A 69,169-nucleotide genomic window follows, 5' to 3' on the forward strand; every position below is an offset into this window, starting at 1 on the left:
GTTCTAAGACTTGGACTTGGACCAAGAACCAAGGGAGCATGTAGAAGGAAACAGGGTGAAGAGTTCATCCTGAGGAAGACTACTAACTTCATCTTCAGGACCCTCGCCCACAATTCATCTGTGACGCTGTGCTTGCACTAACATATTTAAATGAACTTTGAACTCATTATAATACTAATCGGGGATAGGTAATGAATATGTATAGGGGCATTGTGTAACTTTCCGCATATGTAACCTGTAACCTAATATAAACCTAGTGAAGTGCTGCTGACGGGGTGCATGCCTTTGGAGGGGCTACCCCTCATGCACCCCAGCTGCAATAAACACATTCCTACCTCATAACTCTCTGAGTTGTGGAGTCAGTCTGCGCCACACCAGCACCTGGAGGGACCTCTAGCCCCAGGAACACGGAGCAAACTGAAACCACAACTCTGCAAATGCTGCATGTGCCCAAAGGAATTGCAAAGAAAGTTGGGGTGTGGAAAACAAATGACAATTTATTTACAGAAGAGCAGCAACAACAACAAGCTGCAGAACGTATTTACAATATAAGAATCTTTATAACAACAGCAATCTATAGAACGTATTTACAGTAAAACGTTTTATCTTAAAGGAGAAATCTAATCAACATATTTACAAAAGTTCATCACAAGAACAAACAGAACATATGGAAAGGATGGTGTGTCCATCATCTCCATCAGTCCTGTAAGAAAAGGAAGCAGCACGGTCACTCCAGCCCAGCCCTGAGGGCTGTTCCCTGTGCCCCCAGGCTGGCACACACTGGCACAGTGGCACTCTGCTGCCAGCACTGACCCTGGCTGGGGCTGGGAGACATGCCTCAGGCACCGGGATGGGCTGGTGTGGCCCAAAGCAAGCGCAGGGCAGGCTAGGGGGTGTGGTGCTTGTGCCACCAGAATCCAGGGTCTCCCCGGGCACTGTGTCCTGAGCAGGGCCACCCAGCCCAGCCCCAGCCTGGCGGCAGGGGACCCACTGTGCCTGTGGGCAGGGCATGGGGAGCACCTGCCTGTCCTGCTGCTGGGCCTTCATTCTCATCCAAGGACCATCGGCTCCTCCTCATCCTCCTCATCCACCTCCATGGCTTCATCTTCCTCCATCACGTCCACCTCCATCTCCTCCACATATTCTTCCATATCCACCTCCATCTCTTCTTCGATATCCTCCTCATCCACCTCCATCATGTCCTTAATATCCATTACCATGTCCACCTCCATGGCCTCCTCAGCATCTCTGGCAGGCCGCATCAGGTAGCTCAAGCTCACAGTGGGGTCCCTGTCCCACACCATCCCCACAGGGCCCCAGCCCACCCGGGCAGTCAGGGGTGCCCAGCTCCATGGAATGGCACTGTACCTCCACTGGGACAGGAGAGCACATCTTGCCGGGATTGGTGGTGATATCCAGGCAGCAGGATGAACTCAGGACTGATGGCAGTATTTGGGAGCAGCTGAATAGAGTGCAGGGTGGGCTCCTAGCTGGCTCCAGGGTCAGTGTTGTGCTCAACAGCAGGAGCTGGAGGCTGCACCTGCAACATGGGCTGTGACATCACAATTCTGGGAGCTGGGATGTCACAGGAGTTCCAGGGCGACTGCACTGGGGGCTCAAGATCGTAGAATGTCCAAATCCTCAAATGGTTTGGCTTTGACAGAACCCTTAAGATGATTTCACTCCAACCTGAGCGACCTCCCACCAGACTGGGATGCTCAGGACCACATCTAAGCTGGCCTTGGATGTTTCCAGGCCTGGGGCATCCACAGCTTCTCTGCCTGTACAGCCTGTGCCATTGCCCACTACACTCACAAGAAATAATATTTTCCTAACATCAAATCCATTCCTACTCTCAGTTTGAACCCATCCCCTTGTCCAGTCACTACAGCTCCCAACAAAGGGTTGTTCTCCTGCTTCCCTGTAGTCCCTTCACACACTGCAAAGGTGCTGGGAGGTCTCCACACAACCTTCTCAGGTGTCCAGGCTCAACAGCTCCAACTTTCTCAGCCTGTCTTCACATAGCAGGTGCTCCAGGCCCCTCAGCAATTTCGTGGGCTCCTCTGCACTTGCTCCATCAGTTCCCTGTCCTTCTCCTGTTGCGGACCCCAGAGCTGGAGGCAGCCCTGCAGCTGGGGTGTCCTGTGAGGGGAGAAGAGAGGCAGGACGTCCTCACTGCCCTGCTGCCCACGCTGTGGGATGAACCTGGCACGTGTGCAGAGGGTTCTGGGCTGCCACTGCCCAGGGTGGGCTCCTGTTGGGCTGCAGATGTGAGGCTGGTGTCCAGCTGTTGTTCTCTTGGCTGCACAGGAACATCACAGCCCTGTCTCGTCACCAGGCATCCATGGCTTCAAAAGTCCATAACACAGGTCACACACCAACTCCAGCCCCACTGCTTTTGCTGCAGCCTCACAGTTCAATCATCAATGTGCCGTGAAACTGCTCAGTGTCATTCTGTTACTCCAATGGATACACAAATGTTTGCCTTGTGATGACAACAAATCTTTTTTTCTAGTTATGCTCTCGTGTTGGTGGTAGTAACACAGAGTTATTTCAATTCATTACACTTGTTCAGAGAGCAGAGTGAGTTAGGACTTACTTTGTATGGAGACACAAGAAAGTAGCAATGATCTGGTGAGGTATGGATTTACTCACATCTAAATTTGCCTCTTCCTGATACAGAAATCAGCCACTCAATTACCCACACTCCCATTTCAAGCCCTTTTGCTGGCAAAAGTATTACCTGCAAATACACGGAAGTGTTCTGAAATCTATTCTCCAGGTGTCCCCAAGTGAGGAGGCCCAGCAGAGCCACAGCCTTGGCTCTATGTGAAACGAGGGCAGAGAGCAGCCGTGTCCCCTGAGCAACCGCGGCAAGGGGAGCACAAATCCACGGCAAGAGGGGGAAGAAAAATCTCCATTTGCACTGTAGCCCAGAGCACCCCAGACACTGCTGAGCACCTGGGAGCATCTCCCTGCCCTGGCACATAACCAGCGACCTCCCCTGGGGACATCTGTGTGTGGAAAATCACACTGCCAAAGGCCAGTGTCCACAAGGGAGCAAAAGGAGTCCTGCAAAAATCCACTTCATTTGTATAAAGGGAAAGAGCTCGCTCTGCCATTCCCCTGTGTGGGCTCTCTCGAGTTTCTGGAGGGTGCAGCCTCTTTTTAATCTGAAACTGCCGATCATGTGTTGCCCTCTGCCTTTCCCCATTGGCTGAGGCACTAGGAAGGGACACATTTCCCAACCCACCTACTACATATTCCCCCTTTGACGTGTATCCGCCACCCCGCATCATGCATTGTCTGATCACTAAAATTAGCTCTGACCCCACCCTGGGCCAAGAAATTAATCCTCATAAATCTTTCAATCCTACGCCTTTTTCCCTAAAGTTCACAAGGTCAGGCTGAGCTAGGTTCTGTAAACAAACCTGCACAGTTTGATGTTCCTACAGGCCCCTGTCATTTCTCTCCAGAACCTGACTGGTTCTTTCCGGTTCTCTCATCGTTTGTAAAGACATTCACCCCCTTTTCACCTCCCACCCAGGAGACTCAGCAGCTCTTGGGAAGAACAGGGCACATCAGGAATGGGTCTGCTCCACCGCCCAAGCAAGGCACTGGCCTTGGGAATTTCTAAAGCTTGGGAGCTCTACATTTCCTCACAGCTGGAGCAGCTCAGCTCCCAGAGCCTCCGGCGCCGGCTGAGCCCCCTTTGGCCCAAGGTGCTGCCGGCCCTGCTGCGGCTGCTTTGGGCAGGGGGTGTCCGGGGAGCTCCATGCCTGCCCCCGCCATGCTCGGGGAACGCCAGGCTTTGAGGGACAGCTGCCTGGGCAGGGGCTGAGCTCGGGCACCTGCTGGCCCACGGGCTCTTGTGGGAGCCCCAGCCCCGGCAGCCGCAGCCCCAGCATGCCACAGCCCTGCCGCTGCCAGCATCGCACCCCACCGGGACTCTGTGCCACCAGCCAACACCGACCATACAGCCACCTCCAGGCACCCATGGCACCTGTCCAGCACAGCCTGCACTGCCCCATCCAGGAGTCACCCGAGTCAGGGACAGGGTCCAGTGGCTGCTGTCAGCAGCAGGAAATCAGGCAGCGCCAGGATCACCTCCCTTGGCTTTAGTCTCTTGAACAATGGCACAGTGCAATGTAATGCGGGAGAGGAGCAAAGCCCAGAGCCGTTGGAGGCTCCAAGCCTTAAACATCAGCCCCTGCAGCTCCAACAGCTGCTCCCCACATCCTGGCTCCAGCAATTCCCAAGTGATTTAGGGCGGGCTAGAATTTACTAATATAGGGGAACTAGAAGCTGGATAATAATAATTATGTTTTTTAGCTGATTCAGAAGGCCAGAGATTGGATAATGATTACTAAGATTGGCTTGCTGAAGACAATGTATTATTCGCTTAATGATTTTGTGCCTACCTAGTATTGGGGAGGATATTGAGGAGAAAGCCAAATAATTGAGAAAAACTGCTGAGTGTGACCAAACATCCTGCTGTCAGGCCCCAGAACTGGTACAAGTTAGTACTAAGACCAAGAACCAAGGGAGCATGTGCAAGGGAACAGGGTGAAGAGTTCATCCTGACGAAGACTACTAACTTCATCTTCAGGACCCTCGCCCACAATTAATCTGTGACGCTGTGCTTGCGTGAACATATTTAAATGAACTTTGAACTCATTATAATACTAATCGGGGATAGGTAATGAATATGTATAGGGGCATTGTGCAACTTTCTGCATGTGTAACCTGTAACCTAATATAAACCTAGTGAAGTGCTGCTGACGGGGTGCATGCCTTTGGAGGGGCTACCCCCCATGCACCCCAGCTGGAATAAACACATACCTACTTCATAACTATTTGAGTTGTGGAGTCAATCCGCACCTCACAAGGCTGTCATGGAAACTTGAAGTGACTACAGCTTAATCCCACTGCGAGAAGGAAGAGAATCTTCTCAGTGAGATGCCATCCTGCCAGATTTAGAACTAGAACACTAATAAATAATTCAAACATATAATGGTAACAATAATAACAAGAAATTAATCCCCAAATCCCAACACACAGCACCACACCAAAAGGATGAACCTCCTTTTTCTTCATTGTCTCAAGGCTCATGAGAAATAATCCTTTTATATAATACCCAAAAACCCACTCAGGAACAAGTTCCCCCTCCCTTCATCACCCCCAACCTTTGACTGTCTCCTTCCAGACCCTGGCCAACACTCCCAATCCCCACCCAAACCCATCATACCCCTCCTGGACATCAAGACCCTCTTCCCAAGCCCTTTTCCACCATTCCACCCCTCCAATTCCCATCCCACCCATCCTGCCCCACCCAATGCCCATCTCACCTCTCTGGAACTGCATCCCACTTTGCCCAATCCCCTTCCAATGTCATCCCACCCTGAGGGGCTGCGGAATTGAGTCATTTTGGGCAGCGATTGACCCACTATGGGGTGAGATTGAGTACTTTTCAGTGGAATCGAGTGGTTTTGAGGTACTGCATGAACCCTCTTGGCTTTTCAAATACAAAATGGTGGAAGAAACTGTACCAAATACCCCTGAAGCACCAAATCATCCAGAATAGCTCCCAAACACAAAACACCCCTCCCAAATAGCAGTAAAACCATGAGGCTTTAGGTAATGAGGCTGGAGCAGAAGACAAAGCTCTTCCTGCAGTTGGGGCTTGTGTAGGGCTTCTCTTACTGGTGGCTCTGTTGGTGTTTGGTCAAGTGAGAGCTCTGGGTGAACCTCATCCCACACTCAGGACACTCATAGGGTCTCTCCCCGGTGTGGATGCGCCGGTGCCTGATGAGGTGGGAGTTTTGCTTGAAGCCCTTCCCGCAGTCGGGGCAGCGGAAAGGCCTCTCCTCTGTGTGAATGCGCCCATGGAGGAGGAGACTGGATGAGGTCTGAAACCTCTTCCCACATGTGGGACACTTGTAGGGCCTCTCCCCTGTGTGGATCCTCTGGTGGACGATCAGGGAAGAGCTGTTTCTGAAGCTCCTCCCACATTCCCCACACTCATAGGGTCTCTCCCCAGTGTGAATCATCTGGTGGCGGATCAGGTGAGAGCTTCTCCTGAAGCTCTTCCCACATTCCAAGCACTTGTAGGGCTTCTCCCTGGTGTGAAGCTGCTCATGGGCCACCTGCTCATAGCTCTGGCTCGATCGCTGGCCAATTTCCTGGCACCGGGTGGGTCTTTGCTCCTCATAGCACCCTGGGCTCGGTTTGGAGTCTCTCCTCGTGTGGGAGCTCCAGGGCTTTTCCTCCCCATTGGACTCCTGCACCATGGAGCCATTCAAATCGGCCTCTTCCATGAGGTCCTGCAGGGAGGATTTGTCCTCTATGGTGTCCATTCCCAGCTCATTGCCTGGAGGAGGAAACACAAGGAGAGGATTTAGGATTTTCCTCCACACCAGAGGGAAGAGGAAGGAGATTCCTCCCAATCCATTCCCGGCATGACGATGTCAGCAGCAGAGTTGACCAGCAGCCAGAGGTGATGCTGGGCTGGGAGATGGAGGAGAAGAGAGGGGGAAAAGTGGCAGTGACTTCCTTCTCACCTGCCTGGCTGTCCTGGGGCATCTTCCTCTTCCTTGCAGCCTCCTTCTCCATCCAGCCAAAGTTTGTGAGTGGGAAATCCTGGTTTGGAGGGAAAAGGCAATGTGTGAGCACGTTGAGTTTGAAGGTCCCCCTGCTCGAGTCCATTTCTAGAAGTCACCAGGCATCTGGTGTCCATAAAATCCTCCAAAAAAAAAAGATTTAAAAAAAAAACCCAAACCAAAAAACCCCCCAAAACAATCCCAGGAGTTCCCTTCTCTGGTCTCTCCACTTTGGAATTCTAGTGGTCCCTCCTGTCTTGGCTGCTGGGGGTTCTGCGTGTATTGGGTTTCCCACATCTAGATGGTTCCCACCCTCCCTGGGGTCTTCGGGGTCCTGGGAATCCCCAAATTCCTCCCTCTCCAGTCTCCCCACTTTGGGGTCATGCTGGTCCCTCTCCGCCAGGGTCCCCTCACTTAGGGATGCCAGGGCTTTTGGGGTTTCCATGGGTCGCTTCTCACCTAAGTGCTTCAGGGTGTGGGTGTCCAAGGAGTCACCTCTCTGCCCCACTCCAGGCTTTTGAATTTTCCAGAAGTCCTGGCATTACCCCCTTCTCTGGGTTCCCCACTTTGGGGTCCTTAGGGTCACAGGGTTCCCTCCCTCCAGTCTCCCCCTCCTCCAGACTGCCAGCAGTCTCCTGTTCCTGGTATTGTCCTCTCCACCCTCCCCAGTCAGGGCATCCTGAGGTTTCTCCCCTCTGGTTCTCCCAAGGGGTCCCACAGCCCCCTGGCTCCGGGCTGGAGGTGGCAGTGCCTGATTTGGGAAACCCAACCCTCACTGCAGGGGGGCTCCTTGCATCCCCTGCCCACTGCTGGGTCTGTGCCAGCAGCCACCACCAGGACACCCAGAAACACCTCCCAGGGACACCCCCAACATCCCCCAAGGGATGTTTGTTGTGCATCTTGGAAGTCCTTCATACTCCAAACAGCCCACCCAAAATCACTGTGCTCATTTAAAAGTAAACTGGCAGGAGAAATGAACCCCACTAAACTTCCCCCACAGACATTACAGGTCAGAGTTACAATTGCTTGAAGAGATTACAATAAATCAGGTACAGTGAAAACTGGTTTTAACCCACAAAGATTGAGTACAACCTGGCTCCCTGTTGGTCAGAGTGATGGTCGAAATCCTACCAAGTGGTGGTCACAGTGCTGTTGAGGTTGTAGTCCTGTAGAAATTCTACTCCTCCTCTGGTCCCGTTTAGTGGAAGTGGTGTCCCAAGGCCCCAGAGCCAGATTTTATATGCTCAGGTTCAGGTGGGAGTGCTCAGTACTTCCCCCTGGGCAGGGAGTTTCACAATGGAATGATGTCATCCTGTGAGTCATGGGATATTTGGGGAGTCCTTGATGGTCTCAGTCGTTGTTGCTGCCCATTGTTCTAGTGCCATTGAGTCCACGATGGCCCATTAGCAGAGATGACCCCTCAGGCTGGGTGGGACTATGCTGGTGCTTCCCTGGAGGGAGTTATCTCAGCTGAGTCGTTAGTGTGAAGAAAAGGAAACAATTTCCTGCCTCACAGGGTTTGCCCCTCCTTCCTTATCTCATTTACCACCCAGCTGGTAGCTTGATGGGTCAGGGTTGCACTGGGCAGCTCTTGCAAACGACCTATCATCAACAGCTCATCAGAAATGACCTAATGGGAGTAGAATGCCCAGTTTGGTTACACCCACAGAGTGCCAAACTGGCACCGTGCTCCTGTAACCGGGACAGGTTGGCAGTGAGATATTTGAAACAAACCTCAAAATCTTTTTTAAAAGGCTGCTGAGGTCAGTAAGATGGATCCATGCCACCAGCAAATTTAGAAAGTAAATACTGACATCTCTTTTTCAAAAAATCAGTTACCTCTTATCCAAAGTTACAGAAGAATTTTCACTACACACATAGGTTTTGTCTTTAACTTTCACATTTTATCTAGGTTTTTCCTTTTCTTTTTCCTTTTCTTTTTTTATGAGACAAAAATTAATGTTCATTTCTTCTGGTTCCCATGTGGAGCAGCTCCCTTCCCACTGGCTGAGCACAGACTGATGGAGCAGCACTGCTGAACATGGGGACACCCAGAGGGACCAGAAGAGCTGCCTTTGTCCACCTGCAGCTTCAAGGACCAAACTCTGAGCAGACATGGCTGGAAGAGACTGGCAGGCTCCCTGTTTGCTGTGCTGCCCCACTTGTGAGGGGCTCAGCTTTGCGTGAGGCACAGTGAGAACAAGGGGCAGCTCCCTCCCAGCCCTGCAGCCAAGGGACCCCTCTGGCCCCAGGGCTTGGGGCACTGTCAGCACCTGCTGCTTCAGCCACTGCTTCTGCTGGCATTGAGAGCAACAACCAGGTTGTAGCTGATCTCGAGGGAGCAGCAGCAGGGCCTGGAGCTGATCCCTGAGTCTGGGGCAGGGCTGGACAAATGACCCCACAGCAGGAGCAGCAGCAGCAGCAGCAGCAGCAGCAGGAAATGGAGGTGACTTTGAGCACAGCCCCTGCCACTCTTGCCTCCTGTTTGCAGTGGTGTCACAGCAGCCTGAGGCACCTGGGAGCCCTCAGTGCCAGCAGGGACTTGAGATGGCAGGCCCTGGGCTCCTGGAGGTTGTGCAAGGAACGGAGCTGGGGACTCCCTGTCCATATGGAGCTTGCAGATGGAAAAGGCTGCTGTGCCCAGGCAGCTCCAAGGGCAGAGAAATGAGGCTCTCGAGCACTTGATCTGGGCCAGTTCCACAGTCCTGGGCAGCAGCCAGCGAGCAGAGGAGGAACAGAGGGCACAGCAAGAGGGACAAAAGCAGTCAAGTGCAGAGACTGGAGAGAGCCACACCTGGCAGAAGGAACAGCTGCTTCCTTGCACTCTTGAAGAAAGCTATTGGCTCTTTCAGAGCACTGAAAGGCATGAAGGGCAGAGAGGAGGCAACACCAAACAATGCTCCTGTTTTCACACCCTCCCCTCTCAGTGTCCAGAAGGAATTGGATGAACTGTATTCTTCTCTCTGAGTCATCTCCTTCAGCATGAGCAGCTTAGCACCAGGAGCTAAAGGGCCTGAAGCCTTAGGCCTCAAGAGCTGACCAAGAGGGAACTTTCTGAGCAAATTAATGCTGCTAACATGGACCAGGCTGAATCCAGCAGATAAACTCCTGGAATGACAGAATTCTGTCTGTTGGAAGAGACCTCTGAGCTCATCAAGCCCAGCCGTTCACCCAGCACTGTCAGCCCAGCACTAAACCACATCCCTGAAGTGCCAAGGCCTGAACAAGAGGCCTGACTGAGGCCTGAACAACAGGCCCTGAGCCAAAGGTGACCTCTCCATCAACCTTCCAACCAAAGGTTATCTTTTATCCACTCATTAACAAAATATTAATGATCATTAGCACTGTGATAGATTTATCTGTCACCAAATCTGCGGGAAAAAATACAAAAACCCTCCAACCACATTTTAATGTTAGAGAGTCAAGGCATTGCTTATTATCTGGCCAAGATGTTGTTCTGGCCTGGATGTACCACAGAAATCATCTCATCCACACATAGCCCGGCTGTGCAGAGAGAATCATTCCAGGAAAAATGGCATTTACTCAATTTCTCAGATATTTTATACTGTAAAAATACATAGGAAAGCATTGGGTCAGTGTTCATTGGTCTAAAGTTGAGCAAACACCCAATATTCAGTCTCTCATTGAATCTGAATCTCTTCACCTCTGATGCTAATTAGATTCTTCATTCTTCAGTTTTTCTTATCAGTCCTTTTTCCGGGAAAGGATGTTTTTAGCTCTGCTGGAGGTGGCATCTGTGGTAGCTGTTTGTGATAGCCACCATGTTCTGCTGATAACCACAATGTCCTGGCAGATGTTCTGTTAATAGTCTTTATCTTTCTGGTATCTTCGGGGTCACTCCCAATCTGTTGATATGCTGAGTTCACCAGACCTCATCTGGTAGAACAATGCCCTGAAAGAAACCTAAAATTCCTCTTCCCAGGATAAAGACAAACAAAGCTTTTGACTAAAGTTATACAAAATTTTTAACCTGATATATTTTCCAACACAGGGACACTCAGGACAGTATTCCCTGTCCCCAGCTGTGCATGGCACCTCCCACACACCAACAGTGCCCTCCTGCCCACAGCATTGCTCTTGAAGCACGGAATTGACTCCACAACTCAAATAGTTATGAAGTAGGTATGTTTTTATTCCAGCTGGGGTGCATGGGGGGTAGCCCCTCCAAAGACATGCACACCCTCAGCAGCACTTCACTAAGTTTATATTAGGTTACAGATTACATATGCATAAAGTTAGACAAAGCCCCTATACATATTCATTACCTATCCCCTCTTCGTATTATAATGAGTTCAAAGTTCATTTAAATATGCTCGCGCAAGCGCAGTGTCTCAGATTAATTGTGGGGAAGGGTCCCGATGATTAATTATGACAGGTGCGCATGCTCCCTTGGTCCTTGGTCCTAGTCCAAGCCTGAGAACCAACTCGTACCGGTCCTGGGGTCCAAGGGTGGGATGCTCGGTTACACTTGGTGGTTTCTCTCAATTACTTGGCTCTCCTCTTTTATCCTCCCCGATACCAGGTAGGCACAAATTCACCAAGAAAATAATAAATGGATCGCAGCTGGCATATGTTAGTAAATCATTATCCAATCTCTGGCTCTCTAAATCAGTTTAAAAATATTATTATTACTATTATCCAGCCTCTAGCTCTTTTACATTAGTAATTTCTATTTTACCCTAAATCACACTTCTCAGCTCCCTCTCCTTCCCTGATCATCTCCCTGTGCTGCACATGTTCCTCCTGAGAGGAGCCTTGTCCCTGTCAGTGCTCACAGAGCCCATCCCACCCTCTGTGCACTCGCCCAGCCCTACAGAAACCTGCCTGTCTGCAGGGCCCTGCCTGGGGGAGGCTCTGTGTGCAGGTGGGCAAGGGCAGCTGGCAAGAGCCCTGCTGGGCCCTGCAAAGGTGCTGCTGCTGCTGTCCATGGGCTGAGCAGTGGCTGAAGGCCCTTGAGGAGGCTCCCAGCAGAGACACTGAGCACCCAAAGGTACAGAGCAGGAGTTGCAGTAAATGCTCAAACATTTCTCCTTTTCTACTTCTCTCATTCCGCAACCTACCCATCCTGCTCCAAGTAGGAAATTGAAGCAGTCTCAGGAAAGCTCCTTATCTTCACAGTAATCCCTGGCTCACCTTCTCTGGGAAGTGTCCTCCAGAGCTGTCCCCAGGCTGACCTGGAGCTGGCAGCAGCCCTGACCCACACAGCACCTCTCAGCAGCAGCACCTGCCCTGCTCAGGGTCACTCCTTCTCTCCACAGCTTCTGGAAGAACTTTCTCCAGCAGAAATTCTGGCCATAACGTCCTTAGGAGCTCAGGGTGTTTCTCCTGCAGCTCCTTGTAGCTTTCCTCTTCCTGTGCTGGGTCTCCTGCACCGCAGAATTCTGCCAGCTGCAGCTTTACAAACGTCAGCTCAAGGTCTGGATGTTCCTGAACAATTTGCTCGAGGTCCTTGGGGGCTGCATCCAATGCATTCTTCTTGTCTTCCCCGTTTGCATGGAGCCAGTGGATCTGCTGGCTCCTGGCCAGGGCCTGGCAGAGCAGGTGGAACCTGGGTCCTGCTGCAGGAGCTGGGGGAGCTCCAGGACTCGCTCTGGCCGCTGGGGCAGCCACAACACAAGCCGTTGCCAGCCAGGAGCCAAGGGCTCCGTGTGGCTCTGCAGGACCTTGTCCCTGGGGCTCGTCTGGATCAGCGTGGGCAGCTGGGCTGCACTTGGCTCCGTTTGTGTCCCTGCTTCCCCTGGGACAGCAGCTGCCCAGCGCCGAGGGGACAGCAATGGCACCGGGGCAGTTTGGGGTGAGGTTCAGTGTCTGTGCCTGGCATAAATCCCAAATCCTTCCCGAATGAGCAGAGAGTGCTGACAGAGCACAGGATGCTCTGCTGAGCACGGGATGGACCAAGGGTGATGTGAGACAAAGCCAAGAGGGGAGTCCCAAAGAACAGGAGGAAGAAGAGCAGGAGGATAAACCTGCAGGAGAGGAGGAGGAGGGATAGAGGAGGATGAAGAGCGGGTGGGGAGGAGGGGTGGAAGAGGGGAAATGGGAAGAAGAGGAGGGATAAAGGGAGAGGAGTGGGAGGAAAAGGAGGGATAGAAGAATGGAAAGTAAAGCATGAGAAGGAATCACCACGTGCGTCTGTTGTTCTCTGTGTCTGCAACCCTTGGCCCGGGAACATCACCCCCCCCCCGGGGCATCCCTCAGGTAAGCGGGCAGGGAGAGCTGAGCCAAATATCCTGGGCGGTGCCTGGGGTTCTTTCTGGGAGGTTGGGGGGATTTTTGGACCTTGTAGAACTCCAGTGCCGAGCCCCAAATATCTTTGGTTGATCCAGGGAGGGGTTTTTTGTTTTGGGTTGGTTTTTTTGGGTTTTTTTTTGCGGGGGAAGGGGAGGGGGCGGATGTTTGGATCTTGCAGGACTCCAAATGTGAGTCGCAAATACCCCTTGGGGGGACATTGGGGAGTTCCCGGCACGTGGGTTTTGGGGTGATCCCAGTGGCGGCTGCCAGGAGAAATGGGATGGAATGGGATGGGATGGGATGGGGCTTGCGGGGTATCCGGCAGCTGTGAGGGAGTTTTGGGGTACCCCTGATCCTTCAGGGGTGGCACTGGCAGCGGGGGGACACGTGGCTCCGGCACCTCTGGACCCCACCTGCGCCCCCCTCGCCCCCAGCGCCCCCGGGAGCGGAATTTGGGGAGGGGGGAGGTGGGGGGCCCCCAGGCCGGGCCCCCCTTGCTGTCCCGGCAACCGGGGGCCGAGTGCGGGGGGAGCCCCGCGGGCATTGCCCGGCCCTGCCCGGCACGGCTGATGCCGCCCGCCCGCGCTGCGCACTGCTCCGGACTGGTGCTGCCAGTGCCGCGCGGGGCGGGGCCGCTTTGGGGACCCCCCAGGGCAGAGCGCTTTGGGCTGCTTTGGGGCTCTGGGCACCTGCAAAACCGGCGCTGGGCACGGGAAGAGCGTGTGGGGGCAGCTGGGGCCCTACTGGTGGCACTGGTGGCGCTGGGAGTCCCCCCGGCCGCGGGTTGAGCGGGGGGCGCGGTGAGAAGGGGGGCGGGGGCTGGGAGCCCAAATGGAGCGAAATGGGGATTGGGGCCCTTCCCCCAGCACTCGATCCCTGGAGCAATTCCCTGGGCTCTGGCGGAGGTGGATCTGCACTGGGATTGTTCCCCAAGCCTCCTGTCCATCCCTGGGGCTGATTGGTGTGTTCCCCCCACCCAGCAGCTTGTGCTGCAGCAGCCATGGGGCAGAGGAGGGTGGGGAAGGGGGTTCTGGGGTGGGAGCAGAGGAGCAGCAGGAGGAAGAGAAGGGAGAGAAAAGGGGCAGGAAAAGAAGAAGCAGCAGAACCATGAGATTTCACCACCCACTGTGTCTGCAGCACCCCTGGCTCTGGGATCATTGTCCCCCTGCATTCCACAGGTGACCAGAGAGGAGGAGCTCACCCCAAATCTATCGGGGGGTCTCCGGGAAGGTTGGTTTGGTTTTTTTTCTTGAAAGGATATTTAGAACTCACAGATTCTAGAACTGAGCCCCAGATATCTTTGCATGTCCCTGGCAGGGATTTTTTGGACCAAAGGGGATGTTTGGATCTTGCAGGACTCCAAAGCTGAGCCACAAATGCACCTTGGGGGAATATTGGTGGAGTCCATATGGGAATTGCCTGGTATCAGCAGGACCGAAATCTCGGTCTGCTGCGCCATGGCAGACCTGCCGAGGGCTGTTTGCAAGGGCCTGCAGGGACAGCACCAGGGCCAGTGGCCTCCCACTGACACAGGGCGGGCTGAGGCCGCAGGTGTGGCACAAACTGTGGGCTCTGAGGCTGCTGAGGCCCTGGCCCACGCTGCCCACAGAAGCTGTGGCTACCCCTGGATCCCTGGCAGTGCTCCAGGCCAGGCTGCTTGGGCCTTGGAGCAACCTGGGAGAGTGGAAGGTGTCCCTGCCCATGGCAGCAGGCTTGGAACAAGGTGATTGTTAAGGACCCTTCCAAGCCAAGGCGTTCTGTGATTCTGTGATCCCAGGGGCAGCTGGGCTTAATTTGTGATTAGAAACAGCTCAGCACTGCAAGTTTGCTTGAGTTCAAGGAGAATGTTCGCCAGCCCAGATTCACAACTGGTGAGATTTACCAATACTAGAGGTCAGGCTGAGATCAATAAAATCTTACACAGTCCAGATTCTGCATGATTGTAGTTTATTGAAGAAAGAGCAAAACTGATTGAGGCTTGCCAGTCATAAATGCACTAACTATAGAGCATTACTATGTGTTTCAACAGATAGTGACAATCCATAAAGCTTTACTTCTAAAAAAAATAATAGTATATATTTAATATATTCTATAGCTGTCATCTATGGAATAAATATATCTATTTTATCAAGATCTTTCCAGACATAAATGCACTAAGAGATTTCTTAAGTCTCACAACAGATAGTGCCAACACTAAATATGTGCTATATTGTTATTGTTTAATCATAATTACATTGTCAAATATTTATAATTAATATTTATCATGATAGATTAAGTACCTATTTCTTACTTTTGATAATATACATTTTAGTATATGGTTTTCTTGGATTGAATTTTGGTATTATTTATGATACCTAATAAACTATTTAAAATAGTTTTATTAACTTTATCATGTAGTTATAATAGGTATACATTATATATCTTTATCCAGGAAATAATAAAATCTAGATACTTCTATATACGAGATTTCAAGGTCAGCTCCAACACAGTTGGTATAATGCTGACCTAAAGGTGTCCCTTGCGGGGACAAGGAGAGACACAGTCCATTGTCTAATCCTGGGCTAGCAGAGCTAGTTTGTCCTCTCAGTGTTTTTTCCCTGTTTGTTTGTCTTTTTCTGCCCCACATTCCCACTTCCTTCATACTGTCATTTTTGGCCTTTCCTAAAGGGCTGGAAGAACTGCATGTTACAGGTGGGGTTTGGTGACTTTGGCCATGCCTGTAAGGCATGTGCTCTCCTCATTTGCATTCTTAGGAGTGGGAAAGGCCGCATGCAAGTAGGTGTTCATGTGGATCTAGGTGACTGGTTTTGGAAATGGAATGATAGGAGGAGGTAGAAAAAACCCTCTGGTGGCCCTCCAGCTGCTGAGGCAGCAGGAGAGGCTGTGGGGCCTTTGCCAGAGTCTTTGCACATATCCTCTTCTCCTTTAAGTGTTCTTTCAATTGTAGCTGTAAAGGATTCTTGCACGAGCCTGTCGCAGATCCATGTAATTACTCTTTGCATAGGAGTGGGCAACTGGATCCATCACCAAATGATGGAAGAGATTGAGTGACTCAGCCATTTGCACATCCTGGGGCAAAGTGATCTCCTCAGGAAGCCTCCGGTTGCCCACAATGAAGTGGTTGAGGTGTCTCACTTCCACATATGAGTGCAGGGCCTCACTGATATCCAGAAGTCGTCTCACAAAATCTCTCCTACGCCACTGTGACACGGGTAAAATGTTCAGCATGTACATGACAATGGTCTTTGTGGTATAGGTGGAAAATCCGAAACCCAGCTGAAGACGGGTGAAGAACTGTAGGCACTTGAGGTGCAAGCTGTCAGGGGGAGCCTGCCTGGCGATGTGCCTGAAGAACTTGATCTCTGCCACGGCGTAGGTCTCAGGCCACCATGTGCTTGGGGTGAGGAGCTCTCTAGACTGGCTGCTAACAAAGATGTCTGAGTTGCCTCGCTGCACCCCAAACAGCATCTCAATTCGAAAGCTTTCTCTGCCATTGGTCACCTTGAATTGGCAGGAGCGTGGGTAGGGCAGCAGCACTAAATGCCAGTTGTGTGACTGAGGCAAAGCTGGCCAGATTGCTCTCAGCAGGACGTAGAACCAGCGGGCTGTTTTCTGCACATCGAGGTAGGAGCCGGTGCAGAGGGTGTGAAGGAGGCTGGGATCCTGATTCCTCCTCAGCTCCTCCTCGGGGTGGTGGAGGAAGCACCGCATGTTCTCAGCCTGCTGCTCCCTTGTGCAGGTGCACTCCAGCTCCACGCGGACACGGAAGATCCTCACGTGTCTCTGCCTTGCAGTGGACATCTCCAGGTGGAAGGAATGCCCTTGGGGAGGAGTCATGGGTACAAGAAAGCGATAAACAACATCCTCCTCACGGGGACTCCAACCCTCAAAGGCACTGCCAACTCCAATGGCTCGTTCCAGCATCGGGTGGAAAGTGTTAGATAAGACGCGTCCAGCATAATTTATGAAATCGTCCATCAGGTTAGTTGTCCACTGGCAGCCTGTCTCCAGGTCCTGTACAGGCCACTGTAGGTGCTCCATTAGAATCCTTCCAATATCATCAGATTCCTGGTCTTCGACTTCATTGGCGTCATTATTGTTCTGATCATTTGCAGCAATATTCATGACTTGATTTCCAGCATCGTCTTCTTCATTTGCTCCATTATTTTGTTCTTCGTTCTCCTCTCTCCTCAGGCTCCTTTTCCTCCAGATAAACCATACTGCCAAAAGAAGGACCAGGAGCCCAGCAAATGCCCAGAGCTGCCAGTGCTGCAAGTCAAACACCAGCAGGTCTCCCCAGGCTGAGCCGCTCTGCTTCAGTCTCAGCTGCTCCAACTCTTGCTCCAGCCGAATCTTCTCCTGTTCCAGGTACTTCACACGTGCCTGCATGCACAGGAGCTCCTCCTGATCCATGCCATCATCCACAGGCTAGAGGTACTGAGTGAGGGTTTTTAAGAGCCAGAAAAGGAAGCGCCAGGAAAACATGGTCTGCAGAAGGATAGAGAGAAGGCCTTGAGTAGGGCTGGGAGGGAGGCAGGTGGCAGTGGGGGCAGCAGGGGTAGGAATCACAGGGATGTGGGGGCAGGAAGGAAAGGGCCCTAGAGAGCTGGCAGGAAGCAAGGCCTGTCCTGCTGCACCAGGAGCAGCAGCAGCAGCAGCAGCAGCGTGCCCTGCCCAAGGCTCCCCTGTGAGGGGCTGTCCCTGCATGCACGGGGAGAACCCACCCCCGGGTGCAGCGTTTCTGCCCCAGCCCTTGTCCAGCCCAGCCTCCCTGCCACGTGTGCACTCACCGCTTGCCCGGGCTCTGCCGGGGCAGCGTTGCCTGCTGGGGCCTTTTATAGCTGCCCCCATTGTGACATGTCCCCCGTGATGTCACAGGTGCCACAGCGCATCACAGCCAGGCCAGCCCCACTCTTTGTCCCCAGCCCAGCTCAGCTGTTGGGGAAGATGAAATAGTAAGGCCCTACAGATATGATGACCTTGCAAAAGATGCTGAGAATATGGGAAATATGAGCGAGATTGAAATGAAAACAAGATTCGAGTTGTAGAGTAACTAAGAGAACAATGGTATGGCCAAGGCAGGTAATCCCCCCTCTTGATAGAACAATGCCCTCTGCCCAGGCAAGTCCAAGGGTCAGAGCAGACCCTACCTGCCTGGTAGAAATCCCAAAAAAGGCAGTTTTTTTAAGGTTTGAAACATGACCCTGTATGGTAATGTGATGATTCTTATAGGTTGTATGTAAATGCTGTAGGAGTTGTAGTTTGTCTTAGATTGGTTAAAGAAGAGTTGAATATTCAACAGAGAAGACAATTTATTGTATTGTAAACGGCAAATCGCTCTCTTTTTCTCTCTCTCTCTCTCCCTTTCTGCTGGCCTGTTTGGAGTCGCGCCTGGCGGCTCAACAGGCCTGTCACCCCCACTCTATTTCGCAATAAACCCTCACGTTCTAGAACTCATCTTTAGAGATCTCTTGTCCCTATTTTATCCCCATAACTAAACCCCACGGAGTCTATTCTTGCACTCAGCCAATCCGAGTGGCCCTGGTGTACATATAGATACGTATTATATAGATATTTTATTAGTTCCATTAATTTTATGAAAAGATTTAGCACATGTATAGTTTCACTACCTGTTGCGATTTCTGTGACACATATTAATGCTCTGTAGTTACTGCATTTATGACAGGCAAGATGTTTATTAAAAAGACATATTTGTAAAATAGATATTATACACATATTTTATTTAATCCAAAACAATAATACAATAAATAATATTGAAATACAAGAAAATATTATTTATATCTAAATATTACATCATTACCCAGAATCATATATTTTAAATTAAATATACAGCAAACATGTATAAATTTAAACACTGAAAATCATTATAATAAATAATATATTAAACCAATATAAATTTAGCATATATATCATGTCACTATATGTTATGACACATATAAAAACTCTGAAGTCCATGAATTTCTGACAGACAAGATTTTTATTACATAGATATATTTCTTAAATATGTCTAATGCATATAATGTCTAATATATCATATTTTCCTATGGAAATACAGCCATATACAGTATCACTATCTGTTGGGACACACAGTAACGGTCCCATAGTTAGTGTATTTATCACTGGCAAGCCTGCAAATGCTTTGCTCTTGCTTGAATAAAATGCAAAATTGCAGAATCTGGATCGTATAAGATTTTATTGCTCTCAGCCTGACCTCTAGTATTGGTAAATCTCACCAGTTGTGAATCTGGGTTGGTGAACAATCTCCTTGAACTCAAGCAAACTTGCAGGTGCGCAGAGCCCCAAAGCAGCCCAAAGCGCTCTGCCCTGGGGGGTCCCCAAAGCGGCCCCGCCCCGCGCGGCACTGGCAGCACCAGTCCGGAGCAGTGCGCAGCGCGGGCGGGCGGCATCAGCCGTGCCGGGCAGGGCCGGGCAATGCCCGCGGGGCTCCCCCCGCACTCGGCCCCCGGTTGCCGGGACAGCAAGGGGGGCCCGGCCTGGGCGCCCCCCACCTCCCCCCTCCCCAAATTCCGCTCCCGGGGGCGCTGGGGGCGAGGGGGGGCGCAGGTGGGGTGCAGAGGTGCCGGAGCCACGTGTCCCCCCGCTGCCAGTGCCACCCCCGAAGGATCAGGGGTACCCCAAAACTCCCTCACAGCTGCCGGATACCCCGCAAGCCCCTAAGGAGTGGGGTCCCCCGGCTTCATCACCCCCAACCTTCGGCTGCCTCATCCCAGGCCCCATTCCACTTCTCCCCGTCCCCCAGACTTCATCCCACTCCCCAATCTACATCCCATCCCCCCCCCATCCCATCCCATCCCATCCCATCCCATCCCATCCCATCCCATCCCATCCCATCCCCTCCCCTCCCCTCCCCTCCCCTCCCCTCCCCTCCCATCCCATCCCATCCCATCCCATCCCATCCCATCCCATCATTTCTCCCTGCAGCCGCCACCAGGATCCCCGAAAAACTCACGTCTAGGTTACTCCCCAATATCCCCCACAAGGAGCATTTGCGACTCAGTTCTGGAGTCCTGCAAGATCCAAACATCCGCCCCCTCCCCCCACCCCCCCAACGTACACAAAAAAACCAACCCTCCCAGGATCAACCACAGTTATTTGGGTCTCGGATCTGGTGTCCTACAAGGTCCAAAAACCCCCCTCCCAAAAAGAACCCCAGGCACCGCCCAAGATATTTGGGCCGAGCTCCCCCTGCCCGCTCACCTGCGGGATGCCCCGAGAAGGGCGATGCTCTCAGGCCGAGGGTTGTGGACAGAAAGAGCGATGGATGCACGTGGTGACTGCTTCTTCTGCTTCTCTTTCTGCTCCTCTGGCCCTCCTCTTCCTCCCGCTCCCCCTCCCCCATCCCTCCTCCCCACCCACTCTTCCTCCTCTGTCTCTCCTCCTCCTCTCCTGCCTGCTCTTCCTCTTCTTTTTATTTCTGACTCCCATCCCGGCTTTGTCTCACATCACCCTGGGTCCATCCCGTGCTCAGCAGAGCATCCTGTGCTCTGTCAGCACTCTCTGCTCCTTCTGGAAGGGTTTGGGATTTATGCCAGGCACGGACACTGAACCTCACCCTAAACTGCCCCGGTGCCATTGCTGTCCCCTGGGCGCTGGGCAGCTGCTGTCCCAGGGGAAGCAGGGACACAAAAGGAGCCAAGTGCAGCCCAGCTGCCCGCCCTGATCCAGACGAGCCCCAGGGACAAGGTCCTGCAGAGCCACACGGAGCCCTCGGCTCCTGGCTGGCAACGGCTTGTGTTGTGGCTGCCCCAGCGGCCAGAGCGAGTCCTGGAGCTCCCCCCGCTCCTGCAGCAGGACCCAGGTTCCACCTGCTCTGCCAGGCCCTGGCCAGGGGCCAGCAGATCCACTGGCTCCATGCAAAGGGGGAAGACAAGAAGAATGCATTGGATGCAGCCCCCAAGGACCTCGAGCAAATTGTTCAGGAACATCCAGACCTTGACCTGACGTTTGTAAAGCTGCAGCTGGCAGAGTTCTGTGGTGCAGGAGACCCAGCATGGGAAGAGGAGACCTACAAGGAGCTGCAGGAGAAACACCCTGAGCCTCAAATGCTGCTGCGCTCTAAATTTCTGCTGGAGAAAGTTCTTCCTCTCCGGCAAGAGATCCTGGGATGAGGCAAAAGCAAAGTTTGTGGCTGGTGACATATTTCCCATGCAGAGAGAGCACAGGAGCTGCAGGTGGAGGCTGGGAGCCTGGGAGGAGGGAGGGGTGAGCAAGGTGGTTTTTTAGGGTTTGTTTTAGATCTCCTTCTCATACTGTGATTTGCTTGGAGTTCAATTCCCTTAATTTCCCTAACATGTGTCTGTTGTGCCTGTGACAGTGACCAGTGAGTGATTTCTCCCTGCCGTTATCCCAGCCCACGAGCCTTTCCTCCTGAGTTCTGTGTCCTGCACCTGAGCAAACAGGACTGTGGAGAAGATTCCTGGAAAACTGAAACAGCTTTCAAGAAGTGAAATGAAAATGTAAAGAAACAATCCACGATGTTTTCCTCTATTTATTTCTATGCTCCCCTTTTCCATGTTGCACTACTTCTCCATGCCACTAATTGCAATCAGATCTCACCTCGAAGATCTATGGCTTAGCAAGTTTTAGACTCCCTGAAATACCATGAGTTACACACAGTTTGTCTTCCCCCGTTTTTCTTGGAAAGCAATGCAGGAGACATAAGTGCAGTGCTTGGGTTGGGAATGAATTCTAGAGACAGGGAATGTGCCCCGGTAGTGTTTGACCCTCAGCAGGGACAATGCACAACAGCAGCCAAGGGGATTGCTGTGGCACTGTGCAGCAGTCAAGGCTCTGGATGTGGGCTGAACACGGCAAAGTTCCCGTGTTTGGACAGACTCAGGGGCTGCCCCCGGGGGCGCGCGGGGCTCGGCCGTGGGGCGCGCGGGGGCGAGTGGGGAACGGACAAACGGCCACTCGGACAAACGGCCACTCGGACAAACGGCCCCGGAGCTTCAGTTGCAGCGGCGACAGCGGCGACAGCGGCGACAGCGGCGACAGCGGCGACAGCGGCGACAGCGAAAGCTCTTCGACCCCCTCCGCCCCTTTCTCCTGCTCCTCCTCTCTCCCCCCCTTTCTCTCAGCCTCTCCCGCTGTCCCTTTCCCTGGGTCCCTTCCTTTCCCAGTGTCCCTCTCCCCCTGCCATCTCGGGCCATGCCCCAGGCTCGCCCCCAGCCCCGGCCGGGGCTGCCCCCTCCCCGCCCCTGGGCGTCCCGCCGCGCTCTCGCCTCCGCCCGGCTCTGCCGAGCCTGGCTATGGCGCTGCTGGGCGGGCATCAGTGGCTGGGGCTGGGGCGGCATCGCCACCCTTTGGCTCCGCCTGTCCCGAACCCGGCCCCAGCCCCGACAGCGGCCCCAAGCCCAGCCCCGGCCCCGAACCCGAACCCGGCCCCAACCCCGAACCCGAACCCGGCCCCGACCCCAGCTCCGGCCCCGTTACCGGCTCCTCCCGGGGCTCGCGGAGGACACACACGGCTCGGCCGCTCCCGCCGCCTCCGTTGCTCCTTCCCCGGCCCGAGCTCCGCCGCTCGGCAGTCCGGCCGCCAGCCCCGAGCCGCCCGTGCCCCGTTCAGAGGGGGATGCCCGGCCCGGGGCGGTGCACAGGCGGTCGGAGGCCGTGTCTGGCCCCGGGCCGAGCGCTGACGGCCGCGTGTCGCCCGCAGGGAAGGCGCAGGAGGCCCTGCAGGAGCGGTACCGGCTGGGTGAGCTGCTGGGGAAGGGAGGATTCGGCAGCGTGTACGCGGGGACGCGGCTGGCGGACGGAGCCCCGGTGAGTGGCGGGGCTGGTGGAGGAGGAGGGAGGAGGGAGGAGGGAGGAGGAGAAGGGAGGAGGAGAAGGAGAAGGGTGGGACTCGGCAGGGCGGGCGGCGAGCTCAGTCCGTTGCTGTCTCTTGCTCGCAGGTTGCCATCAAATGTGTGTCGAGGGATCGCATCCGGCGTTGGGGCGAGTTGGTGAGTTAGCGGGGCCAGCGGCAGAACCCGGGCCGTGCCGGGCGGGGATAAGCCGGGGCCCGGCAGGGTGGAAACCCCCAGGAGTCCTGGAGGCAGAGCGGGCGAGGGGTGAGCGGGGGACGCAGAGCATCCCGGGCTGGCTGAGGTGTCCCAGAGCCCTGGCACAGCTTCCGCCCCACTGACAGCACCTTGGTCCTCCCGCAGCCCTACGGCGCCCGTGTGCCCCTTGAGATCGTGCTGCTGGACAAGGTGTCCACAGGGTGTGCTGGTGTCATCCAGCTTCTGGAGTGGGTTGAGCTCCCCAACGACTTCCTGTTAGTTATGGAGCGTCCGGAGCGGTGTCGGAACCTCTCCCATTTCCTGGCGGAGCGGAGGTTCCTGCCGGAGGAGGAGGCACGGGGGATGTTCCGGCAGGTGCTGGAGGCCGTGCAGCACTGCACCAGCTGCGGGGTCCTCCATAGAGACATCAAGCCCGAGAACATCCTGCTCGACCTGGGCACGGGGCAGCTAAAACTCATCGACTTTGGCTGCGGCGCCTTCCTCCGACGCACAGCCTACACCCAATTTGCAGGTGAGCCCTCCCAGGGGATGCTCCTGGGCATCTCATGGCCCAGCCGTGGTGTAGCACCGGGGCTTCCCCTGTTGCTGCCAGGCATGGGATTAACTCTTCAGCCAAGTTGCTTTTGAGTGGGCGTTGAAGGGGGCAGCTTGCAGCCCTGTTGACCACCTTCACCACCCACTCTGCCTTGGGCTGGGGCTGGGGCAGCCAGTCTGACAAACCCCAATGAGTGCAGCAGTGAGGGGGTCAGACCCTGTGCCCCAGCCAGTCTGGTGGGCAGGCGAGAATGGGTTTGGACTGCTCCACTTCCCTTGTTTGCCTTGGCCTATTAATGTTTTTTGTGGGCAACGTAGGCAGGGATGAGAGTGGTTTTTCCCAGCACTGGGAGTGTTTTTACTTTTCATGTCATGATTGGACCTCCCCAGGGCTTCTGCTGCCCTCTTCCAGCCCCAGTGGCTTCTTTTCCTACCCCAAGTTTGTACACAAGTCCCAGGTGCTGGCGAGAGGGCAGCAGGTCACCCCGTGTGCCACTGGTGCAGCCCCTGCATGCCCAGTGATGCTGGGGTGAGGCTCTGGGAGAAGCAGCATCCCCTGATGAACTCCATCTATATTCCATAGGAACCCTGTCCTACAGCCCACCAGAGTGGATCTACCTTAAATTTTACAACGGCGAGGCAGCAACGATCTGGTCCCTGGGTATCCTGCTGTACCAGATGGTCTGCGGGAAGCACCCATTCAGGAAGGGACAGGAGATCATCTGGGGGCAGATCTTGTTCCCACAACGGCTCTCTCAGGGTAAATCCTATTCTCTATGGCATAGGGGGAATGCCAGTGTTGGGAGAGAGCAGCAGGCTCATGAGCATCCTGCTCTGGCAGCTGCTGAGGAGGTGGCACATGTGCTGCTCTCCTGCTCTCCTCCAAAACAGAGAATCCCTGGGGAAGTTTAGGCTGAGCTCTGAGCACACCCAGCATGGCCTGGGCACAGGAATGGGGAGGGAAAAGTGGACAGGAGCCTTCTTCAACTGACTGGCATTTTCTGGTTTCTCTCCTCAGAGTGCCAAGATGTTATTAAGAGGTGTTTGTCCATAGAACCCTTGGACAGGCCATCATTGGAAGAACTCTTCAGCGATCCGTGGATGCAGGGTGTTCATCTGCCCTAGAAGATGGGAGAGATCCACATGCACAGTTTGATCCAGGGGCCTGGCAGGTAACAGTTCCACACATCTTTTGTCAATTTGAAGCAAAGCAAACCAGATGTTTTTTGACTTGCTTGTAGCTCTGAGCAGGGATCATCAGAAGGGAGCTCACAGCTCTTGTGCTGGAGCTGAGCTGGAGATCTGCTCTGGCAAGCACTGGTGGCTACCATCCACCCTGGTTTTGCTTGTCCTGGTTCATTGTTGTCTGGGGCCCTGGGCAGAACACTGACAGCCTGGTGTGGTCCCCAGGGAACGAGCAGGAGCCTCTGGAGAAGCTGTTCCAGGTGGAGCTGCAGCTGGAGACACCAAGGAGGACCTCAAGGATGACAACCTCTTCCTCAACATGGTGATGTGCAAGCTGAAGATGATCAGCTTTGACTCAGGCACTTTCTTCAAAGACACAATCCACACCCGATTAGCAGGTGAGTTCACCACCAGGGGATGCTCCCACATCTGTGCATTGCACACCAAAAGTGTGCATTGGCACCAAAAGTTTTCCCCTTTTGCTGGGGTGGATGCAACAACTTCTTCAGTTGTCTGCCAAGCTGCTCTTTGGCTCTGGGCAGCTGCTGAGGAGGTGGATCTGCCATGGCTGGCTGGAGGCTGGGCACATGTCCTGCCCTCCTGCTCTCCTCCCAGAGGCAGCAATGATGGGGAGGTTTGGGCACAGCTCTGAGCTCAGCCAGCATGGCCTGGGCACTGCAGGCAGTTGGGACAAGGGGGACAGGAGCCTTCAGCTGATGGGCAGTTTCTGGTTTCTCTCCTTCCAGCCGAGCTCTGCGGGTGCTGAGGCTGCTCTGGGCTCTGCCAGGGCTCTGCTGGGGCTCAGCCCTGGGCACGGCTGGGTCTGCTCTGCCCTTCCATTGCTCTGACAGCTCTGCATCAGACGAGCCTGTTCTGAGCACACCGACAGAGCTTTGTGCTTGTGCAGGTGAGTGAGACTCTCCTGCAGGCCCAGAGATTGCAGTGAGGGATACACATCCAGTTGGCCAGAACCCAAACACTCCACAGTCCCAGCAGAACGCCTGTATCTCCACAGGATGTTTTGTCTGTCCCACCCTTCACTCCTTTTGGGTTTGAATTGTGCAATTCCACTTTCTTCCTCCTCTAGAATGCCACGAGTGAGCCAAACCTAGCAAGAGGGCTGTGTTCCTAAGGCAGTGCAGTCTGGAGTTGGTGAATGAAGAATTGCCCTTCTCCACTTCCAAACCAGAGCAAAAAGCTGTAAGTGTGACTTTGCATCTTAAGAAACCCCTGACAATTTCAGAGGGAATGTACAGCTCATTCACAGAGTGAGAAGGAAGGGCATCCTCTTAATGAGATTGGGTTCAGCAGAATTTAGATTCCGACTCCTGCTTGGAGATGGCAGGGCACAAAGCAATTTCTTCTTGCATCAAACAGAATTTAAAATAACATAATATTAGAAAAAAACCCCAAAATCTATTAAAAAAGGCTGCTGAGGCCAGTAAGATAGATCCATGCTATCAGCACATTGACAAAGTAAATAACTGAGTTCTCTTTACAAAAGATCAGTTACTTCTTAACCAAAAGTTACAGAAGATTTTACACTACACACTTGAAGTTTGTTTTTATCTTTCACATTTCATCTAGGATTTTTTTCTTTTCTCCTTTTTTTTTTCTAAAACAGAAAACATGTGCTAAGAAAGAAATGCCCTTTGCTCCTGGTTCTCGTGTGAAGCAGCTCCCTTCCCTCTGGCCCTGGGTCTTGGGGCACTGTCAGCACCTGCTGCTTCAGCCACTGCTTCTGCTGGCATTGAGAGCAACAACCAGGTTGTGGCTGATCCCGAGGGAGCAGCAGCAGTGCCTGGAGCTGATCCCTGAGTCTGGGGCAGGGCTGGACAAATGACCCCACAGCAGCAGCAGCAGCAGCAGCAGCAGCAGGAAATGGAGGTGACTTTGAGCACAGCCCCTGCCACTCTTGCCTCCTGTTTGCAGTGGTGTCACAGCAGCCTGAGGCACCTGGGAGCCCTCAGTGCCAGCAGGGACTTGAGATGGCAGGCCCTGGGCTCCTGGAGGTTGTGCAAGGAACCGAGCTGGGCACTCCCTGTCCATATGGAGCTTGCAGATGGAAAAGGCTGCTGTGCCCAGGCAGCTCCAAGGGCAGAGAAATGAGGCTCTCGAGCACTTGATCTGGGCCTGTTCCACAGTCCTGGGCAGCAGCCAGCGAGCAGAGGGGGAACAGAGGGCACAGCAAGAGGGACAAAAGCAGTCAAGTGCAGAGACTGGAGAGAGCCACACCTGGCAGAAGGAACAGCTGCTTCCTTGCACTCTTGAAGAAAGCTCTTGGCTGTTTCAGAGCACTGAAAGGTGTGAAGGGCAGAGAGGAGGCAACACCAAACAATGCTCCTGTTTTCACACCCTCCCCTCCCAGTGTCCAGAAGGAATTGGATGAACTGTATTCTTCTCTCTGAGTCATCTCCTTCAGCATGAGCAGCTTAGCACCAGGAGCTAAAGGGCCTGAAGCCTTTAGCCACAGGAGCTGACCAAGAGGGGATTTTTGACCAAAATAATGCTGCTACTAGGGACCTAGCTGAATGGAGCAGATAAAATCCTGGAATTATAGAATCCTTTCTGTTGGAAAAGACCTCTGAGCTCATCAAGCCCAGCCGTTCACCCAGCACTGTCAGCCCAGCACTAAACCACATCCCTGAAGTGCCAAGGCCTGAACAAGAGGCCTGACTGAGGCCTGGACAACAGGCCCTGAGCCAAAGGTGACCTCTCCATGAACCTTCCAACCAAAGGTTATCTTTGTATCCACTCATTACCAAAATATGCATGATCATTAGTATTGTGATAGATGTATCCACTCATTAGTGAATCATGTATTGACTTTTCTGTATTTAGAAGCTAAACAAGGCCATGAAATCCAACATCTGGCCTGTTTGGGGGTGTATGGTCAAAGTCAAATATCTTGGTTCCTCCTTGAGCCCTGGCCAGGCTTTGGGAGAAACCAAACAGCAGAATGAATCCAGCTGTTCCTGCACTGGAAGTGCTGTCAGTTTGTTTGTTCAGCACTCTCCAAGCTGGGCCCTCTCCCAGCGAGGTTGGAGCCTCACCTGTGGCTGGACACAGCTGCAGGAATTCCCAGTGTCCAGAGTGGCTCTGCAGCCCTTGGCTGTGACAGCTTCCCCAGCTGATGTGTGGGGCTGGGTGATGGTAAAGTCTGAGGGTAACTGGTGATGGATCTTTCTAAATCATTACAGGCAATCTTTTGTGGTGATGATTGGGTGCATTGCTGAGCTTCTCCTGTTGTGATTCTTTGCTGCTCTGAACAGTAGGAAATTGCAGTGATTCCTTCATTTGGTGTCTGTGTCTTTGGTGCTGGGCCTGCCCACTGGCAAAACAAAATTGGCATAGTCTGTCCAGATCACAACAAATTTTTACTTTTTATATGTAAATGTAAGGAATCAGTCCTGTCTGAAATTTCTGGATGGGAAGACCTTCCCTATGGTTCGCTGGCTCTGGAGTGGGCTGAGGTCAGAGCACTGTGTGAGCAATGGGGAAGTTGGTTAAAAGCAGCTGAACCAGTGGATGTCTTAAAATGCATCCAAAAATTGCGTTTTGAAAAAGGGAAAGATCTTGTGTGTTTGGGAAGACATACATGGATTTTGTTAACAGGATATTGTAAAAAGCACCAACGAAAGGAACCATTGGTGGGATGCTCCCACATGGAGTGACAGAAGGAGTTTTTAATCTTGAGCTCAGATTCATCTGCGCAAGTGAAATAATAATAACATAATAACTCTATGCATATATATTATAATAAAAACTTCATATATAATGAAAAAATTCTTATATAAATATAAGTATAAATATAAATATCACAACATAATTTTATATATATATATATAAAATGGTGACATTTGTTAACTTTGGCTGCTCAGGAATGTAACTCTAAATACCTTACAGAATATGATTGGCCAGGACCTGAATGTCAGTGGTAAACATTGTGAGATTGTTTACAATAAATACAGGAGGAAGGGATGAAATTAGCAATTTTTATAGGCTTTGGTGATACTATGATGTGGAATGCTTTGTCTGTTACTGTGAGAAATAGAGCGATTAAGGCTGCTGGGTTTTTCATGTACCAGACTGTCCACAAGCTGCAGGACTTGTTGAACAGATGAAGAGGTTGTTAAAAGAGCAGATGAAGAAATAAGGAGATGGGAACCTGTCCTGATGGAGAACCCCTTACAGCTCCACTCCAGGAGCTGCAGGGCTGGACCTTTATGCATTAGATTTAATGAGGATAAATCAGAAGCAAATGAGAGTTATCAATACCAAAACAGGAATTCAGATTCCTCCAGGACACTCTGATTTGATAACTGCTCACTGCAGCTTGGCCTTGAAAAGTGTTCATGTCATGGGAGGAGGAATTGATGCAGATTATCAAGGAGAAATTGAATTCTGTTAAACAATAGGGAACAAAATTGAATTATTCAACCCCATGACAGGGTAGTATGATTATTGACATTGTAGTTTTAAAGACATTTGGGGAAAAAAAAAAAAAGATCCACCTCAAATCACTACTGCTTGTGGAAACAAAGGGTTTGGATCCAGCAGTCCTAATAATGGAGCCAAGGTGTGGGTCCAGAGGCAAAATGGCCCTTCTGAGCCAGCTGATGGAACAGCTCTGGGGAAATTAAATTAAAACACTGTTTTAATCCTGAAACGTGGGCAGGAACAATGGAAATATGTCCCTGCAGCCAAGTGTTCTATGGGAGAACAAGCAGATGTTATAGGATGTTGTTTTACAGATCCTGCCAGACCAAATCTCCCTGTTTGCCCCAATGTTCCCTTTGGAAAATGCTCTGATCCACAGGGCTCCATGTGAAGGCTGATGTGACCCTGAGTGCCTTCCACAGGAATTCCAGCCAGGAGCCTGGAGCACCTCAAGGACTGGGAGCTGGCAGCTCTGCAGCCGAAGGGGAAAGGACCCCACCAAGCCTTGTTACCCACAGACACCGCAGTGAAGCTGAACAGCAAAGGACCTTGGGGCATTATTGTGGAATTAAAAAGGAGCCAGCTCCATGGACAATGGAATTATTGTTCCTAACCCAAATGAGACTGAGGAAAAAGTCACTTGTCACTAAAGAACTACTTATGCCTATAAGATGTATCTTGATAGTCAACCAGAATCTTTGTTTGCCAGAAACACCTCTGGAGTTTCACCAAGGGATTAGTCATAAGAATTCCTATGAAAATGTAAAGATCAAGGTAGCTAAAATACTCAGTGTAACTTATTGCTGGATTTGTTCTCAATCAATGTTGGGAGGAACAGGATTCCCTTGCAGGGCCCATCCTGTGGGGTGGCAGAACTCTCTCAATGGGCTCTGACTTGTAACGGAGACAGTGAAGGGACAGTTAGAGAAAACTATACTGTGGAACAAAAGAATACAGTGATCAGTTTTACAGGATTCAGTAAGATTTCCCTTCAGGAGAAACCTACCCTGTTATAGTTAGAGGCCAAACTATGAAAGGATTTATATGGTTTAGCATTACTGAAAATGTCAATAGAACCACTGGTGCTGCAGCTGCTCAGGGTCAGTGTTACACCACTCTCAGCTGCAGTGCCACCCTTTTGGGTACTTTGGCAACAACCACAGGGAAGAGGTGGGGCCAAGAGAATATTTTCCACCCAAAGAGTGCCTTTGATTTCAGAAAGCCAAAGATTCTGGTTCACCCTGTGCCCTTTGTGTGCTGCCTCATCCTATGAAGTTTACATTAAGGAGCTAAATTGATTATTAGAAGAAGTAGCAAATGATGCTATTAAAATACCGAATAGCACATCCTATGAGCTCCAACAAACACCAATGGGAGCTCTACAGAACCACATGGCCTTGGATTATCTGCTTTCTGCCCAGGGAGGAACCTGTGCTATTCTAGGACAGGAATGTGGCACTTGTATCAGTGATGGGTTTGGAGTCCAACAGTCAGGAATGACCTCAATAGAAAGAACAGTAGAAGAGTGGCAGAAAGAAGAAAATTCTCCCTGGTGGGATTGGCTTCATGGCTGCCAAATTGGAGGCTGCTGTGAAATGCATTTGTGGCAGTGACTGTAATCATTGCAGTGTGTGCACTTGGTGTGTTATGATTCCATGTTAGAGTTGTTGTGACAGTTTTTCCTGGAAAATAGAGAATTCAGATTTGTCTAAAAAGAGAGAGAGTCTCAAGAAAAAAGGAAGACTTGATAGATAACATAGAGAATAGCAACTAATGAGGCATGTTTTAAAAGGATTGCCAATTATAGGTCTGAGTAATGAACCTAAAGAGCATTTAATTGGAGAGCGAGAGGCTATGCCTTTATGCCTAATACCTAAATGTAAAGTTATATTATCGAAAGAATTGTTATGAAGGTTGTAGTGTATCTGTGGGTCAAAGGACTTATTGAACTACCAAGGCCTGAACAACAGGCCCTGAGCCAAAGGTGATCTCTAGATGAACCTTCCAACCAAAGTTTATATTTGTATCTGCTAATTAACAAAATAATATTACCAAAATGATCTTTTTAGCTGTTCATTGTGAAACCTGGTTTTACCTTTCAGTATTTAGAAACCAGACAAGGCCAAATCTGGCTTTCTTTGGGGGTGTATGGTCAAAGTCAACTCCCTTGGTTCCTCCTTGAGCCCTGGCCAGGCTTTGGGAGAAACCAAACAGCAGAATGAATCCAGCTGTTCCTGCACTGGAAGTGCTGTCAGTTTGTTTGTTCAGCACTCTCCAAGCTGGGCCCTCTCAAAGTGAGGTTGGAGCCTCACTGGACACAGCTGCAGGAATTCCCAGTGTCCAGAGTGGCTCTGCAGCCCTTGGCTGTGACAGCTTCCCCAGCTGATGTGTGGGGCTGGGTGATGCTAAAGTGTGAGGGTAACTGGTGATGGATCTTTCTAAATCATTACAGGCAATCTTTGGTAGGAATGATTAGGTGCCTTGCTGAGCTTCTCCTTTTGTAATTCTTCGCAAATGATTTTGTACATTGCTGAACTTATCCTTTTGTCATTCTTTGCACTTTTGCATTATATAAATTGCACTGTTCCTTCAGTTGATGTCTGTGTCTTTGGTGCTGACCCTGACCACCAGCAAAACAGGATCCCCTCCTGCCCAAGTGTTCCCTGGGAAGACAAAAACCATCACTCCAAATGTCACCCCTTGCTACTTGTTCTCCCCACTTTATCCACTGAGCATGATATCCTGTGGTCTGGGATATCCCCAGGGTCAGTTGGGTCACCTGTCCCCCTGTGTCCCCTCCCAACCTCCCCCACACCCCCAGCCCCTCCCCAGCGTGGCCAGACGAGGGGCAGGAAAGGCCTTGGCTCTGTGCAAGCTCAGTGAGAACAAAACCCTCTGTGTGTGATCAACCCTGTGCTCAGCACAGCCCCAAAGCACAGCCCCAAGGAAGCCCTGGGAAGGAAATTCCCTCTGCCCCACCCAAAGCAGCACCCCATGGCCATCCAGCATCACCACGGCTCCACAGGCTCCTTTCTGACCGTGACAATCCCCATCCCAGCAGGGCAAAGGTTGTTTGCAATGGACCCAACCTCAGCAAAGTGTCTCCTGCAGGTTGTCCTGGCCTTGGAGAGTAGGAAGGGGGCTCTGTGCTGGTTGCCATGGCAACCTCTGGACCAATGATGCCCTATGGTGGTTGCCATGGCACCCGAGCCCAGCAGTGTCTCAGTGCAAGTGTCCCTGGCATCAGTCCCTCCAAGGGGTTTCTATGGCAACTGCCATGACAGGTGACCCAGGTGTGGTGTCCCAGCGATGGTTGTCATGGAAACAGTCCCCAGCACTGACCCTTTCTGTCAGGCTGACCTGGCCTTTGGCCCTGGCACTGGGCTTTGCTGCTGGTTCCGCGGCGCCTGCCCAGCCAGCGCGGCACAGGGCAGGTGGCCATGGCACAAACCCCAGCCATGGATCCCCTGTGCCTCTGGGCAATGACACCAACCCTGAGCAATGGGCTGCTGCCCTGGGGTCAGTGAAGTGGCCATGGCAACAGCCCCTTGCAGTGGCCCAGTGCAGGTTGGCATGAGAATCCAGCATCACAGCTGGCCCAGGGCAGGGCTGCAGTGCCCTTCCCAGCAGCCTGTCTGCACACAAGCACTTCCAGGGCTCTCTGCATTTCCCTTTTCCTCACTCTTGGCTCACTCACACACCTCTCAACAATCCCCTTGGTGCTTTGAGCTGCAAGGAGTTCAACGCTTGTCTGCCCTTCAGCAGTTGCTCTAATTCTGCCTTGAGCCAACACTGGATTTGTGTTTATTGCAGAACTTCCTGTGTGTCTAAAACATTCCTTGCATGGTTCTGCCTTGGGGAAGGGGAACCTCCTTGGTGGCAGCTTGGGCTTGGCACACACTTGAGGAGGGTGTCTGTTTTCAGTGGGAAAACTTAGGAATCTCAGATTGCTTCAAAAAATAAAATATGAAAACCCCTCTTTGCTTGAGTGCAGCCAGTTGTGCAAGCAAAGCAGGTCCCAGGTGAGTGAGGAGAGACAGGATGGGGTTGGGCTTTGAGGACCAGGGTTGTCCCCACTCAGACATCAAGGCACAGCTTCTCTGACCAAGCCAGATCTCCTTGGGGGAGACCCTGGATCCATGTCAGTCACAGAATGCTGCAATTACCTCTTCTCTACAGAGAAAAAGAAACCCTTTAAACTAGGAATTTGGATTTATTAGATGCTCCTTGAAATATCTCTCCATAACTATAAAAAACTCCAATTTTCTAATGAACTGCACTAGATCAGAGGGAAATCAAGGCAGAGCCATGGTTTGTTAGGAGTCTGGATCAGCCCAAGGCTTTGTGTGCCAAGGCAGAGCCAGGCAGGACGCAGAGCTGTCAGGGAAGGAAGGGCCAGCGAGGTGGGGCAGCCGGGGGATGATGACAGCCTGCAGGGACAGAGGCACAGGGCATGGGCAGCGTAGGACAGCCTGGGCTGGAGAGGGCAGAGGGATGTGCAGAAGCTGCAAGGCCCTGACAGAGCCAACTTGTGCAGCACTTTGGCCATGGCTGCTGTCCCTGGCCCTGAGGCCAGCAGGACACAAGTGACCCTTGCAGCCCTGGGGCCTCATGGCCTCCTTGTCCCTGCCCAGCAGCCTGGCAGGGGCCACCCCATGGTCCTGCCCTTGGCATTGCACATCCCCACATCCCAGTGCCCTGGGAAGAGCCCTGAGCACTGAGGGAGGGACAGGATCTGCCTTGCCAGGGGCTGGGGCTCAGGGCTTGGCCCTTTGGATTCATGAAACACATCCAGGTTTGCTCAGCATCAGAGACACCTTTGCCTTGCTTGTCCCCACCTGCCATCACTGCCTGCAGTGTTCTGCTCTCACTGGAACCTGAGGACACTTCCTCTGTTGAGTCTGTTAGTGGAACCCATTTAAACTACAAGGAACTTCAGTGTTTCCATCTCACTTTGACTTCTTGAGAAGTCTTTTGCACACACCCTGAGGGACTGAGTCTGATGCATACAGCACCAAAGCCCCACAAGGGTCATTCCAGTCCCTGTGCTGTTGCTGTGCTGCTGAGCTGGGCTGGGCTCCTGGCACAGAGGAGCTCCTGGCAAGCGGCAGCACTGCAGAGAGACAGCTCTGCCCAGGAGCAGCTCCTGTGCACAGCCCAGCAGGGCTGGGGCACTGCCAGGCCATCTCAGGGACACCAGCAGGGCACACCCAGAGCTCACAGCATTGGCAGGGGCTGTGCCATGGCCCAGAGGGGCTGTGTCATAGCCATGGGCACCTCTGGGGCTGTGTCAGGGAGCCACAGAGCAGCTGTGATGTCAGAAAGGAGCTGTGTGACATCACAGAGTGGGGTGTGTGAGGTCACAGATTGGGCTATGACACCACAGAGCTGGTTGTGAGAGGTCATGGAGCAGCTACATCATCATGGAGGGGGTGGTGTGACATCACAGAGTTCACTGTGACATCACAGTGTGGCTGTATGACCTCAGAGCAGAATGTGTGATTACAGAGTGGTCTGTGTAACATCACTGAGAGGCTGTCTGACATCACAGAGTGGGCAGTGTGACATCACTGACTGGCTTGTGACACCACAGAGCAGGGTGTGATATCCCAGAGAAGGTTGTGATATGTGACATCATAGAGTGGGCTATGGCATCGCTGGTTAGTTGTGTGACATCAAAGAGCAGACTGTGACATCAGGGTGGGGCTGTATGACATCATACAGCAGGCTGTGAGATCACAGAGTGGAATGTGTGACACCACAGGGTGGTGATGTGACATCACAGAGGGGGTTGCAACATCATGGAATGGCTATGTGACATCATAGAGCAGGCTGTGACATCATGGAAAGGCCAGTGACATCACAGGGCAGCTTTATGTGAACATATTGAAGGCACTGTGACATCACAGGGTGGGCTGTGACATCACAGGGTGACTTTATGACATCACAGGGTGGCTGTGTGAGGTTCCTGGGGAGGTCACTCTGCCTCAGCCCCCCTCACAGTTCCCCCAGACAACTCCAATGCTGCTCGTGCACAGCAGGGTCCCCTGTCCCCCCAGGTCCCCCCCTGCCCCCCAGTGCCACAGCCTCCCCCAGAGGATGTTCCACCAGATCGACCCCCAGAGCCTGACATGGGGACAGGGGGGACAGGGCCCTGGGGGGTGGGACAGGGAGACAGGGACCCCCTGGCAGCATCCCCGTGTCCCCCAGGAGGAGAGCCTGGCCCAGGCCTTACAAATGAGGGCTTGAGAGCACTTAAAAAATCCCCAGCAAGGGATCAGCAAAAAACAGATTTAATGTCAAGCGACAGCACAACAAAGTTCCTTGGCAAGAGTCACTCTGCCACTGACTGGACAGTTCAGGCACACCAGGGGAAAAAAGCAACAACAAAACCAAGCAAATCCAGGCAATCAAACCAGAAATTAACTGAGAACTGTCCGTGTGTGTGGGTGTGTGTGTGTGTGTGACAAAAGGTCAGTGAGGGCAAGGATAAAAGGAATATGGCCTAAAAGCTTAACAGCCCTCAAACTTAACAGAACTTAACTTCTACCTTTACCTTGACTTATACCTTAAACTCAACAACTTAGCAGAAGAAAAATCTTCAGCAGCATTTCACTTAGCTCATACCTGATGACTGAACCTTACTTACCGTTATGTGTTAGGTCTCAAAAACCAGTCAGAGACGTAGAGCTAATTAAAGAATTTATTAATTGAGCAAGCAGATAGCAGCCAAGTTACAGCGCTGGGCGGGCGCGGCGAGCCTCCCTGCTACGCCTACAGCACCGCGCCCGAAGATGGCAAATCATCATTTTTTATAGCTCTCTTTACCCCCTCCCTTGAGTCCCCTCGTGGGTTTGACTGACGTTCCTTTGGGTGTCTCGATTGGCCGTGGAATCGTCGCTCTCTGCGCTGGTTGGTAGTGATGAGGGGTACATAGGTTTTTGGGGGGGTTTCTTTCTTGCATAGCAGTTAGACTGTGTCCCGTGGGAATTACACAAGCCTTGCTGAGCAGCCTTTCGAAAAGAGTTACAATTGTTGCAAACCTTCAGCAGAACTGTTTGGCTCTAAAACAGGAACTCTTTCTGTTAAAGCAAAACTGAAAAGCAGAGATTACCAAAAGCAAGGAATTAAAACTTATTTTCTAAACGATTTCATGAACTATACCTATTGTAATTTATAACATTAACCTTGACTTATACCTTAAACTGAACAACTTAGCAGAAGAAAAACCCTAAGCAGCATTTCACTTAGCTCATACCTGAGGACTGAACCTTACTTACAGGCCTAACTCACTCAGATATCCAAGGCACTTCAACACCTCCCAGAGCAGCATTTCTCCCCCATTTGCAGAGCACAGGCACACGTGTGTGCACACAGACAGAAAGAGGCAGTGCCAGGCAGCTGTCAGAAATTGCCCTGGAGGCCAGGGAAATGCTCACTGCGGATGCTTTTGCATCTCCCCAGCAGGCGAAGGGTTGAGCCTCGAGCAGTGGGGGGATCGGCCCAGGGTCCCTCGTTGTTCGGGGATGCCCCGAGTGCAGCAAACGGGAGAGTTCCCGGCTCGGAGAGGCCCCACTCAGAGGGAGCTCACTGCTCCAGGAGAGCTCCAAGGGGCTCATTTTGGAGCCCTGTTCATAGGGCCCCAAGAGATGGGCTTTAGTCACAGCAATGTTTCATCCTGGCTGCACTTGGCATCAACAGCTTTCTTTGACTGTGAGAACGGGGATGTTGTGCCATTGAGGGGAGAAAAACAGTTCCCAAGGCTGCTCCTAAAGCAACCAGGAGCTGGTTGGACAGCAGCAGTGGCTGGGAGCAGACAGTGGTTGTGATCAGCTGCAGAGGAGCTGAGCCCAGGGGCTGTTGGCCAAGGCTGAGGCCTAATGAGCATTTCTCAGATCGCAGGGCAGCCTGAGAAGGGGAGGGAGGAATGCACCACCCCAGGGCCCCATGGAACTGAGGAGACCATGGTGACACTGTGGGGCCTTGTGGGACTGAGGGACATTGTGACACTGCTGAGCGTCATGGAATGATGGAGACCACTGTGACATTGCAGGGCCTCATGGAACCCAGGGGACCATAGTGACTGTGTGTGGCTCCATGGAACCAAGGGACCATTGTGACACTGCAGGGCTTGTGGAACCAAGAGGCAATTTGACACTGCTGGGCCTCATGGAAGCAAAGGGGCCATTGTGACCCTACAGGACGCCATCAAACCAAGAGGCCACTGGGACACTGCAGGGCCTTATAGAACCAAGAGTCCATTGTGACACTGCGGAGCCACAGGAGACCTTTGTGACACTGTGAGACCCCGTGGAGCTGAAGGTCCCTTGTGACATTGCAAGGCCTCATGGAACCATGGAGAGAATATTAGGAAATTTCACAGCCTCATGGAACCAAGGGGACATTGTGACAGTGCAGGGCTGCATGGAACCAAAGCTCCATGGTGACAGAGAATGGCCTCATGGAATCAATGGTTTATTGTGACATTGTGGAACAAAAGAAGACCTTTGTGACACCACGAACCACCATGTATGCAAGGGGCCATTGTGACATTACAGGGCCCCATAAAACCAAGGGAACATGGCACAGGTCTGGCTGGTTTGGCCTCCCAGGGGCCACCTGACTGCTTCAGCAAACCTTGACATGTTGAGAGTCTCTTCTCATCTGCCACTGAAACACTGGGGCTCTCTGCTTTCCTTCCTGAGGAAAAGAACTGTCCTTCTCCTCCAGGCACCCATGGCCAGAATTGGGATTTCGCCACCACATTTCCTTCTATCCAGGGATTGTTCCCATAGGAATATTGTCTTGTACTCAGAGTCCACAAACAACTGTCATTCCTTTCAAAGGTCTAATTGAAAGTGTGGTTTGGGGCCTTACACCTGCAATCACCATTCCATAGCCCACATCCCACTGCTCCCAGGAGAGCCACAAGCATCCTGTGAGGCCACAGAGCCCCATTCCCAGGCCATGGGAGTCAGGGCTTGGCTGTCCTGCTTGGCACAGCCCAGGCAGGGCTTTCACAGCCACACTCCACAGTTCATTTCCCACCTGGACCTGGTGGTGCCTCTGCGTTCTGCTTTCCCAGCCACAGGGATGCTTTCCTTGTCGGCTAATTCCCCCCACTGTCTCTTGGCAGGGATGGCCTCAGTGGGGGATGCTGACATCCTCACCAACCTGGAGGTTGCTGCTGAATTTTACTTCTCCAGAGGCTTGTTCAGCCTTCAGATCTTCAGGAATTCAGTGCTCCAGTGCTCATTAACATTCAAAACAGCTTAACAAGTCAAGCTTTTGGGAACAATCTGATTTAAGTTTTCAAACCTTCTGTGATTTCAGAAGTGTATTCAAACCTGGGCTGAGCAGCCAGGGCTGGCAATGGCTGGGGACAGAGGCTGCGGCTGACAAATATCCTGGGCTCCCTCCCTGCTCTGTCCATGCCACCAAGGGCACAGAGCAGCCTCCTCTCTCGGCCACTAGCCTGTTTTCCAGCCCTTCCCCAGGCTTTGGCTCTGCCTCACAAGCCCTGGGTTCAGTCCTGCCCCTGCACGCTCACACAGGCTGAGATGGACACTGATGGGTTTCTCTCCCAGCTTCTCTCAGCCCAGCCCAGCTCCCTCCAAGCTCTCCCAGCTGCCCTGAGCTCTCTGCAGCACCAAGGGGCTCTCCCCAGCACAGCCCAGCCAGCTCTGGCCCCACAGCCCTGCTCAGGCCAGGCTGCTCTGGGCAGTGGCCCCATGGCCTCAGCCCCTCTTGATTCAGGAGGGGCTAGAATTTATTTATTTAGGAGAACTAGAAGCTGGATAATAATATTTTTTGAACTGATTTAGAAGGCCCAAGATTGGATAATGATCTACTAAGATTTGCTTGCTGAAGACAATGTATTATTCACCTAATGATTTTGTGCCTACCTCGTATCAGGGAAGATATAGAGAAGAAAGCCAAATAGTTGAGAAAAACTACTGAGTGTGACTGAACATCCTGCTCTCAGGCCCCAGAACTGGTACAAGTTAGTTCTAAGACTTGGACTTGGACCAAGAACCAAGGGAGCATGTGCAAGGGAACAGGGTGAAGAGTTCATCCTGAGGAAGACTACTAACTTCATCTTCAGGACCCTCACCCACAATTAATCTGTGACACTGTGCTTGCGTGAACATATTTAAATGAACTTTGAACTCATTATAATACTAATCGGGGGTAAGTAATGAATATGTATAGGGGCATTGTGTAACTTTCTGCATATGTAACCTGTAACCTAATATAAACCTAGAGAAGGGCTGCTGACGGGGTGCATGCCTTTGGAGGGGCTACCCCCCATGCACCCCAGCTGGAATAAACACATTCCTACCTCATAACTATTTGAGTTGTGGAGTCAATCCGCACCTCACAAGGCTGTCATGGAAACTTGGAAGTAACTACAGCTTAATCCCACTGCGAGAAGGAAGAGAATCTTCTCAGTGAGATGCCATCCAGCCAGATTTAGAAGTAGAACACTAATAAATAATTCAAACATATAATGGTAACAATAATACAAGAAATTAATCCCCAAATCCCAACACACAGCACCACACCAAAAGGATGAACCCCCTTTTTCTTTATTGTCTCAAGGCTCATGAGAAATAATCCTGTTATATAACACCCAAAAACCCACTCACGAACAAGTTTCCCTCCCTTCATCACCCCCAACCTTTGACTGTCTCCTTCCAGACCCTGCCCCACACTCCCAATCTCCACCCAAACCCATCATACCCCTCCTGGACATCAAGACCCTCTTCCCAAGCCCTATTTCCACCATTCCACCCCTCCAATTCCCATCCCACCCATCCAGCCCCGCCCAATGCCCATCTCACCTCTCCGGAACAGCATCCCACTTTGCCCAATCCCCTTCCAATGTCATCCCACCCTGAGGGGCTGTGGAATTGAGTCATTTTGGGCAGCGATTGACCCACTATGGGGTGAGATTGAGTACTTTTCAGTGGAATCGAGTGGTTTTGAGGTACTGCATGAACCCTCTTGGCTTTTCAAATACAAAATGGTGAAAGAAACTGTACCAAATACCCCTGAAGCACCAAATCATCCAGAATAGCTCCCAAACACAAAACACCCCTCCCAAATAGCAGTAAAACCATGAGGCTTTAGGTAATAAGGCTGGAGCAGAAGACAAAGCTCTTCCTGCTGTCGGGGCTTGTGTAGGGCTTCTCTTACTGGTGGCTCCGTTGGTGTTTGGTCAAGTGAGAGCTCTGGGTGAAGCTCTTCCCACACTCAGGACACTCATAGGGTCTCTCCCCGGTGTGGATGCGCCGGTGCCTGACGAGGTCAGAGTTTTGCTTGAAGCCCTTCCCGCAGTCAGGGCAGCGGAAAGGCCTCTCCTCTGTGTGAATGCGCTCATGGAGGAGGAGACTGGATGAGGTCTGAAACCTCTTCCCACACGCGGGACACTCGTAGGGCCTCTCCCCTGTGTGGATCCTCTGGTGGATGATCAGGGAAGAGCTGTCTCCGAAGTTCTTTCCACACTCCCCACACTCATAGGGCCGTTCCCCAGTGTGGATCGTCTGGTGGCGGATCAGGGAAGAGCTGTCTCTGAAGCTCTTTCCACATTCCCCACACTCATAGGGCTTCTCCCCAGTGTGGATCATCTGGTGGCGGATCAGGTGAGAGCTTGTCCTGAAGCTCTTCCCACATTCCAAGCACTTGTAGGGCTTCTCCCTGGTGTGAAGCTGCTCATGGGCCACCTGTTCATAGCTCTGGCTCGATCGCTGGCCAATTTCCTGGCACAGGGTGGGTCTTTGCTCCTCACAGCACCCTGGGCTCGCTTTGGAGTCTCTCCTCGTGTGGGATCTCCGGGGCTTTTCCTCCCCGTTGGACTCCTGCACCATGGAGCCATTTAAATCGGCCTCTTCCATGAGGTCCTTCAGGGAGGATTTGTCCTCTATGGTGTCCATTCCCAGCTCATTGCCTGGAGGAGGAAACACAAGGAGAAGATTTAGGATTTTCCTCCATGCCAGAGGGAAGGGGAAGGAGATCCCCCCAATCCATTCTTGGCATGATATTGTCAGCAGCAGGGTTGTCCTGCAGCTGGGGGTGATGCTGGGCTGGGAGATGGAGGAGAAGAGAGGGGGAAAAGGGGCAGTGACTTCCTTCTCACCTGCCTGGCTGTCCTGGGGCATCTTCCTCTTCCTTACTGCCTTCTCCTCCATGCAGCCAAGGTTTGGCAATGGGAAATCCTGGTTTGGGGGGAAAAAACAAGGTGTGAGCACATTGGATTTGAAGGTCCCCCTGCTCAAGTCCATTTCTAGAAGTCACCGGGCATCTGGTGTCCATAAAAACATCCAAAACTCCAAGATTAAAAAAAAACCCAAACAAAAGAACCCCAAAAACAATCCCAGGAGTTCCCTTCTCTGGTCTTTCCACTTTGGAATTCTGGGGGTCCCACCCATTCTGGCTGCTGGGGGTTCTGCATGTATTGGGTTTCCCACATCTAGATGGTTCCCACCCTCCCTGGGCTGTTGGGGGTCTTGGGAATCCCCAAATGTCTCCCTCTCCAGTCTCCCCACTTTGTGGTCATGCTGGTCCCTCTCCTCCAGGGTCCCCTCACTTAGGGATGCAAGGGCTTTTGGGGTTTCCATGGGTCACTTCTCCCCTAAGTGCTTCCAGGCTTTTGAATTTTCCAGATGTCCTGGCATTACCCCCCTCTCTGGGTTCCCCACTTCAGGGTCCTTAGGGTCACAGGGTTCCTTCCCTCCAGACTCCCCCTCCTCCAGACTGCCAGCAGTCTCCTGGTCCTGGTATTGCTCTCTCCACGCTCCCCACTCTGGGGATCCTGAGGTTTCTCCCCTCTGGTTCTCCCCGGGGGTCCCACAGCCCCCTGGCTCCGGGCTAGAGGTGATGGTGCCTGATTTGGGAAACCCAACCCTCACTGCAGGGGGGCTCCTTGCATCCCCTGCCCATCGCTTGGGCTGTGCCTGCAGCCACCACCAGAACACCCAGAAGCACCTCCCAGGGACACCCCAACAGCTCCAAGGGATGTATTTGGTCCAGCTTGGAAGTCCTTCATACTCCAAACAACCCACCCAAAAGCACTGTGCTCATATAAAAGTAAATTAGCAGGAGAAATGAACCCCACTCAACTGCCCCAACAGACGTTGAGGCTCAGAGTTACAACTCATTGAAGAGATTACAGTAAATACGATAGAGAGAAAACCGTGTTTAACTCACAAAGACTGAGTACAACCTGGCTCCCTGTTGGTCAGAGCAATGGTCGAGATCCTACCAAGTGTGGTCACAGTCCTGTTGAAGTTGTAGTCCTGTAGAAGTTCTACTCCACCTCTGGTCCCGTTGAGTGGAAGTGGTGTCCCAAGGCCCCAGAGCCAGATTTTATATGCTCAGGTTCAGGTGGGAATGCTCAGTACCTCCCCCTGGGCAGGGAGTTTCACAATGGAATGATGTTATCCTGTGAGTCATGGGATATTTGGGGAGTCCTTGATGGTCTCAGTCGTTGTTGCTGCCCATTGTGCTGGTGCCATTGAGTCCACGATGGCCCATTAGCAGAGATGACCCCTCAGGCTGGGTGGGACTGTGCTGGTGCTTCCCTGGAGGGAGTTATCTCAGCTGAGTCGTTGGTGTGAAGAATAGGAAACAATGTCCTGCCTCACAGGGTTTGCCCCTCCTTTACCACCCATCTCATTTACCACCCAGCTGGCAGCTTGATGGGTCAGAGTTGCACTGGGCAGCTCTTGCAAACGACCTGTCATCAACAGCTCATCAGAAATGACCTAATGGGAGTAGAATGCCCAGTTTGGTTACACACACAGAGTGCCAAACTGGCACCCTGCTCCTGTAACCGGGACAGATTGGCAGTGAGATATTTGAAACAAACCTCAAAGTCTTTTTTAAAAGGGTGCTGAGGTCAGTAAGATGGATCCATGCCACCAGCAAATTTAGAAAGTAAATACTGACATCTCTTTTTCAAAAAATCAGTTACCTCTTATCCAAAGTTACAGAAGAATTTTCACTACACATATAGGTTTTGTCTTTATCTTTCACATTTTATCTAGGTTTTTCCTTTTCTTTTTCATTTTCTTTTCGTATAAGACAAAAATTAATGTTCATTTCTCCTGGTTCCCATGTGGAACAGCTCCCTTCCCACTGGCTGAGCTGCTCAGGCAGAGCCTGGCACCTCCTGGCCCCTGCAGGGCTGAGGCTTTCCCCTGTTGCCGTGCACAGACTGATGGAGCAGCACTGCTGAACATGGGGACACCCAGAGGAACCAGAAGAGCTGCCTTTGTCCACCTGAAGCTTCAAGGGCCAAACTCTGAGCAGACATGGCTGGAAGAGACTGGCAGGCTCCCTGTTTGCTGTGCTGCCCCACTTGTGAGGGGCTCAGCTTTGCGTGAGGCACAGTGAGAACAAGGGGCAGCTCCCTCCCAGCCCTGCAGCCAAGGGACTCCTCTGGCCCCAGGGCTTGGGGCACTGTCAGCACCTGCTGCTTCAGCCACTGCTTCTGCTGGCATTGAGAGCAACAACCAGATTGTGGCTGATCCCGAGGGAGCAGCAGCAGGGCCTGGAGCTGATCCCTGAGTCTGGGGCAGGGCTGGACAAATGACCTCACAGCAGCAGCAGCAGGAGGAAATGGAGGTGACTTTGAGCACAGCCCCTGCCACTCTTGCCTCCTGTTTGCAGTGGTGTCACAGCAGCCTGAGGCGCCTGGGAGCCCTCAGTGCCAGCAGGGCCTTGAGATGGCAGGCCCTGGGCTCCTGGAGGTTGTGCAAGGAACGGAGCTGGGGACTCCCTGTCCATATGGAGCTTGCAGATGGAAAAGGCTGCTGTGCCCAGGCAGCTCCAAGGGCAGAGAAATGAGGCTCTCGAGCACTTGATCTGGGCCAGTTCCACAGTCCTGGGCAGCAGGCAGCAGCAGAGGGGGAACAGAGGGCACAGCAAGAGGGACAAAAGCAGTCAAGTGCAGAGACTGGAGAGAGCCACACCTGGCAGAAGGAATAGCTGCTTCCTTGCACTCTTGAAGAAAGCTCTTGGCTGTTTCAGAGCACTGAAAGGTGTGAAGGGCAGAGAGGAAGCAACACCAAACAATGCTCCTGTTTTCACAGCCTCCCCTCTCAGTGTCCAGAAGGAATTGGATGAACTGTATTCTTCTCTCTGAGTCATCTCCTTCAGCATGAGCAGCTTAGCACCAGGAGCTAAAGGAGCTGAAGCCTTAGGCCTCAAGAGCTGACCAAGAGGAAACTTTCTGAGCAAATTAATGCTGCTAACATGGACCAGGCTGAATCCAGCAGATAAACTCCTGGAATTACAGAATTCTGTCTGTTGGAAGAGACCTTTGAGCTCATCAAGCCCAGCCGTTCACCTAGCACTGTGAGCCCAGCACTAAACCAAATCTCTGAAGTGCCAAGGCCTGAAAAGGAGGCCTGACTGAGGCCTGAACAACAGGCCCTGAGACAAAGACCTCTCCATGAACCTTCCAACCAAAGAATATCTTTTATCCACTCATTAACAAAATATTAATGATCATTAGCACTGTGATAGATTTATCTGTCACCAAATCTGCGGGAAAAAATACAAAAACCCTCCAACCACATTTTAATGTTGGAGAGTCAAGGCATTACTTTATTATCTGGCCAGGATGTTGTTCTGGCCTGGATGTACCACAGAAATCATCTCATCCACACATAGCCCGGCTGTGCAGAGAGAATCATTCCAGGAAAAATGGCATTTACTCAATTTCTCAGATATTTTATACTGTAAAAATACATAGGAAAGCATTGGGTCAGTGTTCATTGGTCTAAAGTTGAGCAAACACCCAATATTCAGTCTCTCATTGAATCTGAATCTCTTTGCCTCTGATGCTAATTAGATTCTTCATTCTTCAGTTTTTCTTATCAGTCCTTTTTCTGGGCCAGGATGTTTTTAGCTCTGATGGAGGTGGCATCTGTGGTAGCCGTTTGTGATAGCCACTATGTCTTGTGGATAACCACAATGTCCCAGCAGATGTTCTGTTAATAGTCTTTATCTTTCTGGTTATCTTCGGGGTCACTCCCAATCTGTTGATATGCTAAGTCCACCAGACCTCATCTGGTAGAACAATGCCCTGAAAGAAACCTAAAATTCCCCTTCCCAGGGTAAAGACAAACAAGCTTTTGACTAAAGTTATAAAAAAATTTTAACCTGATATATTTTCCAACACAGGGACACTCAGGACAGTGTTCCCTGTCCCCAGCTGTGCACGGCACCTCCCACACACCAACAGTGCCCTCCTGCCCACAGCACTGCTCTGCTCAGCTCCCTCTCCTTCCCTCATCATCTCCCTGTGCTGCACATGTTCCTCCTGAGAGGAGCCTTGTCCCTGTCAGCGCTCACAGAGCCCATCCCACCCTCTGTGTACTCGCCCAGCCCTACAGAAACCTGCCTGTCTGCAGGGCCCTGCCTGGGGGAGGCTCTGTATGCAGGTGGGCAAGGGCAGCTGGCAAGAGCCCTGCTGGGCCCTGCAAAGGTGCTGCTGCTGCTGTCCATGGGCTGAGCAGTGGCTGAAGGCCCTTGAGGAGGCTCCCAGCAGACACACTGAGCACCCAAAGGTACACATCAGGTAATGCTCAAACATTACTCCTTTTCTACTTCTCTCATTCCCCAACCTCCCCATTCTGCTCCAAGTAGGAAATTGAAGCAGTCTCAGGAAATCTCCTTATCTTCACAGTAATCCCTGGCTCACCTTCTCTGGGAAGTGTCCTCCAGAGCTGTCCCCAGGCTGACCTGGAGCTGGCAGCAGCCCTGACCCACACAGCACCTCTCAGCAGCAGCACCTGCCCTGCTCAGGGTCGCTCCTTCCCCCCACAGCTTCTGGAAGAACTTTCTCCAGCAGAAATTCTGGCCATAACATCCTTAGAAGCTCAGGGTGTTTCTCCTGCAGCTCCTTGTAGCTTTCCTCTTCCCATGCTGGGTCTCCTGCACCACAGAACTCTGCCAGCTGCAGCTTTACAAATGTCAGTTTATGGTCTGGATGTTCCTGAACAATTTGCTCGAGGTCCTTGGGGGCTGCATCCAATGCATTCTTCTTGTCTTCCCCCTTTGCATGGAGCCAGTGGATCTGCTGGCCCCTGGCCAGGGCCTGGCAGAGCAGGTGGAACCTGGGTCCTGCTGCAAGAGCTGGGGAGCTCCAGGACTCGCTCTGGCCGCTGGGGCAGCCACAACACAAGCCGTTGCCAGCCAGGAGCCGAGGGCTCCGTGTGGCTCTGCAGGACCTTGTCCCTGGGGCTCGTCTGGATCAGCGTGGGCAGCTGGGCTGCACTTGGCTCCGTTTGTGTCCCTGCTTCCCCTGGGACAGCAGCTGCCCAGCGCCGAGGGGACAGCAATGGTGTTAACATTGGATTAAAATGTTAGTTAAAAATAGGCTTTAGGAACAGGATAGGTAGGCACTGCATGTACGGGGCTCAGCGACATGATCACGAAGATTGCTTAGAGAATGGGGATTGTTTTAGTGAAATCATGCGGATTAGCACCTGTGAAATAAACCAGAAATACGATGGGAGATGGGGGGCTTAAAGTCATGCTTGGGGGGAAACAATGGAACAATGATAAGTTGATGATTAACATATGATTACATCACTGTTCTGTAAGGGAAGGTATAAAACTGTACTTGTTTCAAACCTATGGCGAAGCCAGATTTGGGTAGATGTTACACCCCGGCTTCCCGAGCTCGAATAAAGGCACCTGCATATAATCATTCAGTGATTATGTGTTTTCCACGCTAACAATGGCACCGGGGCAGTTTGGGGTGAGGTTCAGTGTCTGTGCCTGGCATAAATCCCAAATCCTTCCCGAAGGAACAGAGAGTGCTGACAGAGCACAGGATGCTCTGCTGAGCACGGGATGGACCAAGGGTGATGTGAGACAAAGCCAGGAGGGGAGTCCCAAAGAACAGGAGGAAGAAGAGCAGGAGAATAAACCGGCAGGAGAGGAGGAGGAAGGACAGAGGAGGATGAAGAGCGGGTGGGGAGGAAGGATGGAAGAGGGGAAGCGTTAGGAAGAGGAGGGATAGAGAAGGAGCAGCACGAGAAGCACGGGAAGGAATCACCACGTGCGTCTGTTGTTCTCTGTGTCCGCAACCCTCGGCCCGGGAGCATCGCCCCGCCCGGGGCATCCCGCAGGTGAGCGGGCAGGGGGAGCTGCGCCAAATATTTTGGGCGGTGCCTGGGGTTCTTTTTGGGAGGTTGTGGGGATTTTTGGACCTTGTAGGACTCCAGCGCCAAGCCCAAAATATCTTTGGTTGATCCAGGGAGGGGTTTTTTGTTTGGGGGTTTTTTTTTGGTTTTTTTTTTTGCGGGAGAAGGGGAGGAGGCGGATGTTTGGATCTTGCAGGACTCCAAATGTGAGTCGCAAATGCCCCTTGGGGGGACATTGGGGAATTCCCGGCACGCGGGTTTTGGGTGATCCCAGTGGCAGCTGTCGGGATGGGATGGGATAGGCCCGAGAAGGGTGAGATGTGGATTGGGGAGTGGAATGAGGTCTGGGGGAGGGGGAGGAGTGGAATGGGGCCGGGATGAGGCAGCTGAAGGTTGGGGGTGATGAAGCCGGGGGGACCCCACTCCTTAGGGGCTTGCGGGGTATCCGGCAGCTGTGAGGGAGTTTTGGGGTACCCCTGATCCTTCGGGGGTGGCGCTGGCAGCGGGGGGATACGTGGCTCCGGCACCTCTGGACCCCACCTGCGCCCCCCTCGCATCCAGTGTCCCCCGGAGCGGAATTTGGGGAGGGGGGAGGTGGGGGGCGCCCAGGCCGGGCCCCCCTTGCTGTCCTGGCAAGCGGGGGCCGAGTGCGGGGGGAGCCCCGCGGGCATTGCCCGGCCCTGCCCGGCACGGCTGATGCCACCCGCCCGCGCTGCGCACTGCTCCGGACTGGTGCTGCCAGTGCCGCGCGGGGCGGGGCCGCTTTGGGGACCCCCAGGGCAGAGCGCTTTGGGCTGCTTTGGGGCTCTGGGCACCTGCAAAACCGGCGCTGGGCACGGGAAGAGCGTGTTGGGACAGCTGGGGCCCTACTGGTGGCACTGGTGGCGCTGGGAGTCCCCCCGGCCGCGGGGTGAGCGGGGGGGCGCGGTGAGAAGGGGGGCGGGGGCTGGTAGATGGGAAAGGGGAGAAGGGGTGCTAAAAGATGGGATGAGACCCCCCAAACCGAGTGGGAGGGGAGTGGAACCCTGTACAAATCAATGTTTAGCAAATATGTTAAAAGCCACTTAGAATGAAGAGGGATGGAGGGATTTAGCTTTTGTAGTGAGGGAAATAAAGGAAAAAGCCCACAACAAAACCCACTGGGGAACTCAGTCCATGATATATCTAATGTCTGAAATTCTGAGCTTGCTGTGGGATGGAGTGAAATTGCAAAATCGATAACAGTGAATTGTTCCATTTATTTAAAAACAATCCCAGAAATAGGAAAAGGCCACTTCCTGGAACAGTTAAACAGGGAAATTATTCTAGAAGTTATTGGAAATGGATTTCTCTGAATTACCCAGACAAATTTGGAATCAGTATCTTTTGGTGGACAAATTTTCCGAATGGCCAGAGATCTTTCCCTGTCACACCAATAAATCCAGGGAAGTGGTAAAAATTAAGCTTAATCAATCATACCAAGATTTGGGGGCCACTTGGGTTGTCTTCAGAGAGAAGCCTCCATTTTATAGCAGATGTGGTGCAACAGCCAAGCAAAAGCCTGGGTATCAAAAGGGACTGACACAGTCCTTGGTGACCATAGTTGAGTGGGAAAGTGGAAAGGATGAATCAGAATTTTAAACAACAAATTAGTAAAATGTGCCAAGAAACCTATTTAAAATGGCCACAGACCCTTCCTCTGGCTCTTCTGTGAGTTAGAATTCAGCCAGGGACACAAACAGTGAATTGCTGTAGGGTTGGCTGTACCAAACACCATCAGTTCCTAGAGAAATCCATTCAAAGGGAGAAACAGATATAAATCTACCTGACTTCTTTAGGAAAGGCGGTTTATTAACCTGTTGGGACCAGTTGCTGTGGATGCCCCTGTTGATCCATTCCAGCCTGGGGATTTTTTGCATGTAAAGAGCTGGAGCTCTGAACCCTTGAAGGAAAAGTGCCAAGGAGCTTTCCAAGTCCTCCTGGTAACCTACACTGCCCTCAGGGAGAAAGGAATCAAACCCTGGGTTCATCATACGCAGGTAAAACCAGCAAACACACATTAAATACAGCAGAGAGAAAACTGATTGATACCCTGGACCCTGGAGGTTTTACATATATATATATAAGTGTATATATATATATATATTTACACACATATATGTCGCTGTTGAGCCACCAGCAGAGTAAGAAGACCCAGGTTCAAAATCTGGCATCCAGAAGTAGATTTTATTATTTAATTCCATCTTATATAGACTTTTCAAAGGTCACCCAAATTTGTCAGGTTGAAGCCTCCCCCTAGGCCTGATTGGCCAGGCCTGAACTGTCCACATCCCGAGAAACTGTTTTTAATAACATCCAAACTTTATCTTTGTTTATAAAACACAAGAAGGAGAAAGAAAAGGATTCTCATGGGGAAACTCTGTGCTAGCCACACATATATATATCTCCTACTGTTTTAGAAACAGATGTAGAAACTGTATTGTTAACCTCTGGGGAGAGGAATGGGGTCTTAAAGTTAGTGCAAGATTTTGGCAGATTACAGAATGTAACCACTATAACAGCTTGTTTGCCAACACATTTTCTCTGTAGAAAATCCAATTCCATGGGGAGCTTTAGTCAGCACTTTGACAAAAATCTGGGAACATGAGTGGGAAGGAAATAGCACCCAGGGCAAATGGAAAGGGATGGAAGGAGAATATTCCTTCCAAAGGAATTCTTAGACATTCAAACGATACTGTTGAGAATTGTAACATCTCAAAACTGGATGTGGAAATCACCTCAGGTAATATCTATTGGCTGACAGATTGCACTGGGACCCCTTGGGGATGTTAAATTCCAGAAGTATGGAACAGCCCTCAGATAGGACAATGGGAATATATCCAGCCAGTTCAGTGGTGTCTGGACTGGGAAGGGAGCCCAGGCCTCCCAGAGGACCCCTTCCAGGTGGGTATAAAATATCCTGATTTAATAAGGTCAAGGCCAAAGGATCCCAGGACAGAGGAAAAGTGGAATTGCATTTGGATAGACACTTGAACTACTTGGAATCCTGAGGTACAGTGGCTCATGGCTGTGGCCCAGGCTCTAAGGCTGGGATGTGTTTGTAGAAATTATTCTGCCTTTCTTAATGACACCTGTTAGGTCTCACCTAACAAACAGTGTGGCTTGGAGAGACACAGACTGTCAGCAGAACATGTAAAATCATTAGTTCACACAGGATGGGTGGGAAGTGATGGAATTTGGAGCACACATTTGCCCTTAGGGGAATCAAGAGCACAATGGACACTTGGGGTATTAAGGTTACATCCCTTGTGGAAGGAGTCACCCCTGGGAACCCAACTGTGGGGAAAGGTTAAAGGGGATGAACCTTGGAAACATCCCAGCATGGGAACTGCAGTGGGATGGATTTTAGAATCCATCTTTACTCCTCAAAGATCTGCCTTTAGGAATAGACCAAACACACACCATTGGACTGCAAATGGGAACTTCAGTGAATGCAACTCAGTTGGGGTTTACTGAAATAAATGAACAATTGTGAGCCACAACTAAAATGACCTTACTGAACAAACTGGCATTAGACCTTTTGCTGTTAACTGGAATATGTGGATCCTTGAAGCAACAACACTTGTTGTGTGCACATTGCAAATGTGATGCTGAATTGGATGATCAGGTAGAGGGGATAAAATCAGTTGCTGCATCCAGCAGGGGATTAAGGGGTGGATTAGAAAGTAACTGTTTAAATAAAATATTTAAAGGACTTGGATTTTCTCTAACTGCTTTTGTAAAGTATAATTGGGATCATAGTAATAATTATGATTATGACACTTTCTTTAAGCTGTGTGAAGAACATGGTTGGGAATGCAGGTGAGGAACTCATGGGATGTGAGTAAAAGAGCAGAGTGAGGCATATGAAGGCCTGTCCACTGCTGCACCCAGAGGCCATGTGGGCTCCTCTCCAGGCTGCTCTGGCCCTGAGCCGGGTGCCCAGGGAGCTCCAGCCCAGCTGGGCTCTGCAGTGGGGTGGCACAGAGGCTCCCCAGGCAGCACCCGGCCCTCTGCCCCCTCCAAAGCCCGGCGCCAGCGGCTGCTGGCTGCACCTCTGGGCTGTGCGAGCAGGGGAGGCCAGGGCTGGCTGCAGGGAGAGCCTGGCCAAGGGGCAGAGCCCACGCCAAACCTTCCCTCCTGGCACTCTCTCTCTGCAGCTGGCAGAGGACTTGAGCCAAAGGGTCAGGCACCTGCACCAGGCCGTGTTGTACCTGGGCAGCCCACAGGAGCCCCTGCAAGATCATCTGTGGTTTTGCACAGCTTTGCTTACAGAGGGCAGAAAGAATATCTGTGACTTCTGTTAGTGGTCCTGATTCTCATGCAGGGAAGAAGAAGGGAGAGCTGCACTTTATTGGCCACTTAGATATCTGTGTCAGAGAGAGGATTTGTCTTTTTGCAGTATACTCATTTGGTTGGGGTGCTTTTGTAGCATTGAGGGGACCTTCATTTCTTGAGAACTTTTGTTCCTGAACAGAATTTTTATATGATTATCCCTTCATAGAAAACCCTTTGCAAACCAAAGAATGGCCCCTTTTCTTGTCTCTGATTAGTGCTTGGTTTTTGTAAGTGACTCCCAATGGATGACGTTAAGGTAAATTAATTGCTGGTTTGAGACAAGAAGCCAACCAGCAAATCTTTTGCATTCTCAGGCCATACCAATGGATTTGGGTAGTTTGTAGCTTTTTTGAGCTCCTTGAGTTGAGCAATGGGAAGTAACACTTTCCAGAATGTAGCATAATCAAATGCCAGGTTGTTCTGTGCCTCCACGGCAGAGGTGTCTGTGTGCTGCATGAGATCGCTTCAACGAGAAGATAATTCCAGGACAGACTGAGATCTTCTGACAGATACCAAGTGCTGCCACCAGTGGCTCCAAGTGCTCCTGCCAAGGGCCACCTGCAGGAAGGAGCACAGACACCAATGCCCGCTGGTTTTGGCTGCCCTCTGGCAGAGAAGCCCCCCGGGAGCACAGGTCTCTGGGGCAGCAGACGGGCACCGGTGCTGCCAGGGCTCGGGGGGTGGCAGGTCTGCTTCAGCGGGGGCTCTGCCACACCTGCTGACTGCAGTGCTCCCCGGGCCCCAGGGCTCAGAGCAGCATTCGTGCCCTGGCCCACATGTTCCTTGTATGTGTCACACCCCTGTGTTTAGGATGGCCAGCAGCCGGGACTTGTCCCAAGCAGGCTGTGCCAGCTTCTGTGCAAGGTCCTGTGCCCTTCCCGCTGCAGCTGCGTCGGCAGCCGTGGGGGCTCCTTCTGCTGCCCTGAGCCCGCAGAGCAGGGCAGCGTTTGCTTCTTGTCTGAGCCGTTCCTAAGGTTCCTGTCGGGCTGCCTTAGATGCTCGGGGCAACGGATTCCTTCCAAGCTGGGCCACTTTGGGCGGGCTGGGGGCAGCCCCAGGGCAGGCGGCAGTGTGTGCAAGGGCCCTTTGTGACAAGGCGCAGCATGGTCACCATGGGATGGAACCAGGACAGGGTGTCCAAGGGCCCCCTTTGTGACACGTCGTGACATAGGTGCTGGCAACGACACGGCCACACCACTGTGCTTGGAGCACGCGACGGGACAGGACGGGACAGAGCGGTGTCGTGAGGAGCCCCCGCACAGCACACTTGTTCCTTTCTGACCCAGAGCTTTTCCGAGGCGGTACTCCTGCAGGTGACCTCGTGGACAGACCACAGGACTTGGTGACCAGTGGCCTTCCCGAGGCTTCTGTTCTGCAGGTGCCCTCGAGGGCAGACTGCAGGACTTGGTGCCCGGAGCTCTTCCGAGGCATCTCCCATCCCCACGGCCAGTGCCCTTGAGGCCAGACCGTGGAACTTACTGACCACAATCCTTGACAAGGAGTCTCCTGTCCTTTTGGCAGGAGCTCTCCAGACCAGAGCGCAGGACTTGCTGTCCTGTAGCCTTCCCAAGACTTTTCCCTTGCAGGTGCCTTCAAGGCTCGACTGCAGGACTTGCTGACCCGGAGCTTTCTTGAGGCATCCCTCCTGCAAGTAGCCTGAAATCCAGTCAGCGACATGGAGCAGAGACCCCCAAGTGCACCCAAGCTGGCCTGGGTGAAGCAGGAGGAAGAAGGCGCTGGAGCTGCCCCAGCACAAGAGCCTGGAGACGTGGAGCAGTTGTTGCTGATGCAGGAGGGTGAGTGGCAGAGTTGGGCCATAGGGCTGGTGTTTGCAGCCAGCCTGGCCCCATCCCATCCCATCCCATCCCATCCCATCCCATCCCATCCCATCCCATCCCATCCCATCCCATGCCATCCCATCCCATCTGCTGGGGACATGCCCACAGGCAAGACGGAAGAGGGGCCGGGGCTGCCATCCCCCACAGCCGTGCTCCATCCCCTGGGCATCCCAGGGCTGTCCCTGCCTGGGCAGTGCAGGGCTGGCCTGTGCTCTCTGGCCTCTCCTGCAGCCCCTCAGCTCTGGCTGTGCTCGCTCTTTGCCAGATGCAGGCATGGACCAGACACGAGAGCAGGATGCTGCCCGTGGCCTCTTCCGCACAACAGCGCAGGTAGCTGCAGCCATCCCCACCTGGGCTGGGCCTGCTGTCCCTGCTCAGCCGAGCACTGCACTTGGAGCACTCTGTGGAACATCCCTCTCTTCCTGCCCTTCATTCTCCTGCCCATAACTTGCAAATTCATCAAGTGCATTTGGCAGGAAGAGACCAGCGACATGGGCACTGGGTCCATGGCAAACTCTGATGTCAATAGTGCCGACCCCAGTGCTGCCCTGCTGGATTTGCTTGTGAAGAAGGGTGTCTCCATTCCAGAGCAAGTAAGCAGCCTGTGGCCAGGGCTGGAGCCCCTCAGGAATTCCTTGGCCTCCCAAGCCACGCCTGCTGGTGCCTTGAAGCCTTTGAGGCCATCCCAGTGTGGTGGCAAGGGAAGCACTTCTCTGGGGACACTGGGGACATTACTCCCTCTGGCAGCTTTCCAACTCTCCCCGGGCCTTCTCCAGGTGCCCGCCATGGTGAGGTACATCCACCAGTGGCTCGTGTCCAATGAGTCTGGTGAGCACAATCTGGACATGGCCCTGCTGGAACTGACCAAGGCACACCCCGCTGATGTGGTGATAACTCTCCTGCGCGTGGCCCCATCGTGTGACAGGTACAGGGCCACCTGCCCAGAGAGCTCAGGGCTCCCCAGTCCATTACCCTGTGAAACCTGTACTAGGTGTCTGACAAACGGGGAGTTCCAGGGCCCTCTGGCTCCTCTATTTCCCAGCCCTCGCATGTCAGCCCCCAAGCCTGCTGCCATGCTCCCTCCCTGCCCCTCACGGGTCTGTCCCCACAGGGGTGGGCTGCCTTGGTGCTGCCAGTGAGTGGCAGTGGACAGAGGCAGGGCTGGTGGCCAAGACTCACTTGACACAGAGCTTTGATCCCACAGAGCTGCTATGACCATGTGGAGGATGATCATGTCCTTGAGCAGAACTGCAGAGCCAGTGCTACTGACACTTGTCAATGTGCTGGGGAGCTGGCCAGAGCACAGCACGTGCACCTCTGATGGGAACAACATGCCTGTCTTTGCCCTGGCTGTGAGTTCCTGGAACTGGCCTTTGCTTGTCCCCAGGCCGCCTCTCCAGCAGCTCTCCATCCTCCTTCCCCCACTGCATCTCCCTGCCTCAGGCACTGGGCTGAAACCCGGGCTAAGGGCATTTCAGGGCCACCAGGCCCGGTGCTCCCCCTGCGTCTCCCCTGGCCTTTCCCTCCCACACTTGGGCCCTGCCCCATGGACACCTCAGCACTGAGCGCTGACACTTGTCTCGGGGTGCTTTGTCCTTTGCAGGCAACTGTGGTGATCTGGAAGATTCTCCAGGTGCCCTGCTGCCCACATGCAGTGACGGAGTATTTCCCCCACCTCTTCGTGCACCTGCTCTTCCAAGTGCTCTTCAGCACATCGGATATGCCAGACGAGGTCGATACCTTCTGGAAGGAATGTCAGCAGCAACACGGCCTTGCCACCAACCCCAACAGGTGCTCCATGCCAGTCCTCCTGTCCCTCCCATGTCCCCAGGGCAGGAGCCAGCGCTGCCAGCATCGTGACCTGGGCTTTGCTCTGTACACAGGTTTGCAGTGCAGACCTTGAAGGCCCTGCTCTGCCTTCTCCAGTGTGAGCATGTGGTGGTGGCAATGGAATGCAAGTGTGGCTGGGACACACTGCTCTGTGTTGACACCCAGCACTATGCCGTGGGTGTGCTGGCCAGGTGAGAACCCCTTCTCCCCATTGCCCCTGGCATTCATGGCCTGTGCCCAGCATGCCCCTCACAGGCCCCGTGGCCATGGGCCAGAGGGCCTTGTCAGTGAGCGACGGCCGAGCAGACTGGAAAAGGCCCAGGAGCAGCCGCCTCCCATGTCTGCTCGCAGGGTGGTGGGGAAAGACCAGACCTGTGTGAGTCAGGCCTGGCAGAGGTTTGCCCTCCCACCTCAGAGTCTTGGTTCCTTTCCCCACCTCCAGCGAGATGTGCAGTGCATCCACGCGCTTGTGTTCCGGTATTGCACTGCACCTCCTCAGGCTGCTCAGCAGGGAGGAGTCACCCTGGGATCTTCCTGCCCTGGTGTTCCTTGTGGAGGTGAGCCTGAAGGCCAGCGCTGCCTCACTCAGTCACCTCCCAGCTCTCTGTCCTCTTTGCTGCCTGGGCCTGAGCCATGCCCTGTGCTGCTGCCTGGGCCCAGCCCTGTATGGCTCCTGCCAGCTGGCACCCCTGTCACTCCGATGTGCCTTTCAGATCCTGGAGTGCCTGGACTTGGACATGGACTTGGGTGAATGCAGTGACAGCATCCTGGAGATCATGGCAAAGAACCTGCAAAGTGATTGCAGGGAGAGGCATCGCCAGGTTCTCAGGGCCCTCCTCCAGCTCACTTACAATCCCTCAATGGTGAGAAGGGGACAGTGGCGCAAGCCGTGCTGGCAGCATGGGGCTGGGGAACACAGTCGCCTGGGCTTGGCTGGGCTTTGGGAGCTGAGGCAGCTGCTCCCAGCTCTCCTGCCTCCTGCTTCAGCTGCCCCAGTGCTTCGGGACAGGCCTTTGGCCTCTGGGCCCTGTGCTAACAGGCTGGGGTTTCACAGACTTGTGTTCTGCACAGGCCAGAAGAGTGTGGAGACTGAATGAAGACCTCATCAAGCTCCTGTGGGACACAGATGAAGACACGCTCGCCATGACACTTAGTGTACTCAGCTTCACAGTCTCGGACAATGACACTCTGATACCCAGCCCCATTGCCCTGCAGCTGGCTGAGGCACTCCTGCCACTCTTTGACAATGTACGGCTCTGTGCCCCCAGCCACGGGCACTGGGTGCTGCTCGAACACTTTGTGCCCTGTGGATTTTCAGGCCTGTGCCCAGGTGTGCCAGGAGCTGCCAATGTTGAAGTCTCTTTTTCTTCCTTTCATACAGGAACACAGCCATGTGCAGCTTCTCTCCATGATCCTCTTTCAAGAAATCATGAATTACTTCGTGGAAGAAGGAAAAAAGCCTTTCAAGTTAGCTGTGCGTCAGAGCCTGCTGCCACTCTTCTTCCACTGCCATGATGAGAACCACGAAGTGGCAGACGTAAGGACTGAGGGGCTGCTGGTGTCCCCCTGGGATGGAGCTCAGCTGCCTCCTGCCCTGGTGCCTCGCGGGCTGCAGCCTCCTGGCCCGGGCACACAGACACGGGTCCTGTGCTCTGGGCTGCGGTGCCATCTCTGTGTCTCTGCTGCTCTCCAGGTCTCTTGGTCAACACTGCTTCGTGCAACCGAGTTCTTGAAGAGGAAAGATCTGAAGAAGCTGGTGAAGAAGAAGGAGCTGTGGAAGTTCAGCGAGTGTCTGGTAAGGAGTGCCATGAAGCCCCAAAGGACGGCCTGGAAGCCTCAGCCTGGAGAAGACCCCTGACCACGGTGCTCAGTGCGTGGGGCTGGCAGCTGTGCCTCTGTCCACTGCTGCACCCAGAGGCCATGTGGGCTCCTCTCCAGGCTGCTCTGGCCCTGAGCCGGGTGCCCAGGGAGCTCCAGCCCAGCTGGGCTCTGCAGTGGGGTGGCACAGAGGCTCCCCGGGCAGCACCCGGCCCTCTGCCCCCTCCAAAGCCCGGCGCCAGCAGCTGCTGGCCGCACCTCTGGGCTGTGCGAGCAGGGGAGGCCAGGGCTGGCTGCAGGGAGAGCCCGGCCAAGGGGCAGAGCCCACGCCAAACTCTCCCTCCTGGCACTCTCTCTGCAGCTGGCAGAGGACGTGAGCCGAAGGGTCAAGCACCTGCACCAGGCCGTGCCGTACCTGGACAGCCCACAGGAGCCCCTGCGAGAGGCAGCCATCAGGTTCATCGGTGAGCCACGAGCCCGGGCTCCCTCCCCGCCCCGCCGCAGCTCGGCCCCAGCCCCGCCTGCTGTCCCGCCAGCGCCAGCCGGCCCGGGGCTGTGGAGCCCCGCCTGCCCTCGGGGCTGCTGCCGCCCTCCTCTCGCAGCCCTGCCCTTCCTCGGGCGGCACGATGCGGCAAGGGCCCGGGCTGAGCCCTGCCGGCGCAGGAGGCCGTGCGGCCACAGGGCTGGCGGCGCCGCTGTGGAGGAGCTGTGCCGCTGGGGCTGTGACAGGCTCTGTGTTCTCAGGGATGGCCGGGCGGCGCTTGAGGGGGCAGTCAGGACAGTTCCGGTTCGTCTGCATAGGTGAGTGAGGGCAGCGAGGCGTCAGCAGGGCTTTTCAGGGGCAGCTGCAATCGCTGGGCAGGCAGCTGCAATCCCTCCCCTGGCTGCGGAGGGCTCTGCTCCCTGTGTGGACGAGGGACGTCCTGGGCAGAGCACAGAGGGATTTCAGGAGCACGTGGGGATTCGTGGCCAGCACCTTCCGGCTGATCCCCTTGGTCCCTGCTCCCTCCTGGCCACGGCAAGAGCTGGCTGGGATTGCCCCGGCAGGAGGGTCTCCTTGGGTCCCTGCAGATCCAGGCTCTGACCATGGCTCTCTTCCTCTCTGTTTCAGCCCTTGAACACATGACAAGTGACATCAGCCCTGCCATCTCCAACCTGGCTCTGCAGACACTCTACGTCATGCGAGCACTAGAGACAGCTCCCTTCTCCATCTTCTCGAAGCTGCGCGATCGACTCCAGAGAGCATGGCAGACACGGCCTCGTCTGTGGGGCCGTGGCTGGCTGTGCTGCTGGAGCTTCATGGAGAGCTGATCTGTCTGCTGTCGCTGCTGCTGCCACCTGAGCCATTGGGGAATTTTTTTCAGTATTCTTCTTAGGATTCTTCTTTTCTCTTTTCAGTTTCTTTAGTGTGTAAATATAGAATGTGTTCTAATACACAGACTCCCATGATCTTTCTTTTGGTGCCCAGTGTCTGCAGGGCAGTGGGGAAGAGCGGGAAAAAGGATGCTTCTCTGGAGCTCCAGCGGGGCTATGCCGCTGCCGGGCAGGTTGGCCGGGCTGGGGCAGACCCTGAGGGGACGGGGCGGTGGGAGGCTGTGCAGGGATGAGGTGCTGTGGAGACCCTGACAGGACAAGGCAGTGGGAAGGCAGGAGGGGGATGTTTGAGGGGGTTGGGGACAGGAGGTCCCTGAGGGGAAGGGGTGGTGGGAAGCCCTGAGGAACTGGGGGTCAGAGGCCAGAAGCAGCCCCCAGGCAGCCACTTTGTTCCTGCCACCCGGCTGCTCTGCTGCTTCCTCAAGGCATCTCCCTCAGCAGACAGCTGGAGGGATCCCCAAAATCAGGCATGTATCTCTGGTCCTGGCTTTTCAGAGCTGTGGGCCCAGGAGTTGTGGGGCTGGGCGTGTGCCCTCCCTGTCCTCCAGACTGGGCCCCAGCCCCTCAGCCTTAGGCCGTGCACTCCACTGCCTGGCTATTGAATCTTCTTCCTGTTGGTGTGGGGAGGCTGAGCTCTGTGGCTTTAGGCAAGAGTGAGCAAGAAGAGCAGCAGCTTTGAGCCCGAGAGGGGCCATGAGCAAAGCCCTCTGGGCCAAGGGCATTCCTGGCATTCCTGGGGCATGGACACAAGAGAGTGCAGTGGGCACCTTCAGGGTGCCATGGCTGGCTTTGCGCTGGGTGACCTCCCTGAAAGCAGGGCTGGGGCTTGTGCAGCTCATTGGAGTCCATTTGGAGTGCTGTTATGGAGGGAGAGTTCAAAGTGCATCTCATGAATTTTATTTTTAATCAAGTGAGTATTGTTTATTTTTCAGTTCAATGAAGAGGTGATAGAAGCATTCCCCAAGGGATCTTGATGCTGAATGTCTCCCTAGGAGGTCTGGGCATGTAGAAGAATGAGTCTTTTGCAGGCTGATCCTGTTTGGACAACCTGCTCCTCACCCCCAACCTCACCATGTCTGACATTGCCCACCCGGGTATGACATCCCAAAATATATATTAAAAATAATGTAATTTATACTTTATTATTAATATTTAATTCATACTTCAATGTAATAATTACATGTCTTTCTTACTGAAAGGAATGAGAAGGGAGTGTCTTTACAAACAAACTGGGCCTGCTGGTAGATAAAGCCAGATACTGAGAGAGAGAAGAAACAATGGGAAGGAATTCCACAGGAATTCCTCTGGTTGACTTAGCCAAGACTGTGTTAAATCCCTGGAATTAACTAAAAGAAGAGAGACACGAAGAAAAGAAGAAGGCGGGGAAATGTGTCTTAGAAGGGGATCTGTATTAGGCAATTAGGGGAGTCTGTACCTCTCGAGTACCTCAGCCAATGGGGAAAGACAGAGGGAACTGTGGTCAGGAAATTAGGATAAAAAGTTGCTGCGTCATCTTGCAGTTTGAGACCCCATGGGAAATGCCCATGACCTCTCCCTTTATTAATGAATAAAATTACAGGACTCCTCTGTCTCCTTTTTGGACATAAACTTTCGGTGTTCCTGACACTTCCAAGACCTGACCACCCTTTCCTGGCCAACCTGAACCTCCTGTGGCACAGCTTGAGGCCTTTCCTCTTGTCCTGTCACTTCATGTCTGGGAGCAGAGCCCAACCCCACCTGGCTACAACCTCCTGTCACGGAGTACAGCAGCATTCTTCCTTTCTTAGACCATCTCCTCCTCTTTGCTTTCCAAAACCAAACAACAATCACTGAAGGATGACAAAGAAACGCCAAATCAGGATTTGGGATTGGATATTCATCCATTTCTTCTGTCTACAGGGACAATCAAGTGTCTCCCTCCTCCCTTGCCCAATATCCAACAGCAGAGGGTCCATGGGCCAACATTCCTCTCTTTGGGAACACCAGGAGGCAAATTTGATGGCTTATGCAGCCCTGAGAGAAGGCAGAAATTCTCATCTGCTTTACCATACCAAAGGAGACTCAGGCAATGTGAAAAGGATTTGTTGTTGGTGGAGATGCCCTGCAGGGCTCCAGCCCAGAGCAGAGACTCCAGGGACATCAGGTGTGGTCCCACCTGCAGGCTGGCACTTCAAAGCAGTGTAAGGACTTGGCAAATTTGAGTAAAAAGGGATGACCTAGAACCACACTTGATCTGTCTTCTATCACTCACTGGACTTTGGTATAGATTCATGGGAATCTTGTGAAAACAGGAGTAAATCTGATTTTACTACTTCTGTGCTGTAATGCAGTGTTGAAAAGGAGCGATGCTTTTATGCACACACATGTACACACACGTCTAAAGCACGTGAATCCTCTGGTACTTCCACATTTATTCTGAAGCTTTGTATGCAATTGCTGATTTATTCCATATGTTGCTTCATTTTAATTCAATGTTTGCAAAATAAAGCAAATCAGAGGAAACAAAAAATTTAGAAGTTTAAAATCCAAGAACTACTGATAAAACTGCAGAAGAAAGATGTTTTCATAGTATAACATTTTTCTTATTGAATCCTTTTTCAGTCGACATGTTACTCTTAAATCTTAATGTCTTTTCAAACACTGCTATTTATCATTTCTTTTTAATATTTATTATGCCTTTTGAACCCCATGTACAACAGACTAATGCAATCAGAAGAAGTTTTCTATCCCAAACAGACTAAAAATAGTTTCTTTATCCCAACGACACCAAACCCCGAGTGTTTGGCGTCCCATCTCACACGACCGGTCCCGGTATCTCCCCAGGGCATTTCTGCTCTGGGGCAGCCGAGTGGCGATGTTCACACACCCGAGCACAGCCATTCGGGCCGGTGTCCGAAGGCATTCGGAACTGCACGGACTTTCTTTAGCAGCACTGTCTGTCTTTATTCTCTCTGTCTTTATTCTCTGTCTCTCTCTCCCCTCACAGCCGAGCAGGGCTGGCGGGAGCCGCGCTCCCCTCAGCGCCCCTGAGCAATGGCGGCAGCAATGGCGGCGCCGCTCCCTCAGCGCCGCCCCGGCCCCGGCGGGCGGGGAGCCCTCGGCAGCGCCCTGGGGGCAGCAGGACCGAGCCCCGGCCCCGGGCTGTGTCCCCGTGGCGCCGCAGAGCCCAGGGCACACACGGGCAGGGCACTCGGCGCCAACGCCCCCAGCCCCGCAGCCCCTTTGGAACCCGGCCCGGGGCTCGCCCTGCCTCCTCCAAGGCCCTGCTGGGCTCCGGCTGTTGCTCAGCGCTCTGTGGGGATCTTGTGCTCGGCCCGAGCGGGCTTTGTTTGCAGCCCGGGGGGCTGAGGGTCAGCCGTGAAATGTCACTGCAAGGGCAGTTTTAATGCGATCAGCCCGGTGCTTCCCTTGTGCTCTGCCTTACGCTGCTGTTTTATTCTGCTTTTAGAGCCTCCCTGGGAAAAGAAACCCCCCAGGAGAGCAGAGCCTGCTCAAAGATCTGACATCCTCGACCTGAGTGTGAGAAAGGTCCTCTCACTATTTAAATTTTGAAAGAATTTATTTGCTCATTTACTTAGTACAAACAAGGATAACAGGCTTAGAACGGCTGTCTGCCTTTCCCCAAAGCGAAGCTCAGCGCACAGTCACTCACACAACCTGCAGCCACACAGCCCTGAGCGCTGTGTCACTGCACTACATTCCCCACAAACCCCGCCCTAGCACCGCCCTTAAGCCCTCCCCCAAGGTCCGACCTGATTGGCTGGAGACTGTGTCAGTCCCTTTAATTGGCTAGTCGCTTGCTCCCAGTTGTCTGGGATCTTGCCATAGGCTCGCTCTTCACCCCATGATCTCCTTGCATTTATCCCTTTATGCAAAAATCCCATCAAACTCCTCCTTCGATTACATCCCCAGTATTCTAGAACATTCTAATCCTCCCTATCATTGACATACATTATGTACCTAAGCTATAATTATCATTAACTTACAAGACAGGTATTAATTTCACACAATATCAATTGCCATAAAATACAACCATTTGCAACAAACTCATTATCCTTCAACAAATGAACAATATCAACAACAACCATTAGAACCACACTTTGATCATAACCCCTCCCACCAATTAATTATCATCTGCAAAAGCCAACTCCAATAGCCTGTTTTTAACAAACAGCATTTCCTCACTTGTGGCATCTCTGCACTTCCCCGTGGGACATTCAGGGAACTCCGAGAGGCCCTGGCAAGGATTTGCCCTAGGAGGGAAGCTCAGAGCTTGGAAGGACACAGCAGGGAGATCCGCAGGTGTGCTCACGATGGCATCTCAGGGAGGGAGGCTCAGCTCCTTCCCCTTCCCCATGGACTGCTTTGCCCACAGCCCCACAGGTCACAGGGAAGCTCGGACACCCCATTCCCATGGACACAGCTGCCTGGGAGCAATCCCCAGGGCAGTGCCTGCCTCAGCTGCTGCAAACCCCAGAGCCTCCCTGAGAGCACCAGATCACAGTGATAGTATCAGAGGAGTGCAGAAACAAGAGAAGATGTTGTGGTGCTGTGCCTGAGAGGGCAGGGCAGGGACAGCCTGGCACTCAGGACAGTGTTCCCTGTCCCCAGCTGTGCACAGCACCTCCCACACACCAACAGTGCCCTCCTGCCCACAGCATTGCTCTGCTCAGCTCCCTCTCCTTCCCTCATCATCTCCCTGTGCTGCACATGTTCCTCCTGAGAGGAGCCTTGTCCCTGTCAGCGCTCACAGAGCCCATCCCACCCTCTGTGCACTCGCCCAGCCCTACAGAAACCTGCCTGTCTGCAGGGCCCTGCCTGGGGGAGGCTCTGTGTGCAGGTGGGCAAGGGCAGCTGGCAAGAGCCCTGCTGGGCCCTGCAAAGGTGCTGCTGCTGCTGTCCATGGGCTGAGCAGTGGCTGAAGGCCCTTGAGGAGGCTCCCAGCAGACACACTGAGCACCCAAAGGTACAGAGCAGGAGTTGCAGTAAATGCTCAAACATTTCTCCTTTTCTACTTCTCTCGTTCCCCAACCTCCCCATCCTGCTCCAAGTAGGAAATTGAAGCAGTCTCAGGAAAGCTCCTTATCTTCACAGTAATCCCTGGCTCACCTTCTTTGGGAAGTGTCCTCCAGAGGTGTCCCCAGGCTGACCTGGAGCTGGCAGCAGCCCTGACCCACACAGCACCTCTCAGCAGCAGCACCTGCCCTGCTCAGGGTCACTCCTTCCCCCACAGCTTCTGGAAGAACTTTCTCCAGCAGAAATTCCAGGCATGACAGCCTTAGAGGCTCAGGGTGTTTCTCCTGCAGCTCCTTGTAGGTCTCCTCTTCCCATGCTGGGTCTCCTGCATCACAGAACTCTGCCAGCTGCAGCTTTACAAATGTCACATCAAGGTCTGGATGTTCCTGAACAATTTGCTCGAGGTCCTTGGGGGCTGCATCCAATGCATTCTTCTTGTCCTCCCCCTTTGCATGGAGCCAGTGGATCTGCTGGCCCCTGGCCAGGGCCTGGCAGAGCAGGTGGAACCTGGGTCCTGCTGCAGGAGCTGGGGAGCTCCAGGACTCGCTCTGGCCTCTGGGGCAGCCACAACACAAGCCGTTCCCAGCCAGGAGCCGAGGGCTCCGTGTGGCTCTGCAGGACCTTGTCCCTGGGGCTCGTCTGGATCAGCGCGGGCAGCTGGGCTGCACTTGGCTCCGTTTGTGTCCCTGCTTCCCCTGGGACAGCAGCTGCCCAGTGCCCAGGGGACAGCAATGGCACCGGGGCAGTTTGGGGTGAGGTTCAGTGTCTGTGCCTGGCATAAATCCCAAATCCTTCCCGAAGGAGCACAGACTGCTGACAGAGCACAGGATGCTCTGCTGAGCACGGGATGGACCAAGGGTGATGGCAGACAAAGCCAGGAGGGGAATCCCAAAGAACAGGAGGAAGAAGAGCAGGAGAATAAACGGGCAGGAGAGGAGGAGGAGGGACAGAGAAGGAGGATGAAGAGCGGGTGGGGAGGAGGGATGGAAGAGGGGAAACGGGAGGAAGAGGAGGGATAGAGAAGGAGCAGCACGAGAAGCACGGGAAGGAATCACCATGTGCGTCTGTTGTTCTCTGTGTCTGCAATCCTCAAGAGCTCAAAATCCTCAAGGGCCCCAAGAGCATCGCCCAAGGGCATCCCGCAAGTGAGCAAGCAGGGGGAGCTGAGCCAAATATTTTGGGCAGTGCCCAGGGTTCTTTTTGGGAGGTTGGGGGGATTTTTGGACCTTGTAGGACTCCAGCGCCGAGCCCAAAATATCTTTGGTTGATCCAGGGAGGGGTTTTTTGTTTGGGGTTGGTTTCTTTTTTTTTTGCAGGAGAAGGGGAGGAGGCGGATGTTTGGATCTTGCAGGACTCCAAATGTGAGTCACAAATGCCCCTTGGGGGGACATTGGGGAGTTCCCGGCACGCAGGTTTTGGGGTGATCCCAGTGGTAGCTGCCGGGGTGGGATGGGATGGGATGGGATGGGCCCGAGAAGGGTGAGATGTGGATTGGGGTGTGGTATGAAGTCTGAGCGAAGGGGATGGGTGGGATGGTGTCACGAGTGGAAACAGAGGGTATATGGATTTTACCAGTTGCCTAGGCCTATGACAACTAGTGACCAAACCTATTCAGAGTGACCAGCACCCCAAAACCCAGTCTCACTCGTAAGTTCTTATAAAGACAGCCGATTTATGTCTAATGTAAAATAGATTATGGTTTATTAGACACAGGTGAGAACGGAACAAAGAACTAGACAAATTTTACTACACAAAACATGAAAAGCTATTCATAGCTAAAACAAACATATATATATATATGTGCCCAAAATAGGGAGATTAAAACAATACAGCGCTAAAAATGAAAAAGGTACCTATTAATATTATTGTAGCTAGCAAAGAAGAATACAATTCAGGAAACTGAATGCTTCTTACCAAATCCAATTCTTTGGAGCTGGGGATGCACCAGATCCGCTCTCAATCCCACGGGAAGTAACCGCAAAGCCTGCGTCCAAGTTTAGGGGAGAGACTTTTCTCCACGCTCCAATATCCATGTAGAAAAGCTTCTGATTTTACTGAGTTTTGCGTGGTGTTTTATAGGGAAAAGAGTGTGTATTTTGCGGTCACTTGAAAATTACTCACATTCTCTCAGTGTCTCGCTCTGAGTTCCAGACGCAAGCATTGATAGTCAGGATTAAGCCATTGACTTAATCTGAGCCATCAATCTCGGCCAGCAATCAGGGAGAGAGAGAAGGGTGGGGGGGGTGTCTGTCCTGCCACAGATGGGGCCGGGATGAGGCAGCTGAAGGTTGGGGGTGATGAAGCCAGGGGACCCCACTCCTTAGGGGCTTGCAGGGTATCCGGCAGCTGTGAGGGAGTTTTGGGGTACCCCTGATCCTTCGGGGGTGGCGCTGGCAGCGGGGGGACACGTGGCTCCGGCACCTCTGGACCTCACCTGCGCCCCCCCTCGCCCCCAGCGCCCCCGGGAGTGGAATTTGGGGAGGGGGGAGGTGGGGGGCGCCCAGGCCAGGCCCCCCTTGCTGTCCCGGCAACCGGGGGCTGGGAGCCCAAATGGAGCGAAATGGGGATTGGGGCCCTGTCCCCCAGCACTCGATCCCCGGAGCAATTCCCTGGGCTCTGAGGGAGGTGGATCTGCACTGGGGTTGTTCCCTAAGCCTCCTGTCCATCCCTGGGGCTGATTGGGGTGTTCCCCCCACCCAGCAGCTTGTGCTGCAGCAGCCATGGGGCAGAGGAGGGTGGGGAAGGTGGTTCTGGGGTGGGAGTAGAGGAGCAGCAGGAGGAAGAGAAGGGAGAGAAAAGGAGGGGCAGGAAAAGGAGAAGCAGCAGAACCATGAGATTTCACCACCCACTGTGTCTGCAGCACCCCTGGCTCTGGGATCATTGTCCCCCTGCATTCCACAGGTGACCAGAGAGGAGGAGCTCACCCCAAATCTATCGGGGGGTCTCCGGGAAGGTTGGTTTGTTTTTTTTCTTGAAAGGATATTTAGAACTCACAGATTCTACAACTGAGCTCCAGACATCTTTGCATGTCCCTGGCAGGGATTTTTTGAGCCAAAGGGGATGTTTGGATCTTGCAGGACTCCAAAGCTGAGCCACAAATGCACCTTGGGGGAATATTGGTGGAGTCCATATGGGAATTGCCTGGTATCAGCAGGACCGAAATCTCAGTCTGCTGCGCCATGGCAGACCTGCTGAGGGGCTGTTTGCAAGGGCCTGCAGGGACAGCACCAGGGCCAGTGGCCTCCCACTGACACAGGGCGGGCTGAGGCCGCAGGTGTGGCACAAACTGTGGGCTCTGAGGCTGCTGAGGCCCTGGCCCACGCTGCCCACAGAAGCTGTGGCTGCCCCTGGATCCCTGGCAGTGCTCCAGGCCAGGCTGCTTGGGCCTTGGAGCAACCTGGGAGAGTGGAAGGTGTCCCTGCCCATGGCAGCAGGCTTGGAACAAGGTGATTGTTAAGGACCCTTCCAAGCCAAGGCGTTCTGTGATTCTGTGATCCCAGGGGCAGCTGAGCTTAATTTGTGATTAGAAACAGCTCAGCACTGCAAGTTTGCTTGAGTTCAAGGAGATTGTTCACCAGCCCAGATTCACAACTGGTGAGATTTACCAATAGTAGAGGTCAGGCTGAGATCAATAAAATCTTACACAGTCCTGATTCTGCAATTTTGCATTTTATTCAAGCAAGAGCAAAGCATTTGCAGGCTTGCCAGTGATACATACACTAACTATGGGACCGTTACTATGTGTCCCAACAGATAGTGACACTGTATATGGCTGTATTTCCATAGGAAAATACGGTATATTAGACATGATATGCATTAGACATATTTAAGAAATATATCTATGTAATAAAAATCTTGCCTGTCAGAAATTCACGGACTTCAGAGTGTTTATATGTGTCATAACATATAGTGACACAATATATATGCTAAATTTATATTGGTTTAATATATTATTTATTATAATGATTTTCAGTGTTTAAATTTATACATTTTTGCTACATATTTGATTTTAAATATATGATTCTGGGTAATGATGTAATATTTAGATATAAATAATATTTTCTTGTATTTCAATATTATTTATTTTATTTTGTTTTGGATTAAATACAATATGTGTATAATATCTATTTTACAAATACGTCTTTTTAATAAAAGTCTTGCCTGTCATAAATGCAGTAACTACAGAGCATTAATATGTGTCACAGAAATCGCAACAGGTAGTGAAACTATACATGTGCTAAATCTTTTCATAAAATTAATGGAACTAATAAAATATCTATATAATATGTATCTATATGTACACCAGGGCCACTCGGATTGGCTGAGCTGGGCTGGGGACAAAGAGTGGGGCCGGCCTGGCTTGATGCGCTGTGGCACCTGTGACATCACGGGGGACATGTCACAATGGGGGCAGCTATAAAAGGCCCCAGCAGGCAACGCTGCCCCGGCAGAGCCCGGGCAAGCGGTGAGTGCACACGTGGCAGGGAGGCTGGGCTGGACAAGGGCTGGGGCAGAAACGCTGCACCCGGGGGTGGGTTCTCCCCGTGCATGCAGGGACAGCCCCTCACAGGGGAGCCTTGGGCAGGGCACGCTGCTGCTGCTGCTGCTCCTGGTGCAGCAGGACAGGCCTTGCTTCCTGCCAGCTCTCTGGGGCCCTTTCCTTCCTGCCCCCACATCCCTGTGATTCCCACCCCTGCTGCCCCCACTGCCACCTGCCTCCCTCCCAGCCCTACTCAAGGCCTTCTCTCTATCCTTCTGCAGACCATGTTTTCCTGGCACTTCCTTTTCTGGCTCTTAAAAACCCTCACTCAGTACCTCCAGCCTGTGGATGATGGCATGGATCAGGAGGAGCTCCTGTGCATGCAGGCACGTGTGAAGTACCTGGAACAGGAGAAGATTCGGCTGGAGCAAGAGTTGGAGCAGCTGAGACTGAAGCAGAGCGGCTCAGCCTGGGGAGACCTGCTGGTGTTTGACTTGCAGCACTGGCAGCTCTGGGCATTTGCTGGGCTCCTGGTCCTTCTTTTGGCAGTATGGTTTATCTGGAGGAAAAGGAGCCTGAGGAGAGAGGAGCATGAAGAACAAAACAATGGAGCAAATGAAGAAGACGAAGTCAGAAATCAAGTCATGAATATTGCTGCAAATGCACAGAACAATAATGATGCCAATGAAGTTGAAGAAGACCAGGAATCTGATGATATTGGAAGGATTCTAATGGAGCACCTACAGTGGCCTGTACAGGACCTAGAGACAGGCTGCTGGTGGACAACTAACCTGATGGACGATTTCATAAATTATGCTGGACGCGTCTTATCTAACACTTTCCACCCAATGCTGGAACGAGCCATTGGGGTTGGCAGTGCCTTTGAGGGTTGGAGTCCCCGTGAGGAGGATGTTGTTTATCGCTTTCTTGTACCCATGACTCCTCCCCAGGGGCACTCCTTCCACCTGGAGATGTCCACTGCAAGGCAGAGACACATGAGGAACTTCCGTGTCCGCGTGGAGCTGGAGTGCACCTGCACAAGGGAGCAGCAGGCTGAGAACATGTTGTGCTTCCTCCACCACCCTGAGGAGGAGCTGAGGAGGAATCAGGATCCCAGCCTCCTTCACACCCTCTGCACCGGCTCCTAGCTCGATGTGCAGAAAACAGCCCGCTGGTTCTACGTCCTGCTGAGAGCAATCTGGCCAGCATTGCCTCAGTCACACAACTGGCATTTAGT

The 69,169-nt window shown here is 52.8% G+C and overlaps 4 protein-coding genes and 1 pseudogene across 4 annotated transcripts; 3 read left to right on the forward strand and 2 right to left on the reverse strand.

Annotated features, from left to right (window-relative positions):
- Positions 1-5,699: 5,699 nt before the first annotated feature.
- LOC146420147 (uncharacterized) lies at positions 5,700-7,149 on the reverse strand. The gene is made up of 2 exons (XM_085048584.1): positions 6,561-7,149; positions 5,700-6,370 (listed from the first exon to the last, which is right to left on the reverse strand). Exons 1-2 carry the CDS (start codon positions 6,703-6,705, stop codon positions 5,700-5,702), a joined length of 816 nt encoding a protein of 271 aa, XP_084904710.1. The 5' UTR covers positions 6,706-7,149.
- An 8,639-nt stretch (positions 7,150-15,788) lies between these two features.
- Positions 15,789-17,240, reverse strand: LOC146420148 (inositol 1,4,5-trisphosphate receptor-interacting protein-like 1). The gene has a single exon (XM_085048540.1). It carries the CDS (start codon positions 17,238-17,240, stop codon positions 15,789-15,791), a length of 1,452 nt encoding a protein of 483 aa, XP_084904666.1.
- Positions 17,241-22,144: 4,904 nt separating this feature from the next.
- LOC146420149 (serine/threonine-protein kinase pim-1-like) lies at positions 22,145-26,341 on the forward strand. Its single transcript, XM_085048541.1, has 10 exons — positions 22,145-22,210; positions 22,314-22,658; positions 22,790-22,840; positions 23,045-23,411; positions 24,018-24,194; positions 24,453-24,606; positions 24,845-25,017; positions 25,366-25,526; positions 25,707-25,819; positions 26,244-26,341. Exons 1-6 carry the CDS (start codon positions 22,145-22,147, stop codon positions 24,557-24,559), a joined length of 1,113 nt encoding a protein of 370 aa, XP_084904667.1. The 3' UTR covers positions 24,560-24,606; positions 24,845-25,017; positions 25,366-25,526; positions 25,707-25,819; positions 26,244-26,341.
- A 26,425-nt stretch (positions 26,342-52,766) lies between these two features.
- Positions 52,767-58,408, forward strand: LOC146420150 (maestro heat-like repeat-containing protein family member 6). Its single transcript, XM_085048557.1, has 16 exons — positions 52,767-52,889; positions 53,163-53,372; positions 53,680-53,744; positions 53,891-54,007; positions 54,191-54,339; positions 54,619-54,766; positions 55,018-55,205; positions 55,298-55,435; positions 55,687-55,801; positions 55,958-56,107; positions 56,316-56,492; positions 56,626-56,781; positions 56,938-57,039; positions 57,424-57,526; positions 57,807-57,863; positions 58,174-58,408. Exons 2-16 carry the CDS (start codon positions 53,252-53,254, stop codon positions 58,371-58,373), a joined length of 1,986 nt encoding a protein of 661 aa, XP_084904683.1. The 5' UTR covers positions 52,767-52,889; positions 53,163-53,251; the 3' UTR covers positions 58,374-58,408.
- A 9,461-nt stretch (positions 58,409-67,869) lies between these two features.
- The window catches only part of LOC146420151 (inositol 1,4,5-trisphosphate receptor-interacting protein-like 1), a 6,809-nt pseudogene continuing 5,509 nt past the window's right edge, over positions 67,870-69,169 (forward strand).

This window comes from Lichenostomus cassidix, unplaced genomic scaffold (assembly GCF_008360975.1).
Source record: "Lichenostomus cassidix isolate B80296 unplaced genomic scaffold, HeHo_3.0 HiC_scaffold_44, whole genome shotgun sequence".
In the NCBI taxonomy this organism is placed as follows: Eukaryota; Metazoa; Chordata; class Aves; order Passeriformes; family Meliphagidae; genus Lichenostomus; species Lichenostomus cassidix.

Coding starts and splice junctions, on each gene's coding strand:
- LOC146420149 (XM_085048541.1), top strand. CDS start 22,145: ATGGCGCTGCTGGGCGGGCATCAGTGGCTGGGGCTGGGGCGGCATCGC. Junction 22,659..22,789: donor GGCTGGCGGACGGAGCCCCG/GTGAGTGGCGGG, acceptor TCTTGCTCGCAG/GTTGCCATCAAATGTGTGTC. Junction 24,195..24,452: donor CCCACAACGGCTCTCTCAGG/GTAAATCCTATT, acceptor TTCTCTCCTCAG/AGTGCCAAGATGTTATTAAG.
- LOC146420150 (XM_085048557.1), top strand. CDS start 53,252: ATGGAGCAGAGACCCCCAAGTGCACCCAAGCTGGCCTGGGTGAAGCAG. Junction 53,745..53,890: donor TCTTCCGCACAACAGCGCAG/GTAGCTGCAGCC, acceptor TGCATTTGGCAG/GAAGAGACCAGCGACATGGG. Junction 54,008..54,190: donor GTGTCTCCATTCCAGAGCAA/GTAAGCAGCCTG, acceptor GGCCTTCTCCAG/GTGCCCGCCATGGTGAGGTA.
- LOC146420147 (XM_085048584.1), bottom strand. CDS start 6,705: ATGGACTCGAGCAGGGGGACCTTCAAACTCAACGTGCTCACACATTGC. Junction 6,371..6,560: donor GCCCCAGGACAGCCAGGCAG/GTGAGAAGGAAG, acceptor TTCCTCCTCCAG/GCAATGAGCTGGGAATGGAC.
- LOC146420148 (XM_085048540.1), bottom strand. CDS start 17,240: ATGCAGGCACGTGTGAAGTACCTGGAACAGGAGAAGATTCGGCTGGAG.